Consider the following 72089-nt stretch of genomic DNA (forward strand, 5'->3'; position numbering starts at 1 on the left):
CACTGCAAGATGGTGTGTACAAGAGATAGGGAGGAGAAAAATAAAATAAAATTTATTCACTAACAGAAACCCGCGAGTGCAACTGCCACACTACTACACGCTCTCTCTCTCTTTCTCTCTTCCCAGCATCCAATGTTTGCTTTTCGGCAGTCGATGTCACCGTCGTTGGGGGAACCGTTTGATTCACCGGAATTTACCGCGAATGTGGTGACTAATTCATTTAAATTTTCGTTTTATCACTCGTAATCGCAACACGGTACATTTTTGTAGATTTACACATTTTTTAATTACTTTTTAGCGATTATTTTTTGGGGGTAAAACAATCCTGATCAATTTTTCACTAAATTATTTCTATGCATGATTTTTTACTAGCACAGGAAAAAACATAGTATGCCACTGCAACCCGCGGATTCTGCATCCGTGTGGGTTTTTCATTCCCCCACAGCATCGACGGTATGCGTGCGTGCGCGAATTTCTGCTCACAATTGTCGCACAAAACTTCGTGTCGCACTGTTGGAAAGAAGAGGAACGGAATTCGATGCTGCTTCCTTTGATTGCATTTTGTAAGAATACCGATTCGTGACCATTTTTGCACGTGGTTTGTTTTCCTCACAATTTTCTCCACGTTTTTGCTTACCGAGCAAAGGCTCACCAAAGCGGTGGTGGTGGTGGTGGTGGGGACTTCCGCGCGGTATCTCTATATACTTTTTTTTAATGCCACCCCGCCCGCCGTAAATACTACTAATTTCACTGGTCTGTCACTCGGGGTGCGCAAGCAATCGGGACCGGCCGATCGAAGGCGCGCGCGCTGACGGATCTCGTGACGGAATTTCGAAACGGTGCGTGTGTATCGTGTCGGAGTGGTGTCGAGTAACTGAGGCCGCGAGTTCGCCGGATCGCGCACGCCACGAAAATGCCGTTGATCTCTCGCAGAAGAACGTTCTCCCGGCACGTGTTTGTGTGTGGTTGTGTGTATCGGGGGGTGATTGCGCGCGCGGTTCTAATTAGCCCCACGGGTTTCTCTCGAGCGAGGACCGTGGTTTTATTTTTAATGGACCACATTGGACATCTGTGAAGCTGGACTTCTAACACTTGAACCCGTGGATATTAATTGTAAACTTTGTGGTTTGGATTATTAAAATTTCGGTGTTATATCCCAAATGATCTTACTGTTTTCAAACTACGGTCGATCGTTCGCAAATTAACAAAAATATCCATTGCTCACTCTATTGCTCCATCGCTCTCATTGTGGGACTCTCTGCTCTTTGTGCGCATGCTATTTTCGCGCATCTATCTAAGCAAACATGCGGGTATGGGCGTTCCGTCCGTTCGGCCAGTTGAGTAACCGATGACTAATCATCCGTGGTGACATTTTCGAAAGGGTTGTATTCCGGTGCACAAAACAACATCACCACGTGTTTCTTGTCAGAAGCAACAAACATGAAAATATGAATGCCACTAACCGAGTCGAAAATGATTGACCAGCTTTGTGTTGAAATAAAACATTCAGCAATGTTGAGCTTTATGTGCCGTATGTGCAATGCAATCGTAGAATAATGGAGAATTCCTTCACTTACCTCCTTTTGTGGGTCGTCAGAAGAGAAGATCAATTAAAATTAAACACGGCGCCGTAATGGATCGATTGAAACGTGATCAACCTTCGTAATAGATTCCATCCACCCAATGGAATGCAGAATCGGCGTTAGGAAAACCAATGAAAAACGTTTTGTATGTTTGTCATGAATTTAAAATATCTTTCTTTATTGAACTCGCAGTAGTATCCATTTTTGGTTGTCTTACTTCACTTTGCTGCACTGTACTATTTTTGTTCTTTTGACTGTTCGCTTACGATTACTTACGTTTGTTTTTAGATATAACTTATTTATTATTGGCTTCACTGTCTAGAGAGTAACTCTTCAGGCTATCGAGAAGAAGAAAGGTAGGGGTTTTTGTTGTTGGTTTGTTTTTTGTTTTTGTAAATATTTAACTTGCTGTTTGGATCGCTTTTGCCGATCGTTTGATTTTTCTTCGGTTGCCATTTTGGTTTCATTTCTCCCCACTACTCGTTTAACGATAATTATGTCGGGTGTATGGAGATACATTTTCCCTTTTTCAAGTGAATATTTAAGGTGTTCACCTATGTTCATGTATTTTCTCTTACTTTTTTCGCGCGTACTTTGTGTGAGCAAGGACTTTTGGGAAGAGCATTACTTTGCGTTATCCACTGATTTAGATGTCATTATTTACAACAGTATCGTTTCCCCGTTATTCGTGGCGGTCCTCGGTTGAGCGTTGGGTTTGAGGAGCGTATATTGCACAAGTACCGTACACATCGGGTTGATATGAAGTCGAACCAATCTCATCATGAGAATGTATCCCATTTGAATGTAACGTAAATAATGGTGTGGCAGCATGACGTAATGCGACATCTTTATCTATCCATCAATTCGAGGAAGTTATTTGAGATCGTTATAGGTTCCTTTTTCTTGCGCTACTTGAATGTTTTGAAACATCTCTAGTCTACGGTTGGATTTATTTTTTTACAAATACTGTCACAGGTATGTTGTTATGCTGCTGAATACGTGAGTATATTTTATTCGCACATTGCCCGAACTATTCGTCATGCCGTTTTGCAGTTTTACTGCCACAATCAACGGATACCAGAATGCCTCGTGCTAAATCATTTCTCCTACTTTGGTTTTTGCTCGACACTTTTCTCAACGGTGGATGAACATACTTGACTACTTCTCGTTTTCCGGTTGCGCTAGATATTCTTCATTTCGTTCAGCGAAAGGTAAAGGCAAATGGTACGAAATGTCTAGACTCCACGTGTAGTGCTGTTGCACCCACGTGTTGGGTCCATTATTGCTAGAATGTATTGTAGTTTAGTTTAAACCTTTTTCTTGTGACTGATAAAAAAACAGGACAACTGGAAGTGTATTTACTATTCATTTTTACTAATATTCATAATGTTGTAAAATAATAATCAGAACAATCAACAATTGTTTGAAAATTTTAGAAAATAAAAGAATTTGCACGTTTCGCGACTTTATGCCGCAAGCGTGGTTATTATTCAAAATTATTGCACCCAACCTTGCGCCCAACCGTGCCTGTACGCTGATGTTGTACGAAACGGTTGCTTGCAAGCTTGCATGATTCTGTACAAGTGAAAACATCTCGTGCACCACGTGTTGATTCGGTTTGGTTTTTCTTTTTTCCACCCTAAATTTATTTACTTACAACAAACCAGCTTTCCACGCAGCCTCATCGGTGGCGCCACTCTTTGGTTTTGTTTAATGTTTTCCATGTTTTTTTTTTCATTTAATATTTTCCGTTTTAGAATTGTTCTGTTGTACGCCTGAGAAAGTGGGGCGCGCTTCAGGAGGTTGAACTTTCCCTGCGTAGCGCCTTCTCTCATAAACCGTTCGATTGAAAACACAAACCTTTTTAAAACATTATGCCTGCCTCGCTCTCTCTTTGCTTTTTGTTTTCGCAAATCTCACAAACGCTTTCATTCGTTAGTGTGAAGTTAGTTTAAAAGGATGTTCATTTTGCGAAAGACGAATATGGTTCGAACGTAATTTACTTCCTTCACCTTCTTCTTTGCATTACATTATGCTAAGCGTAAACTCAATACGATCGCGTACGATCGGCTTACAAGCGTGCCCAAGAAGGACCTTCCCAAAAACATGCACATTTAACCATGCCTTTTGATGCAATAACGAAAGCAATCACAGTCGAGAATCTGGTCGGGTGTTGGCTTAAGATGAAGAGGATTTTGCGATACTACCAAACCCCACTAAACAGTCGATAAAGTATTGTAGGGCTGTAACTATTTGGCGCTAGTCCGGCACTAGTCGACGGTGCGCGAGCGATAACAGTGTGTTAAAATAGATTTGCTTTGATTGAACGTCACAATGCTCAACTGGGTAAGTAGATAGCAGCGAGGGTGTAGAGGTCACTTTATGTACAGCTGGATAGTGAAGTAGTTCCTTATCGTTAAATTTCCTACGCATAACAACAGTTTCTTTTTCCTATTCACAGAACGCCATAAGAGAAGAGATGTGAAAGAGTTTTACCGTCTTTAACTGCTAGCAATCGCAATAACGCATGCCAAATATGAACATCGAAGGCTACTCAAGAATGACACACACATACAGACACACATAACTATACATAGCAGACTTTACGCACGATGTGACTTAATCTATTCCAACATTCAGTTGAGTTGCAGTAATGATATAATTGGTAGCTTTTTGGGGGCGGGGCATTAACGCGACTTCTCATTACTCTATCGTTCGTTCGGTTAGTGTATTATCATGTTTTACATTGTTTAAACTCTTCGCTTATTACTTTCCAACAATTTAGTGGTATCAGTTTGCGTTTGTGTCGTTATTCTTTTTCATTCTCTTTGGACCCTTAATTTATTATTCCTATCGCTACGCTATTCGAGTTTCAGGAGAGTTTTGTTTCTGTTCTAGGGAGTGATTTTAAGGTCTACACTATCATTACTATGCTTTGGTAGTATTTTGCTCTACTCATCAACTTTGAATATGATAGATGAATCGTATGCGCCAGAAGAACGCGTCTGCATTTTACAGCGGATGATCGTTTGAAGATCAAAGAAAACACGTTGAAAGGTTTTGTGATCACGAGAGATTATTGTATTTTAAGGTTAGTTTTTCCTTTCGACGCATTCATTCTGTTTACCAATTGGACCTCGGGTGGAATAAACCCATTTTTAAGTATTGAAGGTTTGTTGTTGTTTGAAGGACTTCTTTCTATCTATAAGATAAGGGTTGTTTATTTCCTTTAAAATCTATGTAAAGAGAAAAAGTAGTTTCGTATAGGATGATATGATTGAACGCGCTGCATAAAAGAACGAAACTTTGAAATCATGCTGAGTTTGAGCAGAGATCGATACTAAATTATTTGTTGGGAAGCATTTAATCATAAAGCTTCCAAAAGCAAGTTTAATAAAAAAATGACTTCAATGGAACACTTCGCACCTTTGTTGAAGACCATAACGATGCGATATGTCCCTCGAATTATCAATTAATCATGAATCTTATCGTGCTTATGGTGGTCTTGTCAACTATGTATGAATAGCGAGAACGTAATCAACTTCGGCAAGTAACGGGCCGTTCGTTACTCTGAATGTATTATGCTTTTTACTGATAGTTTTTACCCCTTGCAATCGACGCGATGAGGCAATCTTTAAAACCACCAAACGGCCAACCATAGTGTTTCATTTGCATTTTATCGCCATTATTTGCATCATTTTATCGCAACCTTCCATCGGCTTGATTAATGCGTTGCCAGGCATAATTGAAGTGAAATTACTTTCTCTTTTGAAGTGAGCATGACTGTTTGAATCGGTGGCAGGTGTGTTTTTTTTGGATTAATTTCCTTCCGCCCGCCGGAATCCCAAAATCTTGGGAAAAATAATGATTCCTTCGTGGAAGCGTCTACGAAAAAGGGCCCACAAAACACGACCATATTCCATTACCGGCACCGAGTCTTTTGCCCGCATTACACCTGCTTACTTGCTCCGTTGTGGTTTGCGAATGAAACAGCGCCAAACCTTCGGGTTTTCCCACATGAGCCGATGAGGGAAAAAAGGCGGCTGATACGCACCATCACTGTGTATATGTGTGTATTTTTCCGACGCGATTTTCATCCGAAACCCCTTTTAAGCCTGACGACCCGGAATAGTAAATCCTGAGGCGTGAGAAACCGAACGCGACGCAAGAGGAGGAGGCCCACATCACCGCAGCGAGCAATGGAGGCGCCTGGTGGTGAGAATGGGTTTGAATTTCTCATAACATCCGCCGCGCCTCGCTCGGTTCGCTGAGCAAATTTTCCGAACGGGACCATGTGCCGTGGACTTCCGCAATTCCTTGTACTCTTTTAGGGTTCGTTACCTGCCGGGGAAAAATATTTCCCAAAGCCGGATGCGGTGGCGAGGTAAATCATAAAGCATCAAAATTCACACTGCAAGGACTGGATGTTTTCACGGTGGAACATATTTTATAGTTGGCTCGTAAAGCCTCAAAAACCGAACAATCCACGAATCACGGCGTAAAGAAGGTAAAGTATGCAGCAGACAGTAATATCTTCGGCATTGCATTCTTGCGGTCCTTAAATTTCACAACGTAATCCGAAAACAGCACCGTATGTCGATGCTTTCGGAATTAAAGTGTACAAATCAAATCGAGTCAGCCATGGAAATCAGCTTCCAACACTGCTCGAAGTAGGCAGGATTTTTCCCAAAATCTGTGGCGTAAAAAAGATACAATTACCCGCAACCATCAATCCTTCCGACGCTGTGATTCCGAATACTCTGCCAAGTGTGCAACGGCATCGTCATAAATTTTAATAAAATCCTCAGCTCAGATGAAAGAAGGCGATACAATCTGGTGTGGGGAAAACACTCCCAGGCAGTAGGCGTTAGGTTTGAGATTCAAAAACCCCTCCGGGCGCGAGACATGACATGGGTGTAGTATGTCTATTCCCCGATTGGATCGCTGGAACATTCCCAGTTTTAGGAGAAGACCCACGGGGTAGGACAAGCGGTAAACCAGTGGAATTTTCCTGATCTCTGCAGAAATTGGCAATTGCCCTGAGGAGGGGAGCGGGAGTGAGACATAGTGTGGGACGTTGTGCGAACGTGAATGAAATCGAGCAGAATAATAATCGTAAATTAATTTTACACCCACGAAATCGGTGTCCCCGATGTTCTCGACGTTCGAGGGTTCGAAGGTGGTTTGGAAATTGTGGATTTCCATCCTAACCGCCCGGTTCTTGCGGTTCGTTTGGTGACTTCCCTCGCCATCGGAAAATGGGGATGCTACCCGTTGGGTGGGCTGTGGCCAAGGACGGGTTAAGGATGATAGGATCGGTGTTAATTAAATTTCATGCAGCACACACACACACAGGCTCTCGCATTATCCGCTCGGTTTGGGTCACTTTTCGGGCACCCGAAAAGCGTTACAAGCGGAAGGTCAGCCAAAAAGCGCATGTGATTGGGCAAATGGGGGGGTAAAGTAACCAAATGTTCAACCGGTGGCTGACCGGATGTTAATTTATATACATTTTACGCGCCGCATCACACAGGTTTGGAGTGGACACGATTGAGTTCGTCTCATTGCTCCTAAAGTTTTGGTGTAAAGTAGAGGGGAATTTAGTACGATATGGAAATATTGTCCGTTTGTTGTGTTAGATGACTAGAGATAGAGCGTTGTGGGAACGTGTTTGTTTTGCCTTTCGTAGGGCTTGCCATTGGGGAATCGAGCGGGATGCATTTAGAAGAATAATCCATAATGTGAAATTAATTATTTTTAAATGGAAAGCAAAGAATGAGAATTGTGAAAAAACAGTGCTTAGTAAAGAGAAGGAAATAAATAACAACAGTTGTTATTATAACTCTATTGTTAAATTTAGTTTAAATTAATAAAAAGAAAATTTAGTATAAAATAAACAAAATAAAAATAGTTATTTTTGTCGCAAAATTCCAAACTATACCAAAAGAGTTCAAACACACAAACACAAGTCTGTAAATTACTGAAACTCTTCTCGATGCATCACACACGACCCCCGCTGGCGTCAATTGGCAACCGCTTTTCCCACGCAATTGTTCAACATCTTCGCCCACAATGCTGCATAAGAATCGGGATTTTTCGTTTCATTCTTCAAATTTACACATAAAACTACAATCTACATCCTAAAGACGGGGGTTTTTCTTCCCCCGCAAACCACGCTGTGTTATAATTGCACCTCTCCGAAAGCATCTCGTCGATGCTCCCGTTTCGGGGGGCGAATTATGTTGGAGAAATATTTCCTTATGTTTTCAAACGAATTTACATTGAAATGGAACCCAAAAACATGGCTCGGAAATGCCTCCACCGATGGTATCTTTCCATTTCGCAAGCCAAACAGAAAGCGCCTTCTTCTTTTGCTTCTCGAAAGGCAGGAAACTGTGAACTTGTCTTACTGGTTAGCGTTAAAGATACGTACGTACAACGAAATGTTTCAGGTTAGATTCGTTCCATTATTGCAAAGGTTTCAACTAGATTACGTTTGTACACCCATAGGCGCCAGGATCGGCGAACACTACGGGGGGGGGCGTTGGTCACACACTATCACATTTGCTATTTACATTTTCAAGCGCAATTTTCCGGCAAAACGGGGGCGCGCTCGGTTTTGGGATCGTTTTCTACTTAGGTGGCGTGTTTTCCATCAAATTGCACGCGTGTTTCTTCGCTTCTTTTGTAGCTGAAGAACCCCTATCCGCGTTTTTCCACTGTATTAACTCCGCTCGACATTCCGGACAACGCTTTCGATTGATGTTAATAACACTTTCTGTTCGTTTTTGCTGTGGAAAATCGCTCATGGGAATTTTGCCACAATTTTTCCCCATTACTGACATGTGTTTTCATTCATTCGAATAATTTTACCGCTCCCATTTTGTTTCTCTTTACTATGTTTGTATGAACATGTGCGCGGGTGTGTATTTGTGGACCGTCATGGTTCATTTAATTTTCGCGTTTTCCCAAAGGAACGATGCTTTCGACGATGATACGAATAATGAACACACATATTAACTCACACACACAAACACACACGCACACGTAGGTACAAACACCTTTCCCATTCTCATCCGATCAATCCTACTCCTATTCGAATCAAGTAAGTTTTGTCACAACCATGATTTTCTTCCCGAACCGTCTTGTTCACGCACGTCTTGTTCCGTTTGTTTGCTTGCACATTCATCGTACATTATTTTTCCACCACGAGTGCTACATTATTGGATCCCCCCCTAAGTTGTTGGGCTTTTATTCTGTGGGTTTGTTGACGTTCTTTGCGCTTTGCAGCCTGCTGCGATGTAAGGATATTTCGTGCCGTTTTGTTTTCAATTTTCCGCCGTCCCGAGTTTAGTGCCGAGCACGTGCCCATCATATTGGACAATTAATTGAAACGACACGTGTGTGAATGTGGGTGTATGTGTGTTTGTGTGCCAGTGTTACATGGTCGCCCTCACGCCATTTGTCCCTCCGGGTGCGGCCGACAAGACAATCCGTCTCAGCGATGGAAGATAAGATTTTCCTTCAACGTTCGCAAAAGCTTTCTCGTTAAGTTCCGCTTTCGAGCGCGTGTGTTTTTATTTGCTTTCCTTTCCGCGACTCTTGTTTGCGCTCCGTCTGGCGGAAGGGGTAAAAGAAAATCCCGTTCCGTTCTTTACGGTGCCAACGTACGGAGACGGCAGGCCCGAGCTGTACACGGCAGCATTTTCTAATGATTCAGAATTATTTACCCAAGTGTGGCGTGTGTCTCTCCTGTGTCCTGTTTGTGTTTGAAATGACGATGATGATGACGACGACGAAAGACGTACGGTGAAAAGGATGTCGTTGTTAGGATGTTGTGGCCTTCCCCGTACGCCTTCCATCCTCCTTTTGAATCACAAATGTGTGAAAAGTGTCCTACTTCAGATACTACGAAGAAATTGGCTCAACTACAAGTTTGTTTGTAACGCATTGTTTCCTACTTGTGATTTCGTTTGTGTTTTTGTCCTACGTTCTCATAAGATGGCGACTCACTCCCGACCACCTCCTCCCCCAATCCAGGGATGTTGTTGCGAGTTGTGGACGTCGGGGCGGGACGGGACGGGGAGTCGCCAGTGTTAGACTGCGAAGAGTGAGAAACTTTTACATGAAACTTGAAGCTGAATCAGTAGCACCGAAGTAATCAAGCAAATATTAATCACTGGAACCACCGTTTCCCAGGCCGGCCTTCACGTCTTGTGGTACCTGAGGAGGGGAGAAAGTAAGAGATGACTCCAATTTATTTAGTTCCCGATTTAGAACTACATCAGGAAGGGGAAGAAGATGACGAACATAAGTAATCTGAGTAATAAAATTTATTTAAGAAAGATTTCTTAACCACCAAGAAAGATTTCTTAAATAAATTTTATTACTCAGATTACTTAAAAGGTGTTTCTCAACCATTTGTAAGCTGAAGGATCTGAGAAAACGTACACGCGTCAACTTCAACTCACCAGCTTTCGGAAGCAGTCCTCGAAGAAGAGCGTCATCGACCGGTAGAGGTGCTTCTTGACGCCGGCCAGATTGTGGCCCTCGTCCGGGTAAATCAGCTGCTTGAACAGTGCGCCCTTGCTGGAGAGCGCTTTCGAGAAGACCACACTCTGCTGGAAGTGCACATTATCGTCCGCCGTGCCGTGAACCTGCGAAAGGAAGGAACCCCCCCGGGGGAGCGGGGTGGGAAGCAAAGGATGATTTAATGTAATGACGTGTGAGTTTCCGCAGGGTCCCTTTTTAGTGGGAGCATAATATATCGCGTGATGAAACGACCGTTTTAGTAGTTCGTCTCTCGTGAGCGTATGGACGTTCTCTCCTACAATAATTTAAGAAAGTACCACGAGCCTCTAGACATGGTTTTCGCAGTTGGAAATAGGTTCTACATGACATTAATAGCTCACCATGAGGAATTGCTTGTCCCGCAGCTTTTCGGCATGCTTCGAGAGATCGCTGTCCTCGTAGCCCTTGTAGTTGTCGGTCACATTCGGCATGCCCATAAAGCGTTCGGTGTAGGTCGAATCTATCCAAAGGGAACAAGTATTTCAAATCAGATGCCGTTGGGTCAAGGAATCCTTACTACTCCTACCATAAAGCTTCCAGTTGGTCACCGGGGCGACGCTAATGCCGCACTGGAACAAGCTGGTAGGGCTCGCCATAGCCAACGCCGCCGTATAGCCACCGTAACTCCAGCCCCAAATACCCACGCGCCGTTTGTCCACAAAGTGCAAACTATCGCGCAGGTACTCGGCGACCTCGAGCTGATCGGACACCTCGACCGTGCCGAGCCTTCGGTAGACCTCGTGTAGCAGCTGGTAGCCCTGGCCACTCGAACCTCGGCCATCGATCTGCGTCACGATGTAGTCCTTCGTGCCGGCCAGATATGTGTTCCAGTCCATGCGCCACTTGTCCGTCACCAGCTGCGTTCCTGGGCCGGAGTATCTGTGTTAAGAGTTCAATATTCGGATTTGGTAAATGCTTCCTCTTCTATTCTAGGACAGTCTCCTTCTTCCACTTACACGTGCACGATCATCGGATAGCGTGTGATTTCGTCCTCGCGCAGTCCCGGTGGCAGAAACATGCGCACCTGAGCGTGATAGCCACCGGAGATCATCACCGGGAAGGACTTAACCTGCGGGAGCGCCACCTTACCGACGCGATCGGCCAGTGCCGTGTTGTTTTGCAGGTAGTAGAGCACCTGAGTCGGCGCCTTGGTGGTGTCCGGTATGATCCGATAGATGGCGCTGAACGGCACGATCGGGCCGAGGCACTCGATCAAAGCAAACTCACTGTTGCCGGGCGCGAATACGGTCGTGAAGTACTGGCAGGGTGTCGGTGGCGGCGGTGGTGCCACCGTGCCCGGTTCCGTCGGCTTCCGTTTCCGCTTCGAGGGCGGTGTGGTCAGGGGCACCTCGACGTACTCCTCTTCCTCCTCTCCAACATCCTCCCAGTCGTCGTTCCATTGCTGCTGGACTCGGTTCGACGCCTTTATGGTGACATGTGCGTGCGAACCGTGCTGATGGGTGCAGGTCAGGCACCGAGGTGGCCGTGGGGATGTTCCCTGCTTCGGGGGCAACGAGGACGCCCGGTAGAGGTGCTGCTGAGCGGGCGAGTGCTCCGGAATCCCGAGATAGTACCTGCGCGGGGTCAACACCGGACATAAATAACCTTCCCCCGCAGCGCTCAGGAACGTCGGAACTTACACAAAATTATTCGCCTGATCCCAGTGGAGGATTTTGCTCACCTCAAACCGACCGTGCGTCAGCGGGATGATACGCTTCTTGCCGATGTGCACGTGCACCAGATGTCGAAAGTGTCCTGCGAGGAACAAACAAGGCATAAACCACGCGAAAGAAAACGATAATGGAGTAGAAGAATAATGAGCTGAGTGCGCTCCGAGTTCCGGGGGTGGCCGAGGGAAAAGTTAAAGTAAATGTATCAAAGGGACCGATCCATCTTTGCCAATGTGGGGGACCGGCTTTTCTTTTATCTCCCGGAAGATCCCCCGAAAAACGACCCCCCCAAATGAATGATGGTCGTGGACCCCGACGAGGCCACTTACGCCTCCGGTTAAATGTATGCAATTGCCGTGCGTGGTAACAAATTGGAAGGACGACATCTTCCCGGGGGGTAAGCGGAGTGGGTCGTAAATCTTGCTCCGGTCGATGGGGGAGAAAAAATAATCAATTTTCTCTCGGCCATGTTTTCCTCCCCGGATGCATTCCCTGGTTACAGAAGAAAAACTATAAACAAATTGATGACAGTGAGTGGAAAACGATGTTCCTGGAAGCGGGTTTATAGAGTGTGGCCATTTATAAAGTATCCAGCTTTTATTTTCCATTTGCATTAGGAGGGTTCTGTGCTCAGCTACTTCTTTGTACGGTTTCATTAACTTTGATTTTGGTTGGACCTTCTTCAAGCTTTTTCACTGATGCTTTAAAGTCTTCTCGTTAATTTTTGCGTGTGAACTTGAGTCTCAAATATCCTACCAAAACTACTGTGTCATACTTTATGCCACTTCTTCCATGGGCATGTAAGTAGTAACCTTAAGATAACGCAGCTTTACACATAAATTAGCTCAGCAAAACTGTAATCTTCCTAAGCTAAGACTCCCACTAAAAACAATGTGTTGGCGACGTGCGAATTAAAGCCATCCAGCTACACCTCCGTAGAGCTCACTTATGCCTTATCTTTCTTCCCACGGGTCGCTTGAAATGTTTCAGCGTATAAATTAGCGGCGATGCAAAATGGCCGTGAATTATGTACGTGCTTAAATAATTAAATACAAGCGCTCCCCGGGAGCGGGCTTGCGGTTAAGCATAACGGGTGTACGTACCTGCGGTGCCATCTCGGAGCGGTGAAATGGCAATGTACGAGCTGCCATTAAGGCTGAAGAACGGTACGGACATCTCGTCGACCCAGCCGCGTCCATCGCCGCTGATCCGGTGAGTCTAGGGGGAGGGAGAAAGGGGCAATGCAATGAAGCAAGGACGAGAGGTGGATAAATCCTATTTAATTCACAAACATAGCAAAGTGGGATGATGTCGCTTTTTCACATGGCTTTTATTTTTCCTTCGCAGTTCCATTCGCTTCCTTCCATCTGTCGTAACCGAGGACCGAGGTAAAGCTTCTTTTGATGTTGCGCATCCGTCTGTCCGAAGCTTTTCCGAAATTTAACCCATCATCAACTAAAGCTGGTTGCCTTTTTGTCGTGGTCCGAGTGCAGTGCATGAACGCTGCACGAAACCGCACCGCGATTGTCCTTAAACCCGGACCGTGGTGGCTCGAGAAGCCCTACCGGGTCGAATGCACCGGTCCGGTGTCCGGGGAAATGATGTGGTTAGATTAGTCCTTTGTCAACGCAAACCAAACTTCACCTGAACGCAACTTTGCAAGCGACAGAGTGTGTGTGGCCAAAGATTTATTGTTTCAATTTTACAGTTGAAATGCACTGCATTATTCCGAAAATTGGATGAATCCCACAAAGTGCTCCCGAAAGGAGCACGAATCGGGTAAAAGAAGGCCATCAAAGGTGCAAAGGACATCGTAGTCCTGAAGAAGCTCCTGGATGGGATGTTAAGTATGTCCGGAACTTTCCGATCTGATAGATGGTGTGACGAATGTTGGCCCGTTTGTAAGAAGGATTTCAAATTAAGCCGTTTCGGGAACCAACGAGACGACCTACAAGCACTTCGTGAGGACAATGTGTGTGTGTGATAAAAGCGACGGTGACACTTTGTTGTGCTGGTGAGAGAGAATACGGTGGGGGAATGCTGCGCGGGAAGACAAATTACCTCTTGACAGTACCACATCGGGCTTTTGCAGAGCGTCACGACGGAAAGGTTCTGTGGGCGGTTCATCCACACGACGCTGACCTCCGATGGCGATACCCAGGATGCGCTCGTGAAGTAATGCTCCCTGTGAAGGGTCGAAAGGAAAGAAAATGGTCGCATTTAGATTGCTATTCGAGGTCAAGTAAGAAATCATTATGTTTGCAGGTTCGTTGATGCAACAAAATGTTGATGTACTTGGTGCAAGAAACTTTTCAAAATACAAAAATATATAAATTTATCTTGAGATGAAAGAATGGATATAAAGTCATAAAAATGAACCAATTAGTGGAAAAGAGAATGTACATAAGCAATGCAGATGTAAGTGGCGCGCGACAGCGTGAAAAATTGTTTGCCCAACCTGCTCCCTAATTTTAAATTCTCTCTCCTCCAGAACTCTGCCCGACTGCATTCGCCATTTTGCAGCCAATAATCGACGGTCGACTGAGTTCGATAACCACAAGCCCTTGCAGCACCTCCGGAGTGGCCACCGAAAGGAAAACTTTTCTCCCCCAGCAGGGCATTTTCCACGCAGAATGGAAAACGCCTCCAAGCGCCCATCGATTGGCCCGATGATGGTTGCAAATGGCCAGTTGCCGGTGAGTGAAATATTTCAATCGGACGGAAACTTTATAATTGTGTTTGAGTTTTCGTTTGAGGTTTGGTTTGAGGAACTTTTGAACGGTTGGGAGCGGGATTCAGTTTTTCCCAGCACTGCTAAGGAATACCTTTGCATAAAAGTTGTGAAACATTCCACTTAATGTGGTTGACCTTCTTTTATAAAGTATGATTAAAATCCCATAGGTTTATGGTTGGTTATGTTGTGACACATATTTTTATTTCTTTTCAAACCGTTCGTGTCTTTTTGTGTAATTATTGAGTGCCATTGAAGCGCAAAACGGTGCTCAAATGAATTCCAACGCGGTGTAAATACGACTCAGTTGCAACATCAAAATATTAACCCCGGCGATTCCAAGACAACACTCGAGTTAAACGGAACCATAGCTTCGGAGGACGTTCCCTCCACCTGCCAACTCTGTGCACCGTCAGCTCTGCAAAGAAAACGAGGACACTAGCAGCCATCCCGAAAGCGTACAGCCGAAAGATGGCTGTTAGTGTTTCAATGTTCAGCACGCCGTTCTCAATGTAGCCTTTGTCGAGGGCGTGGTTGTGGGCCAACTGCTTGTGGAGCTCCTGGTAGTAGTTCTCGTAGTAGCCTGAGAATCCGCTCTCCACCAACCACTGCCGATAGTCGCGAAACTTACGCTCTAGCACCGTAAAAGGGTTGAATTTAATGAACTTTAGCAAAGGAATGAGGGTATCACGCATCACGTAAGACTGGTCCAGCAGGAACTGCGAGTCGTGGTGCATCCGGAGCCCACACTCCAGCAAAAAGCACACACGCTCGTGCTGTTTGGCGGAGATTTGCTTAAGCGTATGGTCAGGCTTCCTAATGTGTACGCGATCGGCGAGCTGCGGAAATACGGACAACACCAACTCGATGGAGGTACCCCAGCCGGCCAGGTGGTAATCGGAGTCGAGCAGGTCCTGGCCGGTGTTGATGTGCTTCTGAAACTTGCGCAGCGATATCAGCGACAGTATCTGGCCCTCGTACAGCGAGTGTGCGAAGAGGACGAGCAGCGAGAGCAGTACGGCCAGCACACGGTCCCATCCTCCGAACGACTCCCATCGGCCCACGCTTTCCCCGAAAAGGCAGCCTACGTTGAGGGTCAGCCTGTGGCCGACACCGGTGGCCTTAACCAACGCGATCGTACCGATGCTGCCCAACAGGCAGAGCCAGATGTCGTACTGGAACGGGCGGGTGAAGAACTCGGCCAAACCCACCTCATCCCCGGCCGGGACGTACACACAGATACCCCCGAACGAAGGGATGGCGTGAAGTTGACGTATGTGTTGCCCTATGAGGAACATCTTCGTAAGCATCAGGTCACCGCGGCCACGCTCGACGAACCAATCGTCCACGGAGTGTTCCACCAGGACCCGATACGAGGCGTTCTGGTGTGCGAGGATGGCATTCATGAGGTGCACCTCCACGCCGTAGATTTTCCCTTGCCAAAGGACCGGGTCGGTGGTCACCGAATGGACCACAACGGTGTACACGTACCCGTGCAGATCGGTTGGATAGTCCGGGAATAGGTTCGACAAGCCATAGCCGGCCATTTCTTGGTTCACAACAGTCGTCCTCTGCGAAAACGGGTCCACGGAGTACAGCCTCAAACGGGGTGAGTGCATTTCAACCGACACGAACAGGACTCGGTAGAGTCCAAGCATCCGATAGAAGTTGGCGGCCCGGGCCAGCTGGGACTGCCGGAGTGCTCCCGTTCCTCCAAACACGATCACAATGTAAGCGTTATGATCCCAGAACATTTGCTGCGCGTGAAAGAAAAGACTGTTTGGGGGAAGATCGACGTCAAACTCGTGCTTGAACACGACGCACAGTTTCGTCCGGAACAGGGAACTTTTCCCATCGAGCGGAACATCAGCCAGCGACGGTGGGACATTGTAGATCACCGGATTTAAGATTGGATCCTTCCTCGTTTCAAGCAGATCGGTGATGAACGGAGCCGCGAAGGCACTCGAGTTCTCCTGCGTTATGATGAAAGGATACGGTTCTTCAATCGATTGAATGATGCCCTCAAGCAAGTTGGTAACACTTTCAACACCCGGGGACTTTGTGAAAGGTTCCAATCGACGTCCACCGACGAGTGTTACGAGGAGAACGCACTCGATCACGATCGTGACGAAGCAACCCATGGCTGAACGGAGGAACTAATGCGGGGCTTGTCTACTTCTTCAGCGCATTTTATAGCCAACTTACATTCACGCACGATGCCATTAGGATGCATTAAGGGAGGAGAATAAACATTCGCTTTCAACTAAAATTATAGTGTGGAAAACGTTTCCCACAAAAGGTGACTGAAAATGGATTTATGGATTTAAAGTAGGTCATCGGAAGGAAATCGATCGAAAAAAGGTACTCGATGTATTACAAAGTTTTTTTTAAGTTTGTCTAAGTTCCGTACTGGGGAAGAATAATTGATTTGTTCATTTTCTGAGGAAAAACTAACAAAATCAAAGTTTGAATACATTGCCCGATGTCGAGAAACAACTACAAAACGGCTTCGAGAAGACAAATAGCTTCGATGGTGGCGCTAAAATATATTCGCTTCGAAAGGTTCCCACACAGACCACTTGAAACTAAACTTTCAAGGCGAAGTTACTGCTCGCAAAGTTCAACATGTTGGATAAGCATTAGCGCGCCCTTGGTTCTAGCTGGCGGAAAGAAGCAGAAAACCAAACGAACGTGTATTTTACGTCGAAGAGAGGAAAGTTTTCGGCAAAGTGTTAAGCATAATGGTATGGCATGCAAAGTGATTCGAATGGATTCGACGAACGGTGGCCGCTTGGGATTACTTACTGGCTGAGCAGAATCGGTGGCGGCGTCAGCAGGTTCATCCGGATGCTCTTCGGGTCCGTCAGGTCGGCCACGTTCAGCGTGACGGTTGGGTTGCGTGTGCCCGGTTTCGGGTATCTGAGATCGGGCATGGAAAGAGAAAAGGAAACATGATTAAAAAATTGATTAAAATGCTAGAACATTGCCGTTTGTTTTGTTTTTGATATTTTAAGGAGTATTCATTATGTGCACTATCGATATAATCAAAAGCTGAGACTATGAACTTCATCTTGGTTTGAAATAGTTAAACAAAAAGGTCTTCCAAGCTCTTCCAAGCTTAGTTCAGTTGGTAGAAAATGATTCTGGTGGTAATGTTTTCCACAATTTCGCTGTTAGATGGTCATCTTATAAAACGGTGGCATCGGAAAACACGATAGAGAGGCAAGCGTTTTCCAGTTGACAGGAAAAATCCTCCCAGAGTTTATGCTGGCGTTGGAAATCCGACGATTGTAACCCACACATCCGTTGGGTTAAAGGAGGAAAATCAAAGCGCGCTGAAAAACTGATCCAGCGACCGGGAAACGATGAAAAGTTCTTTCATGGGAGTTTGTACCACTTCTCGATCCCTATACGCGTTGTGTGTGTGTGTGTGTGTGTGTGTTTGGGGATGTTTGTTTTCCAACGTCCAACCTCAAAAGCAGCTCGGGCTTGAACTTTGGCGTCCTCCTCATTTCCCGGCTTTCCTATGCGACCTCACGAAAAGCGGTAACATGGTATTTGGGGAAAAGTTTATCCTTTGGCAGCTTCTCCTCCTCCTCCTCCTCCTCCGGCATTTCGGCCTGCATTTGGCGTTTCGGGAAACTGCTGGCGCGATTTCCCTAGCAGCGGATTTTATTGCACTTCAAAGCGGGTTTTCCTCCGATCTCGATGGAATAATAGTCGACGCAGCCTCGGTACGGCTATCAATTTCCGCATTGGGCACACATACCCACACAGCCATTGTTTCATTATTGGCTGGACGTGTTTGGGTGAGCCATTGACTTATTGAATTGCCACGTCGATGGTTCCTTATGCGAGGATAATTTGAAACTGCGAAACGGGAAAGCGGTGCCGTCTTTGGAGCGAATCAGATCGAGTGCATTTGAGTTGAAACCCCGAAAGAATCAACTGGAAGAGCGTTTTATGTTACAACATTGTGTACATTTCCGGGAACTCCAGCTGTGAGTGAAATAAAGTTGAACGAAATTGAATGTTTTCTCTTTAAACTGTGTTCAACACAAGAAACGGTGACTACGTCCCCTTTTTCGAATGCGAATTCAATACGATTCCGTTTTATTTACCATCCCGGTTTATCGAGTTTCGGGAAGTATTCAACAACGACCGTTGATTAATTCTTAGTATTCACTTATGCCATTCTTCGAAGCACACCTGGCATAATATTTCATAAGTGTTTCCCTTTTGTTTTCCCCCTACTTCCAGGAAGGACGTTCTCGGCTTGTAATAATGTAAATATTTAAATAGGCTTTAAATTCACTCTTCACCGGTGAGGCCGGGACCCACGCGAGTTATCTTCAAATTAGTCGAATAAGGGAAGTCCTTCAAACACACACACACTGGCAAAGCCGACCGTCGAGGCAGTAAATCTCTATCATTTAAGGCTCGTTAATAATTTCAAGGGACACACCGGGAACATCCCTCGTAGTTACTGCGGGCTCGAGCTACTTATTCGAAGTTTTCCAATAAGCTACAACACGCACTACCCTCCGCACGCTCTCCGGTACCAACAACTTTCGGAAACATGGACAAAGTTTGTTAAGCTGGCGAAAACTAGTCCGCCGAGATTTGGATGTTCGCCGGGAAAGCCGGTTCGGTTCCGATCGGTCGGTGGTTCGCTTTAACGGTGACGATCTAATTTATGGAACGATGTTGATGGCTGGGGAGTTGTTGGAGTTTTTGGACGCAGGAAATAACATCACAATGAAGGCCTCGCATATGCTTCCCGTGCCACATGAGAACTATTAATCTCGTTAATAATTAAGCACGGGTATTCGGGGTTCCGAGGCAGAGGAGAATGAGAGAATGAATTATTTACTTTTGTTAACAGGTTCAAAATGTTAACGTCACTACATCCGGTATCGGATCAGAAGGTGGTACTCAACGTTGGACAAAAGGCTTGAGCTTTCAAACCCGTGGAAACGGTGTAAAAACGAAACATCATGTATCCAAGTGTGTTTTGCTTGTCGTTAAAAGCTGGCGTGCATAAAACGTGCTTGTTTTAACGGTTCAAGTACCAATCAAGAAAAGTTAATTAATCACCGATGCAGAGAGTGTTTCACAAACATCTCGATCTGAGCGACAAAAAAAATGGCGTTCGTTAGATCGTGCGAGGGATTAAAAAAGTGTCTCGCCCAAACGCGAACATTTCCACCGTTCTCGGCGTGGAAGCGGACGGTGTGATGTAGTTTAAAGTTGACTCGCGAGCGATTATGCTCGAGCCGTTCGTTGTTCCGGAAATGAGCAAAGTTAACAGAATCGTTCCACTCCACGCGGTTTTCCGACTTTAGCGGGACGAAAGCGAATGTTGGAAGGAAACACAATTCCGACTATTAACCCTTTCCACTCGAGCGGCGCCGATACGGCGCCCAGCAGTAGCGTAGCACCAACTCGAGCGGCGCTGCTACGGCGCCAAGCCGGTTGATCGGCTCACCTGCTTCAAGTCTTACTTAATTTGCAATTCTAGATCCATGCGGTTCAACGTTCAAAGAGACATTTTTATATTTACGATGAATTGATGAATGAACTACATAACTGTAACCTTTTCCTGCGTTATTTGCAGCTTTTTAGAATTTGGCAACATCTAATAGGACATGTCAAAAACGCATTGCTTTCATTGAAACTGCTTATGCTTGATATATTCGGAAATTCTGTTGGTATTTTGCAAATGCATGCTTGTTTACAATTGATACTGTTCAACTCTGATTATATACCGGACCATCTTTCCATTATTTCGTCATGGTTCTTGGCAATAATTTTTGTTGGATACAGTAAAATTTTCTGTTATTGACCGGTTACAATTTAGTACTTGTCGATCTTTGAATAAAATTGATCAAGTCTATAGAAATTTTGTTTAAATATGAAGAAAACCCTTGAAGATTCAGGCCCCCTTGCGAGCTCGGGGCCCACCGCGGCCACTAGGCTAGGCGTTTACCAAATTGGTCAATTTCGCCTCGAGTTGCTGGTTCGCGCAGGCGAAAACGCTTTCGAGTGCAAAGGGTTAAAGCAGTCAACAATCGAATCGAGAGCGGGAGTGAATTTTAAACTCTGTGAACTTTTGATTGACTGTTTCCTTTCGATGCTTTCCGATGTTATTGGGAGTATTTTGGGTTCGTTAACTTTATTAGTGCTTCAAATATTTGTTTTGTTTCATTTGAATAACATTGTGGAAGCTCTTCATCCATTTGAAAGTAACAACACGGGATGAACTTTCCTTGTCGTGGGCCTTCAAAATGAACACGCGCCAAAAGTGTCGCTGTCAAAAGATTGATGGAGTTTTCCCGAACCGAAAGCGATCACATCAAATCCAGCGTCGTGCTTCCGGCGTCCCGTAGAAAGACCCCTTTTACAAATGATAAATAATCGCACGCATTGTTCGCTCGTTTCGTTTCACATTCACGAAGCATTTCACCCGGAAGCCGGCGGTTTGCATGCCATCCTGGACTTCGTCTCCTCGATGCATGATCGTTCGATTTGCTTTGTGCACGATTTGTCAAAGCTAAATCGCTTAGATCGTTTACGCAGAACCTTTCGCTCGCGTATCCTTGGGAAGGGAAAGGGAAACACAAGAGGTAAGAACAAAAAACCCGTACACGGATGGTCATTTTTCATTTGTGTTATTTATGGATATCCCATTCCGGAGCATATTCTAAATAATTCACTCACATACGTCATTCTTGAGGAGGTAACCAAGGGTTGACGTGTCGAATCGAACAATCGACCCGGGAACAAAGCCTCGCGAGGGGGAGTATCTGGTCTGAGTGCGTACCACAACGGATGCTCTCAAGTGTATCCATGTTTGCTTGGGCCGTGTTGCCGAAAGGCATCCTAAATCATGCGAACATGGAGGCGCATTTCTTCACGGATTCCCTCTCCCCCTTTGGAACGGGGGGGAGGGAAAAAGCCGTCGTCGTGGCGGTAAAATAAAAAGGGATAACAAACGCACACGGTTAAGCGGCCGGGGTGTACTGGATTTTCCACTAAAAATATGCTTGCCTTGTCCCGGTTGTCTGTGTTTCCTGTCTTCCGAATGGGTTGATGTGTGTTTTTTTCCTGTTTCGAAAAAACATAATAAGAAAAAACACACCCAACCGAATTGGGAAAGGAATGTTCAATGTTTTCTCCGTATGCTTGGGGATGTTTCGAATTGAACAGTGAAAACGGAAAGTCAACCATATTCTTTCCGAGCCCCCGCGCAACCATCGTGAGATTACGGAACCAAACGTCGCATCCAGTGAAAGCCGATTGAAAGCGAGAAGGAGCAATCAAAATGGGATGGTGAAAAACGGGAAACGCGCTCGGGTGGAAGAAAATGAAAGGCAACAGAGCGGTGGGTAAGGAAAGAAAGAAAGTAAAAAATGTAAAGAATGGAAACAAGCGGAAGTACAGAAATAGCTGAACGCTTTCCCGCCCACCGGATTGCCTTAAATTGCATTAAATAAAACGTAAAATTAAAGACCACACTCATCCGGTTTTGTAGGTGTTTGCCTTTTTTTATGTTATCTTTCAAAGGGGATAACAGTTGGAAAATGCAGAAGGTTGAAACATAAAAAAACGACAATCTTGCGATTTTATGACCGTTTAGAGTGTCCCAATGTGAAAATGTTATAGCTGGTTTATTAAATTCTTTCATTTCTGCCAAGAGAAGGACATGTTGAAATTTTTTAAATAGTCATTTGTTCGTAACTTTATGTTCGAAAATGTGATTAGTTAAATCAAACCCTTTTTCTACACCTTTCCCATTTTGACAACACCGTTTCCCTCCTTGAGCATGCATTGGGAGCATCTTTTGTCATCTTTTGTCCCCCCCGTTTAACACTTCCTCACGGGAAGAGTTGGACACATAACAAAAAAAATGGACAAGAGGAAAATGTGCAAGTTCGTGCCAAAACCCCGTCAAGCGGAGAGGAAATCATAAGCATCGGTAAACGACGTCATTTGTGGCGTCTGTTTCATGCTCTAATGGCGTCGTTTGGCACAAAAAAGGGAGGGAGGAAAGATGGGCAACGGACGATCGGGCGAATCAATTGTGTGGATCCTGGATGGTTCCCCGGCATCGAGCGGGAATAGAATCCTTTTTTGAGTCGCTCGGATCGGCACCAACTCCACGGCCACTTTGGGTGGGTTGGTGTTATGAAAGCAGACAAAGCGCAAAGATGACGCCGCTGCCAACGGTGATGATCTTCGTGCCGGAGATGATGGAGCGAAAAACACACAAAAAAAAATACACCAAAGCTTCGAGAGGATGGATATAACATGGTACAGTGTTTAGAGATATATCGATGCAGGAGAAAAAAGGCTAGAATGAAAAAGAAATGAAAGCCGTTAAAAGGGAAGCTTCCAGGCAATATGTAAAGTTGTTTTTTCCTTTATCCAGGCTTTCGCTTTGATTTTCCTTTGCCTTTGACGGGCAAAGTAAACACGCTTCGAGCGTGTGGACTCGATGCACAACGAAATATAATCACTGCCTCCGGTTGGCAGGAAGCGAATCATTCCTAAAGGTTGCGTCCCTGGAGGGTTTAGGGAATGTGTGAAAAATGGTACGTCCTTCAATGTCTGACGCTTTTATGCCGGTGGAAAGGTAAGAGCAAAACATAAAACCGCCAACCCCAAAAAAAACTCGGAGGATAAGTACTCGGGAAGGAGTGAGTCGTTGATGAAAAGCTCGCTAAAGAAAACCACCCACCCTGCGGGGGTTGGGGGTGGAAAAAAGAAACCCGGGAGGAAAAGAAAGTGGCGCGAATGTAACAAATGGTGGCATCCGGATTTGTACCGGATGACGGCCGGAGATGTACGTACACCATCACCGTACACGGTGTACGGGAAGGAATGTCTGCCCTCGAGCTTGTCTGGCGGCGGAAGAAAAGAAGAAAAAAAATGAGCCAACCTAGAGGATGCTTCAGGCCAGACCATTTCCCGAGGCCCCGAGGTAATGGAATCATCAGTTTGGCGGTGCAAAAGATAAACGAAAACGTAATGTGCCAAACATAAAAGAGAAGGGCGTTCGCTACGATCGCTTTCGCCTGTGAAGCGTGGCAGGGACAGAATGGAACAATTCCGACATGATATTACACAATCGAAGAGAAAGACGAGGAATGTGGCCTCGCCAATATTGGACACAGTTTATTTTTGCTTTTATTGTGTAATTTTTCCACCCGCCGGAGAGATTGAAAAACGAAAACCATTTGCAATAAGGGGGAAGATGCGACACCAGAAATCAAATGCTGGTTTTTTTTCTGTCGGTGTTAATGACGAACAAGAGAAGAAAACTATTAGTTTAAGGCTCACGACAGTTTACCAGAAGAGTTTGATAGTCATAGAGATATCGAAATAGTCACCAAAATATAAATGAAAGGCTTGTGACCAAACGAAATACATATATTTTCGAAATACATAAATAGATGATGTTGAAATTTGACATTTCTTACAGTTTAGTTAAAGTAAAATAAAGCTTCCACCCACTAGGAACTGATATAAACTAAAGGAAGAAAGTTGACAAAGATACAAAAACCACCGTGTAGCCATGTTTCGTTCCAGCTCGCCCTTATTAGATCTCATCTGTCATGGCCGTCGGCCGGAAAAACGTATATTAAAAATATCTGCGTGAAGCATCGCTTTTACCGATCATCAACCAAATTAAATTCCACTGGTGACATTCAATGGGTTCCTGGTTGTTGGAGCTCAGCAAAGGAAAGAATGTGTCCCACAAAAGTGACATAAGAAAAAGATATTTGTTGGACGAAACGAAAGTAGGATATAAGGGTAATACATTGGACTAAAACCTTCCACCCTGCAATAACCGTCATTGGACGACGAGTAGTGCACTTTTTTGTGAATCAATTAATGTCCGTCCTCGTGAAAATGACGTCCAAACAGATGAGTGGTCTTCGTCGTGTTGAAAATGCGCCCCAGGATAAGATGTTTACCACCTAGTTTAGCCGACAACCGATAAGATAATCTTTACACATGCTCCGCTTAATCATGTGAATGAGTCGATAATGTTCGGGATGATGATTGACGCAGCCGGCGGCCAGGCTGGGACGGGGTGGTAGTGGTGGGAGAAAATTGAAGCAAATTCGTATTCCACCAGAACCCATACACGATTGATTCAAGAAACGTTGCCACTTCACCATGGCAACCGGAACCACCTGCACGTGACTTCAATGCCAAACGATCGTAGTTGGCGGAAAGCGTTCGGTTGGGAAGGAAAAGGCACCCCAATTGGCTAGGGCAGTCGAACATCGATTTGTGTATCTGTGGGTGTGTGTGTTTCCATCGAAAAGCTCCCTTTCGGCCACGAGTGAAGCGATTAGCGGGTGGAAGGAAAAAACTCAACCACTCAACGCGTATCCTTCTTCAATGGTGGCAATTTTCCATTGACCCCCCCGTTTTCCACCCCGGTGCAATTAATAACGGGTGGTTGGTTGGGCGTGTGGATTATCTGCTGTTCGTTTTTATTTTCTTTTCCCCTCATGCCATTTACAAAGGAGTGGGGGGAGGGAAAAATGTTTGTAGGGTGAACTGGAACTTACCGAAGCGAGCGGATTTCTGGGTAGAGATTGATGTCACCGGTCGGCGTGCCGTACCAGGCGAACTGTTGCTCCTGGACGAGCGTGTCGTTGAAGGTGGTGTAGAGCATCAGGTGGCCATCGTTGGAAAGCCAGATGGCCTTGTTGGTGTGTAGGATTTCCTCTGCGTTGTTAAAAGGGAAAGAGTAAGAGAGTAAGTGAATTACGAACCGTGCAATTGTGCGTTCGAGTGCATAACACGGTGGGTGGGTGGACCTTGAACAATTCATGAAAGGAGTAATTAGTGTGTGAGAGAGAGAGAGTGGCAGTTCTGCAATGTATTCCACTTTGAAAGATTGTGATTATGTACGGCCGAGGATAAATCACTTGGTTGTGAAAAGTGTGAAACAAAACCCCTAACGATGACGATTTCAAACGGCGCTAATTGGCACAAACCATGTTATGGGCCTTCGCTTTGCCAAGCGTGGGCATGGGAATGGTGTCCTAGCTCACCTTCGTACAGCCAATCGGGCACACCGTTGTGGACAATCCCGGGAATGGCGTTCTTCGTCAGCCGGTACGTCTGCGGTGCCTGGGCCGACGGCTTGTAGTAGATATCGTACTTGTACACCAACACGATGGCTTGCCCTTTGGGAGTGAACTCGGCGTGCAGCAGGAACGGCCATTCCTCTTCCTTCGGCCGAATAGCCAGCGGGGTCGTTTCGCTGAAAAGGGAACAGATGGAGGGGGGAAACAAGCACGAGGAAAGCGATCGAAACCGCGCGTATTAGAACTGGTGTCCGCGACGACGATGATGAAGCTGCTGACGGACCAATTTCAGTACCATGGCGTGTTTGTGTATGCGTATGTGTGTTGATGTGCCGTCTCGGTCTACGGTTGTTTGTGGTGGGAAGTATGGTAATTGCATCGTAATTGACCACCGGCACTTACGGAGCGAGACTTTGATCATGGGGTTTGATGTTGGAATAGGTGTTTTCTTGCGGCTTACGGAAGATGAAAGGAAGGTGAGGTGTGCATAGTGAAAATATCGATTTGTTTCAAGCGTTTGTTAAGTTTATGAAACGTTCAAAACTAGTTCTAGTATAATTGAATAATAACATTCAAAAGGATCGTGTTGGAAAAATAATCTAAGCAGTTGCCTACATTCAGGCGTTTAGGAATGCAAGAAAGAAAAGGATTCATGAAAAAGGAATTAAGGAACTAAGCCGAATGAACTATTTTGACAGAAGAAATAACCAGTGACCTATGGATATACAGTCCACGGTTTCAAATCGTTGAAAACCCGTTTCGAAGGGCCAAATGTGTGAATTTTGGGATGATCTTCGTGAAGTAAGGAAACCTTACACCTTGAGCTCCAGTTTGCTACTGTTTAATTCTTCTGTCAAAATAGTTCATTCGGCTTATTCATCCGGCCTAGTTCCAAATTTCATTTTCATGAATCCTTTTCTTCCTTGCATTCCTAAAGGCCTGAATGTAGGCAACATTTGTTTTTGATTTAACTATTTATTTATTTTTTTATTTATTTTATTTTTTTTATGTTGAGATTTAACAACGCTCGCCTTTGGACTCCGCTTGCTCATATAGTGATTGAAAATTATCACCCACTGTTAACGCAATCAATTTCGTACGACATCGTGTCTCCATAGGAGGAAATCGACGTAGCGGTTTGACCGGAAGCCAACACGCCACGCGGTCCGTTTACGATCAAACGGGAACTGCATTCATTCGCATCAAAGAAGGATAAACTTTAGTCCGGTGGGAGATAGAGTAGCACATTATCGGATGGACAGGATGGCAGACCATCCCGAACCGGGCACACCCGAATGTCACATCACGTCAAACGCCACACAAATTGATCCCTACCGGGATGAGGTTTCCCTTTTCTATGCTTTGTTTCTTTTATGGTTCACGGATCGACGAGTGGATCGACGTCGTCGATGTGGTCATCGAAAAGCGGTAGCATCGAAAAGGTCACTAGTGGCAGCTGTCAGTTTTTCGGGGGCATCCGGTTTAATGGCCCATTAAAAGCCCGTCAGGCGGGGCAGTGACCATCTCGAGCTACATTCGCGCTCTTTCATCCTCGCCCGTTAATTTTTCAACCCACCGAAAACCAAACATCCATTAAAATCTTTCCCATCTTCCCGGGGGGAGGGCGTTGGTCCATCGGTTCCCTCTCCCACCGCCCGCGAGGTTGGCTTTGTGTTTCGCTGCTTTATCGTGATGGCGGAAGTTCGGGTCCGGGATAAGGATTTATGTTTCGGAAACGGGGCAAACATCCGTTCGCACGCGGTTCGTGGATCAATTGAGTGTTTGACGATCGATATTTCATCCCTTGCTGTGGGTCTGCTTTGATGGGGATGGTTGGAGTAGTTTTTGGAGTTGGAGCAGGAGTGTGCCTTCTTACCTTGTGGTGATATCGTAAACGCTGTACTGAGCGAGGTACGAATGGCGGAATAGCTTCTTCTCGTTCTGGGCCAGCAAAAGGAACCTCCGGTCGGCTGATATGGAGAACTTCACTGGGGCGAGCGTTTTCTGTGAATAATAGAATGAATCGATCAGGATAAGGTCTAATTGTTGTTGTTTCCGGACCGTCCCCACAATTGATGATTGTTTTTTGTCGATAGTTCGTTTACAAACATTGTCTTTTTTCAGTTTTCTTAAGACATTAAATACCTTGAAATTATTTTTGAAGCATTCATTTTATGAAATTCTAAGCTTAGGAAGATGCCCTCCTTCATATGCTCTTTTCTAGTCATAAAAACTATTTCAGGATGAAGTTTCAATCAAAACGTATTACAGAAAACTACCACCTATAATACATTTCGTATTTTTTTATAAGAATAAACTCAAAGATGAAATATGATTAAATAAGCACAAAATGAAACACGACTTTTAGAATGGTTATGACTTATTTCTACATGCTTTTCTTAAGAGTTTTTTACGTTGCGTCACTAGATGTAGGATAAGATTTATTTCCTTTGGGAAATGTTGTTAAAAATCTTTAAAAATCTTACCTCACACCGGCTTCAAGCTTTTATTAGTTAGTAAACTTTCTTCCAATGCAGTTTGTTCCCTAAATGGCGTGCCAAAATCGCTGCAAAATAGTAACATAAAAGAAAGGCACAAAACAACGCACGAAACGAGCGCAACGACAGCTGGTTTGTGGCCGAACTTTTCCAAACCCCAGCGTCGGGAAAAACACACCGTTCGCTTGGTACATCATCATTCCATAAGTATAATGCTCCCGAAACCAACCTCGTCCCCGGTATGATAAACAATACACTTTCGTACGCTTGCGGTTGATTTTCTTTATGTTTTCCACGACAGCGGAAGTGCACGGGTTGGCGACCGGCCACCGACCGGGAGGATCGTTGCCAAAGTTCGGCGTTCGATGACTTACGGCTTTCCCGCTCAGGGTGGCGGAAAAAAGGCAAGTAATTGGGAAAGTTTGCGAAGGAAATGTACTCGACACCGTACTTCATCATGAAGGCTGCGCCAAAGGGAAGTTCAATTTCCTTCAGGCCCAGAAACCACCCCTTAGGAACCCTGTTTGGCCGTGAACAACCTCGCGGCTCTTTGACATACGGTTACGGCGAGATGGATACACTTTCGGCCGGGAGGTAGTTGATATTGAAAGTTCGCGCATAAAGTATAAACTCCTCGCACTCTCAGGCTCACGACTCCCAAGGCGCAACCCTTCAGAAGGCTCGAGGTAAAAAACAACAACTTTTAACACTTTGCTTAATATTGCTCGATTCTTCGCTGATCTCTATCATGCGCCAAGTAGTACGGAGCGGCCAATTTTTGGTGGTTTCCTTTTCGACACTTGTTTGTTCGACGCCGCGGGCGATAGCTTGACGCAGTTTGGAGCCGCGCTGTAGGGGGTGCACTTTAGAAAATTGGATTGAGATTTCAACCCAACCCCACACCGGGGCAAAAGGGCGACCCCTTGGGATCGGGTGGACGTACGCCCACGCAGCCTCCACCTCCCCCCATCGTTGCGCCTGGCGTGGCAGAATGAAGCAGCAACCCATTAGCATGCAAGGCGCATAACAAACGGAGGAAAAACACCACGCCACGATTTTCGGGGGGGCGTCGATGAATAATTGGGAAAAAGGGAACCACGGAAGGTGATGATCGCTGGCACACCCGAAAAAAAAACCCCGGAGCTGTTTCGCCTAACCCACTCCTGTGCCAAGAGAGTTGAGCCACGCAAACAACATTAAACTCGAACGAGGGAATGTCCTCGGGTTGATTTCAGCGTTCCAATTAGCTTTCAGGCGGCGGGCGCCAGCGAATTCGGTAACATTTTTCGCCCCTTTTCCCAATGCTGGCGATCGCAACCCGAAGATGGTCCGTTTTTAAAGTGTTCTAATTTAATTAGACCGCTCGTTGCGTCACGGAAACGGCACGGCGGAATGGGATCCGCTTTGGATCGTGAGCTTTTTAAAGGATCCTTTCCGCCTGGGTTAGCTTTCCCGTGCTGAAGTATTCTTCTTTTGGCTTCGGTACGCGTTGTCGCGGCACTCAACTCGCACACAATCACAGATCGGATTTGGATTTGGGGCACGATTAATTACCTCAGCTGCTCTCCAACGCTCGGCTCCCTTTTTGAACCCACGTGCAGCTGGGAAAAATTTTCGTTGCGTGGAAAATTGAAACCGAAGCAAGCGATGGTGGGGGATGGTTTGAAGGAGAATGTCAAATTTTCCATCACCAGCGCAGGGAAAATCAGATTTTGGATGATTAGATTAAGGCGATGATTTTCGCCCCGGGGGAGTTTTTCCTGCGTGAGGGATAAGACGTTTCTTTCCACCTGCCAAAAGTGTTCGCGAAACGCTCGCTATCGTAAGCGCATGTCATGGTTTGAAGCTTCAAGCTTAGGCTGGCTGGTTAACGTGCTTTCCTGGGAATTGAGCCTTCAACGGGCTGTACGTGGGTGCAATAAAAAAATCTTGCGCCTTGAATCCTTTATCATTCTCTGACGATGTTGGTGTATTTAAAAACAGAGGAACGATCAAAGTATAAGCCTCATTTTATGATAATTACACGAGAACGATAAGCCCTGTTCTAATTTTAAATGGAGGATTTATGTGAACACTTCTGAAGAGTTATTGATCCCGGAATTTTAACGTTTTCCGCTCGGAAATGCCTTTGCTTAACGACTGCTTCAACACCGCTTGAGAACGCTATTTGAACGTAATAAAAAGCTGCTATTTAATTCCACATAAAAGATAAGGACATTATATTAAATATGCTCACTGCGAAAGTATTACCACCGCCGGGGGGGAGAGTGGGCGGGAAAAAGCCATCGGGCCAATCATCGATCGTGGGAGGCAGGATTAAGGACCGCTCCCGGGCTTCTCGTTGACTTCACTTACCAGCGTCGTGTTGGACATCAGCACCCGTTCCGAGAGATTATTCATGCTGAGTAAACTTATTTCTCCCCAGTGGTTTTGGTACAGGAATTCGTCGGCTGGCATCGGAGGAGGAACGAATCGGCGGGAAGGAAGCAGAAGCAGTTAAGCAGATTATGGACCGATCTTGGAAATTGAACCCAACCCGCAGGAGGTCAGAGAGGGGGAGAATGAAAGGGGTGGATTGATGGACAGGGAGCACACATAAGCAGCACTTACGCCCAATCCAGCTTCCGTTCAGCTTCTTCGGCGCGTACTCGCCATCGATGATGTCCTGCAATCGTATCCGTTGGCCCTTCACGCGAGGTCCTTCGTCCGGTGGCGTAAGAAGTACCTGGAAAAACGGAAACGGGAGCGAATTGTTAGTGAAGCTGTCAAGGAGCTGAATCGAACCGGTGCGGAGTTCCGAAAAAAACAGTCACACACACACACACACACACACACGTACAGTCTAGATAACATTCGAGGTCAAGGGTTCGACCGTCGTAAAACGGACACGGCCACACCTACGAGTTGACATCCGGGCGTCAATTGATGCTTGACTTGAAGCAATCAGGACGAAGGTTACGTCCGTCTTGGCCTCGACTGGTGGGCTGTCAAGCTCAGGGGCAGAAAAAAGGCGTCGGCTATCGATCTAACGAACGCAGGGAATGTGGCTGGAATGTGCCGCTGTACACACACACACACACACACACATAAAAAAAACGCAAACGAAGAGTAGGAGATTTGCAGGGATTCACTTTATCGCAAGGTAGTAAAGTTTATCGTGTCCTTATTTCCTTTGGCGTTTGTGGCTGTGGAGGGAAATGTGTAATAAAATCCTTTTCAAATACGACCCGCACGTATTCAAACATCCCTCGGAGGGTTAGAAAACGAATTTTGACATTCAATTTAGTTGAGATATTAAAATCAATCATATCAGAACTCATTTTTTCGGAACCATATAACGTGCAAGGATTAAATATTATCCTCAGGGAAAGTAGCTCTGTTTGTTCAAATTTCGAATGAAAGGTATTTTAGGGCCAAACTTCTCGTCCAACGCGATCCTTTGCAAATAGTTTCCTGAGCTTGCAAAAATTTATTCTCGTGTTCGATTCACGTCGAAAGGTGTCGATTATTGCTGGTTGACTTAGGATAAAAATAACGTTGCCTATGCGCCAATTCGATAAAGATTAAAGTTCATTGCATCGAGATGGGAAAGGTTTGGCAAACCGGAGATCTCTCCTACCTTCGGTGGCCCACATTTCCCGTCCATCCTGTTTTCATCTTGTATCGTCGTTGCAAGGTATAAAAGTGCCGGAGTACCTTCATGGCAGTGCAGTATTTCAAAACAATAGCCTATGCCGGTGTTTGCAAACACGGGCGGATTTGATTCAATGTTGATACAGGCAGAAACAACAAGCTTTCACGAAAAACTCAGAACTTGCTTCGGGGAGGAGCACAGAACGTTGGCGTCCTGCAACGAAACTACCACTTCGTCCCGTATACTCAAAGTTCGTGCGCGACCGACAAGCCTTCCCCGGGAGCGGCCGGGAGGTTCCTGGTGTTGGTCGGTTTTTATCCGATCACAAAATTCACCAACCCATTCACCGGGCCCCCTGCGCAGCTGAAGCTCGAACATCGAGGCCCGAGGTTTGCGCGGAGGTTCGCGGTTTTGCGGTTTCGGATGCTCGCTTTCGGTCCTAAGGCGATTAATGCAGACACTTTGCGACACCGTGTCGAGCTATTTCGATTTCACACCACGCTGGTCCGATGTCGCCGCCGTGTCTATTATTTCTGCGTTTCGTTTGTTTACTCGGGGCAATCCGAATAAGTGTCGACTGAAGCGGGAGGTGAAAGGAGTTTGAAAGGATTAGCGACTATTGTTTCGGTTGGATTTTGGGAAAGTTTGGTCCGGAGCGAAAAACCCAATAACGCTGCAGTAGTAACAGTTTTATCAGATTTGGTTACAATGGTATTTGGACACTTTGCGCCACGACGTGGACAACGTAACATTTGAGATACTTTATTAAAATGTTATCCAAGGGTTACCATTTCGTTCGTTGCTGCTTCGTCCTCATAGGACGGTATTTAATTGCAAAAGCGCATATCTAGCCCACCACCTTGTGTATCAAACAAACGGATGGAGTTCAGTTGGCCACCAGACCAAACGGAAGTACGATGCAAATGGCACAACGTGTTGAAACTATTAAAAGCAACCGTGTGCATCTGAACCGAGCCACTAGAATGGTTCCTATCTGTCGCCAACAGACGAGCTGGCCTTCGTTTGAGAGATGTCCTCAGTTTCAACAGCTGGTGGTGGTGGTGTGCTCTCCGATTTGGAATGTTTCACATTAGAAACAGATGCCAATTCAAAGCCGGACAGTGGCTGTGAGCGTTTGGTACCTTTGAAGAGTGGATATTTTAAATTAAATATTAGTTTCTGCAACTAGAATAGATTTAAATTCCCAATTGCTTGATGAATGTTTTGTGTGTTGGGCGTCCTTTCACCATTCACTGTTGAAACTATTTCCCGGTAAGCATTGCACACTTGATCCAATAATTCCTTTATTCATCTGATGCAGCAACAACGCATGCTGCGCTCTGTGTACATTGATGCAGCTTCCGCATCGTTTTACTCCGAACCGCACGGACAAGGACCCGAAAGCAATTAAATACAATTTTCAAACAGCAAACGGTTTGCCGGAACGTGCTCGACCGACCGGACTTTGGAAGCGTATTGGTCCCGAACGAACCACAGAAACCATCAGCCAACCGGTTTAGTTGTTCGGGTAGCATTCACCTTCCTAACGGAAGCCCTCATACAATAACGGGTTGAGGTAATTAGACCATTTTTGAGTGGGGAAATGCTTTATATTTTAATAAATTGCAGCGTGCAGAGTTGTACGTGTCGATAGCGACGAATGGGTTGGTTTCAAGTGGAAGTTTTTACCGAACGAAACTGTTGCCGACGTGAGAACGGTAGAACACTTGCCAGACGATGGGGCCAAAGGCAGCGTGGGTTGGGGTTCGCTACCTCTTTCCAAGGTTCGACCTTTGCGCCGGAGGCTACATCGATGATTGACGGGCAAACGGAGCTCACGAAAGAGGAAAAGTAGCCCAAGTTCAATCGTGGGATTTTCGTAGGAAACCGTTGAAAAGGCAAAAGGGAAAAAACGGAGAAGTTCTTCAAAGGTCTGCGTTCGTGGAATGGAATGCCATGGAACACGAAGTTGCCGAATTGCGTGCGTGAAAACAGGTGCCTTAATTATATTGGCGAAAACCGCCGCTTGTTTATATTGTTCAAGGTTTTGGCTCGCTTGTGTCTTCAAAGTTAAACATGGCGATCAACTTCGTGAAGCATTCTTTGGAGGATATTTGCTATGTTATTCCAAGTGTTGGTGTAATCTTTTTGTGGGCTTCCTTGCATCTTCTTCCAAATTTAGGTTCAATATTAAACATTCTGTTCGCATGTCTCGCTAGGCAGTATTTTCATTCAACAAGATCCAACCGGAGTAAACACTTGTCTAAAAATGTACTTTACGCTTCTTACTTTTTCAATTCTGTTTTTGTAGTTTTTATGAATTTAGGTGAAGGATCTTTACGGATGGTAACAGCCCAAATTCCCTTGGTAGATAGGGTACTGGTTGGAAACCCTCAGAGAATTGACTTTACGTCCAGTTCGGCCCAACTTTCCCTCGATCGAAGCTCTTAGGTCAAGAGAATCTCAGCTACGTTAACCTCACTCCAGCCAATGGTCTTGAACTGGCCACTGTTTCTCGTGCGCTTTTCTTCTGCACCGTGAGTGGACAAACGGAAAGACAGAAGAACGGCGACGTGTAAGGAAATTAACCACATCGCCTCAAGTGCACGACCACGCGGGCAACCGGAGTGTGAAATAGGCTACTTCAAGCAAGAACCCTCACACACCTCACACAGTGTTGGTTCAGGCTAGGAAACTTTCTTCCAAGAACACCCCCCATCCTACCCAACTCGACCGCCCGTGGTGGAAAATGCGTAGACGATGGATGGTGCTGGGTTTTTGTGGGTAAATTGAATTATTCGGTATATTGAATTTGGGACGAATCCAATCGGCAGGAGAATTGAATAGCGAATGGCTCCGGTTCTGGCGAAGGGCTATCGCTTTCAGGATCTCGTACAGGAATTGTATTAGCAGCCAATGTGCTACTGCATGGGTGTGTGTGTGTAGCGGGGGGAAAATGTGTACAGCCGAAACAAAGGTCGTTTTAGCATAAATGATAAATTGGATTCGGCATTGAACTTTTGATGTGCCGATGGAAGGCAATCCCCATAGAACAAGGATAACTTCTAGAACCGAAAGGATTCGGTTTGTTGCACAAGAGTAAATCGATATTTTTTTAGTGAATTTTATTAAAACGTATTTAACTTTGATGGTCGCCCGTTTGATAGAAATCCTTAACATACATGTATACTGTTCAATGTTAAAAACATATGCGATCAAAACATTTGCTGCTCAATGCTCTTGTTGAGGATGGGAGAAGTGTAGGTTTTTGGACGCAAGGACCTAATTTCAGGGTGAGCTGTCATTTTTCGTCAACCGGACTTGTATGGCACTGACATTCAACTGCATCTCAAACATGAGTCCTACCGAATCAAAGTAGGTGATGAATTGTTTCATCAGTTTCTAAACTACACCACCAGTGCTGTTGCCTCAGATCCTAGCAACCAGGGTTCGTAGTCAAACTTTGTTCGCACGAAATCTCTTGGAGACACAACTTTTGAGCCAAAATTCTGCAGCAATGGAGACAAATTCGGAGTTCAAACGGCAAATTAGTTTTGGCGCGGATGGCAGCGATGTGCAGCGTCAGTCGTCGGAGGTTCTCCCGTCGTCCAGCAGCTGGACCCGCACTCGTGTGAAGAAGGCGCTGAACGCGAAGGGCTACATCGTCGGCCGGTGCGTCGGTTCCGGCTCGTACTCCAAGGTGTACCAGGCGTTCTACCGATCGTCGCAGCCCGAGGGTTTGCTGCCGATGCAATCGTTGGCCTGCAAGGTGATCGACCGTCGGCGCATCCCGGCGAGCTACGAACGGCTGATGCCGCGCGAAACGGTGGCCATGCTCACCCTGAGCCACCCGCACATCGTCTCCGTGCAGTCGATCCAGGAGTACGGCCCGTACATGTGCGTCTTCATGGACTACTGTCGCCACGGGGACCTGCTGGAGTACGTGCAGCTCCACAAGCGGGTGCCTGAGACGCGCACCCGGGTCTTCTTCCGCCAGCTGGTGCAGGCGGTAGAGTACATGCACCGGGAGGGCTTCTGCCACCGGGACATCAAGTGTGAGAACATTCTGCTCGCCGGACCGGCGCACGTCAAGCTGGCCGATTTCTCGTTCGCCAAACGGTGCGCTCCGCCGGGTGGGCGAGGTGCTGCCGAGCTGAGCACCACGTATTGTGGGTCCGTCGCCTACACCGCCCCCGAGGTCCTGCAAGGCATCCCGTACGACCCGAAGGCACACGACATGTGGTCGCTCGGGTGCGTCCTGTTCATCATGATCACCGGCACGATGCCGTTCGACGAGAGTCGCGTGCGGGAGGCCATCGAGTGTCAGCTGCACAAGCGCTACTCCTACCCGGGCGGGCTGAAACCGAACCCATCAATCATGCAGCTAATTGACAGCCTCATCGAGCCGGATGTCACCGTGAGGGCCACCATCGAGCAGGTGGCCAAGGACCCGTGGCTCCAGGAGCCGTAGGGAGGGCGGATAGGAAACACCGCAACAAGCGGAAACCTCAACCGAAAGAACGTCAACAAAGGTAGTGTACTTACCACGGAGGTTACGATGAGGGCCAGCACGACGATGATTACGAGCAAGGCAATCAGAATCCCTCGCCAGTTGCGCTGGTTCGGATTGGCCGAGACGAGCTGTGAAAGAGTGGAGAAAAAAAAGAAGAAAAAATTGAAAAATCATACAAACAAACATGGGAAAGTGATAGAAACGAGTTCGATAGTGTTGTTAAGAAAAATACGTCCTTTTCAAAAAGAGAAGTTTGCAATCGAAGGAGTCAATGAAGTAGAAGTGATAGCGTTGCTATGAACGCCCTGTCATAGATTGCTAAGAAAATCTTTAAGTGTTTTAAAGATATCAAATTAGATAAACATGATCGAGTTCAAAGAAAAATGCTTCTATTAATATACAAATATGAAGAATTTTTATTATTTTCTACATTTTCTTATTTTAGAACCGAAAATTTTATAATGGAATCGGACGCTGTAAAATGCTGGTTGATTGATATGGCTATCAAATCGTCGAACGGATGGTTTTTATGTTCTACATTAAAATTGTCAATGCATTTTCGATCCTTATCGGACAAATTTATTCAATAACCTAATGCATCCCATCTATCATCCGCATGTAAGCATTCTAGCAGCCGTTATAAATCTTCTCTGAAATTGTTAAGTTTCGAAGCATCGCCACCACTACCACCACCATTACACCGCCATAAATAACACCAAAACGTGATCTATCAAAAAGCTGCTTTTTTGTTTGTTTTCACACCCGAATCGTCTGCGAGACCATGGTTGGAAAATTTGGAATTAACTAGCCATGTGGGGGAGCTTGGATGAGGACCGATGTAATGTAACGGATCCTTCTCGTATTGTTCACTGGAATAGATACTCGAAACCCATTCCGTTCGCTACTTGTTTGTATCAGTTTTATTTTTTATTTCTCAATCGCAGATTCTGGTGAATAGTATATGTTTGATTGATGATGTTTACTGTGAAAAGGGAAAGGGTTATTGTTTGGTAAACGTTAGGAAAATGTATGTGCACTTTCGTACGAAGAAAAAACCCAAGCGATTGTGTGGTGTTGACGTTTGCACCGTGAATTTAGAACCCTTTGACGCGGTAGGGATGGATATGAAATATTCATAAATCACTCAGTTTGAAGAAAGCTTTCTATTAGAAGATTGCAAAAAGTGCTTTCGATGAAAAATAAATAGACTCATCCACACGGGAGCGAGTAAAACCAACACTCGGGCACGGTTCGCATGGCCAGCTCATTTCGATTCAATTTTCATCGCCCGCTCCGGAAGTTCGGGCGGGAAAAGGCTATAGAATAGTGCCGAGTTGGACCATCTGCATGCTGCTCCGTCGGCCATTTCATCTCATTGTGCATTCTAGCGGCACAATCTTGGATATATTTCTCCACCTTTGGGCATACCTTTGCCATCTTTCGGGTTTTCCCCAGCCGCGGTGGACCACTGCAATTGCCGACCCGGTTCCCGGCTGGGCGGCTAGCGAACAATATTCTGTGCCGGAAGTTGAAGCCGGAAGGCGAGCACCGTTGGACAAACAGAATCCCGAGCACATTGGCCGTCTAATGGAAAATAAATCAAACTCACCAAGTGGGAGTGGTGGGTGGCGGTGGGATGGATGCATCATCAAGTAAAATTGCACAATGTGCATCTGCGATGATGATGATGATGATGCTGGCTGGAGAGCGTGGTGTTTGGAAGGAAAAGTGCATCATTGAATGGAGTGCAGCATCGTTCGAGTATCATCCGTTTATTTTAGCATTATTTCCCTGTTGACCTTAGATTTTTTCCACCTTCCGACATTTCCTTCGCACCGCTGCGTTTACGCGAAACGCGCACAATGGTAGAGGATTATTGAAATTAAAATCCTTCCGGCTTTGCGTGCATCGCATCGGACAGTGTGGCTCACGCGCTGCCGGGGTGATAAAGTAAAAACTCGGTGGAAAATCTCGGGCAAACAGGTACAGAAGAGACGCCTGCCGGGGAAGGAGTGAGTGTGAAGTGGGTGAGTGTGTTCCCGTTTGCTTGCATGCTTGCTTGAAAAAACGGGCTAACGAAGAAATTGATTTCGTTCGTTTGATTCCGGTGGAATAAATGATGAGTCTTAATCCGCCGGCAAACAAGCAGGAAGCGCCACATGGAACTGCCTTTCAATCGGGGGAGAATTGGTTCTTACCGGTTGCGTTGGAGGCTGGGGAAGGAAGGGACCGTGGCTCTGCGACAGCTTTGTGATTGAATAAAGCCCAATCGGGGGATGAATGTTTCATGCCACGTGCATTATTCATGCAATGAGCAGCAGCGCCTGAGGAACACTGGCATATTATCCCGTTAAGTCGGTATAAAATAAGTGTGCGAGTGCTCAAGTATCAGTCAGTTTGATACAAATAAATTTTATTTAAAAAATTGTCTAAGCTGAACCACGTGGAAGAGTTCGAAATAATGGAGGCGCCTGGTGTTTTTCAATTTTAGCGCAAATTTTATGGAAGAACAAGAACATAAACCTTTTTTTAACTTGCATATTCAAATAGATTTTCTGACGAGCAAAAAATTAAAGTTCATTGTGGAAAACTTGCGCTTGAAGAAAAAAAGTTGCGTTAAATGCCGCACAATAGAAGCAGAAATAAAAATAAAAATGAATTAAAGCGATGCTATGGAAAAAGGATACTCTTAAGTCCAGCTTAAGATCTACAACGTTTGCCGGTGGAAAGTTTCAATATTCCCCGCTTAAGCACCAGGAATGGCGAAGGCAAAGTTTTCATGAACTTTTTACTGTCTTGCCCTATACCGTCCAACATCTTTTAAACCTGACAGTTTAACCCCAAAACTTCGGTACTGGACAGTGACAGGACATTCTTGAATGCCGTTCTTGTTAAATAAGGTTTTTCAATTTTTCATCGGGGTTTTCATGCACAAGAAGAAACGCTATAGAAAAAAAAAACTGTCGTGTAGTGTTGCATAAGTTTGGGTTAATTAAAAATACCATAAACTTTTACTATCCACTCCTCGCACGGATGCAGTTGTGAACTTTGAGGTATAAATATAACGGGATCTGCAATTACCAACTGGATCTTGTAGCACTGCAGGTTAAAAGGATATATTTTATGAAGTTATGAGGAGTATCGTTTGGCATTCCTTCCACAGCGGGAGGCAAAATTTATTGCATCGAAAATTTGGCCGTCGTTTTTGCTTTTCTCCTCTTCACGCAGTTCCCAAATAATGAAGATAGAAATGAAATTTCAGCATGACCGGTCTCTGGAGAGGCTGTCAACATTCAAAACTTTCCTACCGGTGCACTACACGACTCCGGTGGTGCAGAAAAAGGCACTGATTAATTTTTATGATCCTAGAATTAGTCTCCATCAACGCTGACTTCGTGTTCGGTGGGAAAGTTCCCTTTTTTACCATCGTAGCCCAAAAATTCGTTAACGGTCGGCGAAAGAACTCAACGCCTGGCTTCCCATTTTCACGGAACAGTCACTTGAGGACAGTAAAAACTGTTTTGAAAAGTCCTAGACTTCACTTTCAGTCCACCGTTTCCAGGCTACTTTCCGGCCTAGGTTTGCTACGATGCTGACTCGATGTGTTTGAAATAAATTTGATCATTGGATTAAATAAATTTATTCTGCTACGTGTTTCGATCCAACGGCTGACACGCAGCAAGCCAGGTGGAGGTGAAATTGGAAAATCCTACGAAGCGTGTGCTTGTGTATGTGTGTGTTGGTACGGTGGTGAAAAATGGTGGCGTCGAAAATCGACGAATCGACGAACCGAATGAAAATCGATTCTAAATTGTACACTTGAGTACAGTTTGTCTGGAGACAGCCGAAATTGCAGTGGTAGCGAAAAGTTTCGTTCGATGGTTGGTGGAAGATAGAAAGAACCATAAAATATGCCATAGAAAAATATGGTTCCCCTAGGGTTTCAGTTTTCATGAAGTTTTCAATTTACTCGGTATATAATATGAAGTACAGCAAGTACGCAAATTCTATAAAACATGTTTTTAAGTTACTGTGAAAATGGCAAATTAAATTTTCTTCAAGAGCAAATGAATGCTAGTGAAAATATGCAATTACTCGAAAGTGTTTTATTCGAATAGGTGCTATAATACCACAACAAATCGTTTTCAATCTCCTTAAATTTAATTAAACCATATCGCTGCCATGCAGATCTTCAGGTTGAAATCATTATTTTTCCTATTTCATTTATTGCAATAAAGCTGCAGGACAGGTTTCGATCGATCGATTCCACCCTTTTTGTGGCAGAAACCCCCCGATAGGTTCCAGGTGGAACGCATCATTCGTTTCTCGGTGGCCTTCATTTTGAGCAAACATATTGAAAGACGTTCCGCCGGATACAATGTTCGTTCCGCAGGGAAGACATATATGAAGGAACGAACAAGTGGATCGTTTGAGGGTTGACTCGTTTGATTGCTGATGTGCACCAATTTTGGGCACGAAGCGAACGAGTCTTCTACGTCTCCGGCCAGGCTGCTGTCACAATGGGGATTGGAATGAAAATATTTCGAAATTCGAGGGGGGAAAAATTCCTTACGATTGATTTTTGTTTACGATTCGATTTCAATATAGAAGCGGGTGGTTTTACCTGTCAGAGCAAAGGTTAGGCACGGTTGGTGAAATATCGGTCAAACCGTCATCAACCGGTAACGAACTTACCTTGGCAAGGTTGTCGGTTAGGAATGGATTAAATTCCAACACATTTCCACGAGAAAAGTAATACAATTCGGCTTATGGAACACGGCGATATTAACGAGAAATGTAAACCGATGAAGGAAACGTGCGTTGTATCCTTTACGCTTTAATGTAAAAATTCAACCCCGAAGGTATCAGTAAGCTGTTGCGATTGAATTTAAAAATATATAACTGACACTTTGGCGCAGTTCTGTCTTAAAGATATTCAAACGAATAACATAACAATTGTGTCGAATAGATTGAGATGGTGAAATGAGAAAGAACAGTTTACCGATCAAGATCAATTCTATCAGCTTGAAGACGGACTTCCAACAGAGAAAGGAAACGCAAGAAGGGAAGGATATGGTGAGTTATCGGACGCAAACGATAAAACAGATAGAAGCAAACTCCATTACCATCGCCGAAAAGGGACATCGATTGGCTGCAGCGTCCTCGCCTTCGTCTTCGTTCCTCCTGCCCGATGAAACCGGACGGAAGTGATTTGACCGAATCGATATGATGGCTGGCACGCCCGATATCCGGCCAGTCTCCTTCCCGCATTCCTTCTTCCCCTCCCAACCGGTGGCCTTGATGGGTGGCCGCCGGATGTATTTGCGTACAAGTGTGAACCGAGACGTTATCATCCAGCGGCATGCGACCCGTGGCTTGTGGAAGAGATCGTTCGGTGAAACTGATTTCGGTCCCTTCTTGGGTGAAAGTACAACCACCCAACTTGTGGGCGGGCTTATAGGAGGACTTGAAGGACACACTGTGGGAGGGGACACAATGAACACAACGGACGCAAAATGACGCTGCGAGCGGACCGACTCCTCCGGGCGACGGGAATGACAAACGAACAAGACAGGATAACTGTTCACGGCCCCGGAAACTTCAATTACATTGATGGGATTAAAATAATTCGGCATGAGGGGAGAGCTTTCGCCTGGCAGCAGCGGTCAAGTTGTCCTGCCTGGGAATGTGTTGTTCGGAGGGGGGTAGTGTTTGTGTGATTGGTGTACGCTTGTCCCGTTGGTGTTCGGTTACAATATTCGGCAGCTCGTAAGCGCTTAACTGCAGGCCGTGGAGACGCCCATTCCCGGTACGCTCTTTTCCCATTCGCTTCTCGCAAAATTGGGTCACCGGTCAGGCGGGTTTGGGCTAAGAAAAGGGGGACGATGGTTTTCTCCATTTCGGAAAAAGGTTCGATAATGCTCCTGCGAAACAATATTAAGATGTTCACGTGTTTGCACGCACGGATTGATTCTTGTAAGCACTTGCTTACTTTAGCAAACATAGAAGGGTCCTTTTGGGGGGTGCGTCGAACTTTTCCTGCTTTCCACGCTCCCAACCGTTGAAGGTTTAACGCATCGCAGTATTATATGTAAATGAGCAACAGAATGTTGGGTAAAAACCAGCGGCTTAGGACTATATCGTAATCATAGGATGTGTTTAAACATTCATTAAGATTTGCTGGGCAAACGGCAACACCCATACATATCTGTAGGTACCAAAACACTTTTTTCCTTCCACTTCCGGTGATATACTTTGTCAAATTCAACGAACCACGATGACGTTATGCTCCAGTGCTGCTCCATCATGCGTCGTGTCGAGCGTGTCGATACGAACATCAGCATAAATTTGAATTCGGCCCACACGTGGGTGGCGGAAAAATTAGGCGTTAAAGGTGGGGGGGCGGGTTTCCCGGAACGGAACACACCGATCGTGAGTTTCACATCCACTTGTGCATATACATATTACATGTGTGAACCCATTAGTGCGCAAATGAGCTCATCTTCGAGCCGATCGAGTGTACCTTTCTCGGTATCTCGGTTTGATTTCTACTCCCAACGGTTTGTTGCCGAAATTCAACGAACTTCTCACCGTTGAGAGAAGGTTTTTGCCTCACACAGATACACACTTTTCCGGCTTTCCACGACCACACAAGGGCTGTGGCTGGATCGGAGATGATAGGAAACACTCTCGTCAAATAAATGTCAGCCTCAGCGGACGACTTGTTTGAGTACTTTGTTCAAACCAAGCAAAGCATAAGAACATCATCCCGAATTCCCCAGCGCACTAATCCGCGCGCGTGTGTGCTCAATGGTTGATAAAATATTGGTACACTCTGCACTCGTCAATCATAATCTTCAGCACGATAATAGCGTACTTTACGTAGCGGAAGCCCGAGCATGATTGTCCCATTAGAAGTGTTGGCTTTTGTTACATGACAAATTAGTCCTCACCACACCGAGGAAAGGGAAATGCCCTAGTGCCATTGTGGGGGACCGAGCAAGAAGCCCACACAAGACAAGGGAAGGGATATGTAAATATTTTGTGCGAAAATATATATGTATCTCGCTGTCGGCAAGCTCGGTTCCTTTAGTCTAGGAAGTTGTTCGGTGCAGAACGCTCGTCCTGAGTCTTTGCTAATCTATGTCTGTACACATGTGTATGTGCTTGTGTGCTCGTAGTATAGGGCGCACAAATGTTTACCCTGTCTATCCTCTTCAACGTTTCGAGGGCCACTTATCACAGCGTTTCTCGGGCGAGCACGCTTTCCAACGTCGATCGTACGGGTTTTCCCTTTTTTCCCAAACCACCCTGAGCACTTCATCGTTTTTCCGTGGCTGAAGTGTTGATCGTAACGGTCGCTCTACTCCCTCGTATCGATCAAACGATCCATCCAACGTCATCTCGTCTTAGTGTGTACACACGGCTCCGTCTTCCCTTGGAAAGGAACTTTTTTCTTAAGCTGACGGAAAACAACTCCATCAAATGTGTAACAGCGTAGGAAGGCAGAGGCTTGGGGTTTGGGGAAAACCCCTTGCGAAAAGTGAGAAAAATAATAAAAACGGTTAACCCTTCCACCCTTCCCGGGAACCAGAAATCCTACCGTATCCAGTGCTTGATACTTGATTAAAGATGCTCGCATGGAAAGGTAAACGAAACGTGAGACGATACAATACCGGATCTTTACGAATCATCGGGATTAGTGTGTGGGATTAAGTGAGCAACATCTGCCAATGTGTGTTCGAAAAGGATAAGGATCTAGGAAACAGTCGAAGAAGCGTTACGTCATATTTTGACGATTGCGAGATGAATTTCGGTTTCAACTTCGTGCGTTGTCTGTTCGTAGAACAATTTAAGAATTTATTGGAAGAAATATCACGTCAGCGTTGGTTCGTTTACGTGGAAACTCGTCGGAAACGGCACACTAGGAAAAATATCCTGATATCGAATCCTTTCCTAGAGTCACGTCCTTTTCCGGTTCACGACCAAAGGTTGCAGTAGGCTTGGCAACCAAATCGGCTGTTAGTTTGAGCTGCTCAGGACGAGTTGAGAAGAAGAAAGGCGTAAAAAAAGGACTCCCTAGCATTCCAGAACCGCTCCAGAGCTTGGCGGGTGGGAAAACAAACGATCCTTTTTTAAGATTGCTTTCATTAACGTAACCATTCCGACGGATGCGCTGCGCGGGAATCACGATAATGAGCGCTTCTGCCGCTAAGCAGGCCTTGGTTTTTATCCTTTTCTTTGGTTCTAATGACGTTCCAACGCGACATCAAAGCCTACCGCTTGTACGAATTGGGAGCTTGCTTGGCTTTTTTTCTGTCACCCCCAAACATTGCAACCTGAGGAGCTCACAATTTTGAGGCAAGAAAAAACAATCGTCCTCCTTCCTATGGTTGGATTGTGTGCAAAACAGATCTCGCGAATTGGAAAAGCCTTTTGACAGAAAAAAAATCAGAGAAGAAAATCAGAGGGCAAAAAAGCCCAACCCAACCTTTGGAAGAATAAGGGGAACTTTGGGCCAAAGATCACATACTGTCATGAACCTGGTCCGGGGGCTCGGAGCCGAATGTGACATTTCCCTAATGCGGAAATGATGTTTGGCACGCCTAACGAATGCCGACCGGGTTTGGTGTACGTGCCACGTACGAGGGCTTCATCAAACGGTTCCGAGGGGGCTCTCGTACGCTTGACGGCGTTGTCACCAGCTGGTTGGACGGGTTAAAATTCCGCCCGGGCCACGGGCCATAAACCAGCGTAACGCTGATACTCGATGCGATGCTATGCAGTGATATTAAAATAATCATGATATGGGACGGATTGTGATTTGCTGCTCCGCTTGCGTAAACAATGCTCGTACATATTTATTGCACGGTACGATTAGTTCAGGCCACGTCAAGCTGCTTTGCTATAAATATTGATTTGTATTGCAGGTTTTTGGAATTGTGTTTTATATATAGAACAGAGAAGTCAAACAAGCAAATGTCTTAGATGTTTAAAATATTATAAAATGTTATCCAAAGTGTAATAAAAATAAAACGCTCAACGTCATGTGGAAAATCACACGGCGCTACCGAAGTAAGAACAAGTCCCTAAGTGCAAGTTGTCACTTGATGCTTCATGACCTTAATCGACTTCCTTCCTTTATTGCCTCGTTCGTTGACGAGAAGTCTCCTTTGCAAACCTGTTACCAAATGTCAGCCTCTTCTCGCGATCGATCATTTCAGTTCAACGCTTTAACGAGCTGAAAAGCGTAAACTAACGTTCAATTCTTATGGCATGTGGCTGGTTATAAGGGAAAAAGTTCTCACTTGTTGCCCCATTCTTGTAGGGGGAAAAAGGAAATAAGTTTCCCACTGTCTGCCTTCGAGTAGGATCCAATCAAGCGAACGCTTTTCTAAACGTCATAACGTCATTTTTTTCCTGCATCCTTTTTGCCATCAACGCGATGTCAGCTTGTGTTAACTTTAATAGAATGGGGAGCAGGATGCAAAAAGAAAAAAAATCGGACTAGGCTTCTATTTTCTGTACAATCACGTTGGTATGACTACCTTCCAGGGACTCGGATTACTCGTTTCGCAGCGGCTGGGTAATCATAGTTTGATGAAAATCCGTGTAGTTTTCCCCCGGACCGAGAAGGCGACTTGTGGCCCGCAACGGGATCGGTAATTGATTCGTTGGGGTTTGGGAAAATCTCGCGCTGTTTCGCGTGATGGCGTTTTAATGCGATTCTGATGAAGAAAAAAATCTGCAACTAATTCTAACTTTCCGATAGAACAAAACGGTGCTGTTTCATTGCGCCATGACATAACTTGATTTTGATCCACAGGAAGGATGTTATTGAAAAGATGTTAAGGAAATTACTATGGTTAGATGGAAAAAACATTAAGCTGGTAATCAATAAACAAGGTTTTTAATTAAAGATACTCGCTACAATCTTCAATACAAGTTTGTATGTTGAACAGTATTGTTATACAGTTTAATATAAGTTATAAGTTTTTCTCTTATTTTGCAGAGTAATCCTTTTCTATTTGCAACTATTTTTCCCCTACAAACTGGATTATCAATATTCTTCCGACTCATTTGAGAAGCTTTCGGTTAACCTTTGCCATCTTTACAAGGATTCTCGAATGTTACCGGTTCCCTTTCCATCCGTGTGGAATTGGCAAGAAATGTTTGCACAAAACAATAAACACCACAATGATCGCAGGGTGGAAAACTTTTCCAATAGTTGCATGTTCGTGCAGAGTAGCACGAGTTCCTCGGTGCCGGAACAGTGTTCGAATCGGCTTCATTTTAACGCAAGGGTGATTTTAAGTTCAAGTACCGTGAACGACTTTTGTCTTCTTACAACTCCTTTATGGCTTCGTGCAATGGGTTTTCTTCGATTGCTTTTCTCGACGTTGAACGAGTACGAGTTGTTGCAACATTTGTTTTACCGTGGAGAAGTATTCTTGTTTGTGAGAGTGCTGTTCAAAATGTTGGCTCTAAATTATTTAAATCGTTTTAACATGTAGAACTTTATACGAATGTAAAGCTGAAAAGCACTAATTTAATCATTTCAAGTAATTCATTCAACGGTCATGTGTCTCCTTCCAATGCATCGTCCTCGGTTCTCAAGACTAATGACACTTTTGCGTTACGACCTGGAACCATCCATCATAGAATCCGCAACTAACCGGAAGCGATCCTCGACTTGGCAGGCGAATGATAATTGTGGCCCTCGATAAAATGTCTCTCCGGCAGAACTTTGTCCCGGTTCGTGAACTAGTTTTTCCTTGTTCTCACCCTCGTTGGTGGTGCGCTGGAAGTTGCTGTGCTACCGTTTGCTCGCTGTTCGATACACCATAAAAGTGTAATTCCAGCGGATGAGGTTAAATTAGCTAATGAGTTTTTCTAGCTCCCTTTCGTTCACTCTGGTGCGAACACATTCCGGTGACTCGCAGGACACGAGCATCTTCATTAAAGACCACCAACTACCACGGGGTTTGGCTGGCAGAAGAAGCGAAAATGGAACACCGCGCTCGACTCGGGTGGCCAAGCGGTGCATGAAGATGTCACAACGATCGCAACTTTGACTTGGGTTTGCTTTTGGCCATCCAAAAGGGGGGAAACCCGGTTGGTTGTTCTTTGCGCCACGATGCCTTTTCTTTAAAAGCATCGTTATCACTAAATTAGTGCTGTGTAGTGGAATTAATTGTGTGTCTCACGTGGCACGTGTTCGTGTTCTTTCCCTCTTTTCTCCACCTTTCCTTTTACCTCTAATAGCAAATTTGCCAACGCAGTTGTCACATCTTCCATCGAGGCGTAACATTCCGAGAGACATGGCAAGATGAAACTTTTTCCATCCCGTGAATATGTTGCGATATATGACTCTTCTCGTTGCAGTAAAAGTAGAGTAGAAGGAAGAAGAATAAAAATATATGAAAATGAAGAGACTAACTACGAAATGTTCACTTTTCGTTTGCGCACCGTGAGTTGTTTACTTATCCGCAGCCGGGTGGAAGACACAACTCTATTGTTTAAAAGCATCCGGAAAATTGAACGGGACTACCAAAAAGGGAGGCGGTGAGTTGGGGATATTTTTCAAAATTAAAAATCCAAACATTCTCAACGAACCGTGGGTGAACGGGGTTGTAGGAACAGTGGGCTGGGAAAATACGGAACGTGGGATGTGGCACTCTTGGAGCCATTTTATACATGTCTCCCTAAAATCAACACACTACTGCACGTTTCAGATAAAACGAAGACATTGGGTTTTTATTTCGGTGCAACCCTTATTTGCCCTTGGTGAAGCGAAAGAACCGTTCTGTGAACCGGAAGTAGCAAACACTGGAACATCGTACGTCGTCGCTCTTGGGATGGATTGGAAAATGCTGCTTGTGAAGGAAACTGCATAGGGCAAACTGCGGCACGCAAGGGTTCTGTTGTCCGCCGGCACACATACGAAGCACTGCACACAAATAATTAAACACAGCCTCGGGGGTGGTGTTACCAGGTCACTGTCTGCGGAGCTAGTTGGAATGAACACCAAGCCAGTGTTCTACCCTAGAGAGTGCTCCTAGGACTATCTTCACTGCTCAACCGAGCGGCAACACTTCTGTCTGTCTTCTGCGCACGTCGCCCCACACACGTTCCTTCCGTCGGGCTACAAAGGGTGAACGGGGGCCACCGAACAGGACCTTGCCCACGGCAAATCCCAGCATCAAACACTGAAAGGGATTCATTAACGCCGACACAGAATGTTAGTTTACGGAATCGACCAGCGAGCGAGCGAGCGTCGTCGACCGGAACGGAAGCCTTTTCGGTGCGCCATTTTGCATTCTCTGACACTCCGGGGGAGGGATTTCGCCAAGGCCGACGACGAAGGCCACTTTGAACTGATTTCCAGGATGTTTCGCCCCGCGGGAGTCAACAATGGCGCGGCGTAGCTCTGATAGCGAGGGCAAAATATAAACATTTGCGAAAGCGTTGCCAAACCGGCCAACGATAAATTGTTTCTTCTGCGAACAGTAAGCTGTGACCAGTTCTGAAACGTAATAACAAACATCGGTAGGCCGTGAGCGACGACTTCAAAGGTATTGGAACAGGCAAACCGGTGTCACTAAAAGGTTCATCAAAGAAATGTTTGATCACGGTTGAAGTTGTTATGCTTGAGTCGAGGTTTAGAACATCCCGATTGAATTGTTCTGGAGGAAGGAATGCATTTCCAAGAAATGTTGAATTAAACTGAAGAACAATTAAACAAGGTTTGGTTACTACCAAGATCAATCAAAAGACAGGTCGGGTAAAAGCTATTTTGTGCTCCGCCATTGTTGTGACAGTTGGTTTAAAAAGCGTTAACAAAAATTTCCAGGATACTTGTGGGAGATCTCCGCCAAAATCTTCGCGAAATAGGTAATTGGTAATTCTAGATCACAGTATCCATGGTCTCGCGGATAGAAACTGCTCTTCTGTGTGAAGTCCTGGGATATGGATTCTTTTGCTCGCCGTGAGTGCCGTAATTAAGTGTGTTGGTCTTCCTTATACGCAGCCTTCCTCCAGAATGTCCTTCCTCTCGAATGTCTCAATTCCTTGTTCATACCAAATTTGCAGTTTTACTTCACTTTCCTGGATGCTCGTGAGAGGTAAACAAAATTTCAACCAACTGTCAAAAATGTGCCCACGGTTTTTTCTCTCGTAACATGGTATGCTGCGACCTCTTTTCCATTGACTTTGGGTTACTACGAAGATAATTTTATTTCAAATACAAGCATCTTATCGGTTGAAGCTCATTCATCCATAATGCTTGAAAGAATTTTATCATTAAATTTCTATTGCACTCTGGATGAAGTTTGTACTTTTTTCAATAGATTATGGAGAATTCGATGGGAAGGACATAGGAAAACTCTTTTATGTGGCATAAAGAAGCTTCACTTCTTGACGGATTATGTAGATTACAAAGGACGGTGTTTTTCAAGATGCACTCAATCGTAAACCATTATCCAAATTGCATCCAGTAACGATCGATACGTAAACGTATGCTTATTCAACACTCCCTCCTACCCCGAACAGAATCATCCGTCCACACCTTTTCCCCGACGGAACCTAATTAAATCATGCACAGCACTTATCGAGCTGCAACTATCGAGTGAAATTTGCGTGTTCTACGACCCGTTTCGTGTTGTTCAACAAGCCATAAGGTGGTGCTTCTAGCGTCCATCATCGGAGAAGCCGATTGCGAACATCTCGACGGAAGCCCCGACGTTTCGAACCGGTTTTGGAGTGTTTGTCCGATGGGAACGGCAAGCCCGGGCGGAAAGGACCACTCACTCTCAGTCAAATGGCAATCATGCTTCCGTTATGCAAATGTGGCCGTGTCCGTGCAACGGAAACAGCCACCCGGCCGTCCCGGTTGCATCGGTGTGAAAAACTTCCCCGAAGAGGTCGTCTTGCTGAATTTCGTACAATTAGAAATGCAAAGCATTCATCAGCATCCTCGGTCCGGCTTCCGGCTGTAGGTCGGGGTCTTGTAGAGGGTCCTTGATGCATCGTTGTTGGACTCGAACCCGGTGTGGGTTTGCTTTGGAACATTTTTGTACCCACCAAACGAGGACTCACTGCAACGCCACAAAGAGAGAGATAGAGAGAGAGGGCGGGATAGAGAGTGTTTGACCTGCACAACGAAACAATTAATATCCCATTTTGACGACCGGAGCTACAAAATTTCCGGTCCATGCGTCCTTCTGCCAGGTTCGTATCTCGGTACGACCATCACCTAACACACACACACACACACGCACGGGTTCGTACGCAACTGGCTTAGCTCGCTCGTTTCGGGTGGTGTTTCCCGGCTTTTATTTCTGTTTGGGTTTTGCGCTTCGGAGTTCTGGGACGTTAACTTCGTTTCGCACGGCGGAGACACGAAACGCATTCCCATTTCCCAACGGCACTCCTGGGAAACGGGAGGTGTTTGGGAGTTCGAGGGGGATGTGAAAATTTTCTCGTTATCGTGCCGTCCGCTTCGTGGGGGAAAACACCCGACACGCTGGGCGCACGTTGGTGAAGTGGGATTCGGAAGCAAACAAAAAAAACGTCAGCCATGGATTGAAGGAGGCAACACATTCATCACCATTTTCACGGATGCTACGGTCGATAAATTTCGTTGCACATTGAATAACAGCTACTGGGTCATAAAACGAGCACTTTATGACGGCCAACTTGAAGCTTGCGGTTCCGAGATGAGTGACCCGCTTCCCGCAAAAGCCAACAAAAAAAGGAAAGGAAAGCAAACTGGATGCGAGAAATAACGAGCATCAAAGTCAATGGAAAGCGGGAAAACGGGTGGGAGAGTTTGGGGCGTCCAGCAAGGACGCATTCGCTTCTGACCGTGTGCCTCCCAAAACATGCTTCCCCACGTCGTAAACAGAGCCACCCAAATGCCCATCAAAGCAACCAGGTGTGCGAAAAAGAAAATGGAACGAAGAAGGAAAAAAAATCGTAATCGAATTTCCCCGAGTAAACAAACAGATAAATTCAATTCCGCTCGTTTCGGAGCTGTTTTCGTCTACCGGTCTAGAAATGCCACGAGGAAACCAGAGCTGCATCTCCAGACGCTGCGTGGATTGATTTGTATTTTTCGTTTCACTTTTCATTTGCATAAGCCAATCGAAGTGGGTTTCTTTTTCCATATTTCTTCCCATTTTGCTTCTGCGTTGGCGCGTCTCGGTAAAGTAATTCCTAAATCGTTGCTAGCGCTACGTAACGATGGCTTTTACCTTTTTTTCTTAACTTTGTTTATTGAACATATTTTCCTGATTGGTTTTTCCATCGCAAAAATCAACGTTTGCATTCGTTGGCATGTGTTTCTTTTTTCTGTGTGCATTAAAGCTCGAACCATGTGCGAGTGTGTAGGTCGACGTTATTGCAGCCTCGTAACGGCACTGTTAAATTAATTGCAACTTTAAGGTCATACCACTCTGTGCGGAATGAGATTCTAGGTAATTGGACGCTGAGAAATTCATAGAATGTTTTATCTGTTTGCTCCGGCCCGGAGCTTGATTAACATTCGGATGAGAACGCTGCAGGTAGCGGTCGTAAAGTGAAACATTGTGTTTCACACTGCGATGGAGGAAATCGAGCGATCCGTTACTCACCAGGTCAGGTCGGTTTGATGGGTGTGTGTGTGTGTGTGTTGGGCGAAGTGGGAAAAAGTGGCACGCACATACTATCCGGCGTTCCCTTAAGTGCCGTTAAGTTTAGTGGAATCAGTTTGGTTTGATTGCTTGGGCCATCGGGCTCAGAGGTTGAAGTAGTTGTGTTTAGCTTAATTCAAAATGCCTGAATGTGTACGTTGCGTCGTTTCGCAATTGTTTCAGTGAGTTGAAATCATTATATTTATCTCCTGGAAAATTAAAGGGCGTGGAAGGGCTAACACTTCCACTGAAGTGTTGGTGTTCATTACCACCGAAGCACAACAGTTAATCATTCTCTGTCACATATATCCTCCTTAAAGGCATATTTTTAACAGCTTTTACCTCCTTTTAAACATTCGGTTTTGGTTTATTTGTTGGTTCCGCGTATGAACGTCATTTAATTAAATCGTTAATAACAGGCCGCCGGAAATTGGTCCTCATCACGTAGTAGCCGCTGGTTGGTAGGTTCGTTGGTGCGAACGTGGAAATGTTTTCCGTTTTTTCCCCACTCGGCTTCCTTTTTTCAGCGCCCGTTAATTGAAATGCAACTGCTGCGGTGCCGCAGTGCATACAACGGTGCAGCACTAATTTAAAATGCATGCCAACGAAAATGGGTCGGAAATGAATTGATTGCACGTTGATTATGTTTTTAATATTTACAAACAAGCGGAGTCGTTAGACCTACGTGATGAAAGTATTTTCGTTGTTTGCTTGCTTAAGGTTTTACAGTATTTAAAATTGTGTACATAAACATTAAGTGAGTTATTTGTGCCCGGTTTTTTTTAGCGAACCCATTATTCGCAACTGCGAAGCACAACTCTATCGATCCACGCGATTCAACCACACACACTGCACCAAAAAAGCCCCCAAACGATTTGTTCAACCATTCACACCAGTGCAGAAACGAGCCGGGCCGGATAATAGTCGCGGTTTTCGCGCTATCCGATTACCGGAAGGCATTCGAGAGTGGAAAAGAAAATACCAAACGGATCCGTTTAGCTAACATGTCACCACAAATCCGAGCCACGCGCTACGTGCCCCGAATGCACGATCGCCGAATCTGGTTCCCCCGCAGAACAACATCGGCGACGGAAGTGTGGGAAGTTTTCCGGCCGACTGCGAATCGGGAGGAGTGTCAGCGAATTTCTGGCCTCCCAAAAACCACCCCTGAATCTGTGTGTGCGAGCCGACCACGAAGCTGACCGCGGGACGCGATGCGAAACATTATTATCGCTCGCTCGGTAGTGTTATGGTTTGCGGATTTGTGTTATTTGTGTACGAGAGGGTGCCAAAGTATTAATTCGTTTTGCCACGGAATGGTGGGATGAGTTATGCTTGCCTTATGGTGTTAATATGAATGTTATATTAAATTACGTGAGGCTGATTGAATTTCTCGAAAATTTATTAATATAATACATCCAAACTTCAAAAGAGAAGTATTATACCGAACATTAACTCTTACTGCTGGTTATTTCCGAGACTTTTGTTAAGATCGCTTGCCTTAGGTGATGAATCATTTCAATTTAAAGCAAAAGCAAAGTTGATGTTCGTAGTATAATATGAAAATGGTGTCTGTGGAGGTAAAGATGAAAATTTAAATTAAATTGAAAACCATTGGATTTTATGTGGGAAAAACACAAAACCTTATATCACTTCCCGGTGAGCAAAGAACACAATCACGCATAAAAGGCTGGCGTTTGTAATCTCGCTTCAAGCCTGCAGGCTGTGATTAAAACAAAACAGCCCCGCACACAGCCAGGCATCGGAAAATCCTGCATTTCGCTCGCGGCAATCAACATTCTTCGAAAGTCATCGTTTGCTCGTGACATGTTGGTAGACCCGTTTCTCCGGGGCGTTCGTAATTTTCCCATAACCCAACACTCACACACACATACACGCGCAAGGCTTATTTCTGAAGCTGTCAGGACGAGCAATCCCTCCTCCTCCCCCACTTGGTTGGTTGCGGTTGCGTCAGTCCACCTACGATCATCGAGATCGTGGGGTGGGTTTTATTTTTCGTTGCCAGACACACACACATATACGGTCACCTTACCCATGGGATCGCTTTCACAAATTCGAGACCACTTGAGTTTCTCATAAAATGCTGATCAAAAGGTTATTTGAGTGAAAGATTCCTATCCTTTTCCCGCCCCAAAGCGTGAGCGCTTCGGCAGCGAAATAACGAATTGCGAATCTCTTATCAGCGTGGGACTGTGGACTGTTTTCGGATGAATGGGTTTCGGCGAAAAGTTTTCCCCCGAAATTTTCCTCCCACGTACGCTAAGCGGTGTCACTTGCGATGCGGCAATGACGCATTTCTGGAGAAACTGACGTTCACTTTCGGGGAAACGGGCAAGGCCTACTTTTTGAGTGAGTTCCGCAACTAATCTTGTTAATTGTAGATTAGTAACCGGAACATATTGGATGAACACACTGGCCTCCCGCAAAGCTATCCACAATCCTTTGAATTTTTGTCAAAAACATCGCCAACCAAGAGAGACTCTCTTTTGTTTATTTCTTCCTTTCCACAAACCGTGCACAGTTTACCTTCAAATCCTGTTCGTGTTGGACACGAAAGTATTCCATGATCGGTTGACTCCGAGGTTGACGATCGGACGGAACCGGAAAAGCTTTTCACCACACCACCGTTTCACTGATTGGGGTCGCAAATTATCATCACAACATCCACAAAACGAAAAACTCCGTCACAATCCGTCTGTCCCGCGCTGCCCGAAGGGGTTTTTCCGGGCACCAGCTTTCAAAACCCGTACCCGAACATCGCTTCCAGCTTGCAAGTGGACCCGCGGTCCAACATCGAATGGATCGCGGGGTGCAATTTGAACTTCATGTTGTGCAACCACCTCAATGCAATTTTCCACTCATTCGAACGCTTTTCCAGTGTCCAGTGTTTATCGTTCACGTGCCGTTTGACACACGTGACAACTCAGCTCGAGCCCGGCGAATATGCTCGGGGAAAAGTGCGATTGGGTTTTCCCGCTCACTTGCACCCTCGGTTTTCCTTCTGCATTCTTCTCTTCCCATTGTGCGCTCGGTAAACAAGCTTACGGGTACGTGTGGCTCTGACACAATAGATATGTGAAAGTTCGACATCGATTTACAGCGTTACGCTTGTCGTGTCCTCCATGTTGGACTTACCCACTGATTCGAAGGTTAAAGTCATGCCATGGTGACGGTTTTCGTTGTAGAAACGGTGGTCAATGTGAAGGTTGTTTTTTAAATGAATGTGAAAAAGTGTACTTTTAAAACCTGTATTGCTAGAAAAAATGTATCTAATTATTTAAAAAGTATTTGGCTCTCAATTTGTGTGTACAAAGATCTAATTCCAGAAATATAGTTTTCTTTAAGCCTCACTATCAACTTGCACTCTTTTATATTAGATCACCTGGTGTTTCGAAAGGATACCGCTAGTGGAAGAATTAGCCACGACATTACGTAGATAGCATTAATCCGATCGAAAGCCAATACGGTCCAGCTTTACCTTAGTTCAAAAGGCAGTTCTAGCAAGTCGTTTGTCGACGTTTGTCGTCTCCTTTCTATACGCTCTGTTGAGACTTCAGTTCTTCTTCCAGCAAACCTGCATGAGAGCCTCCCTTCCAAGCGTACCGGTAGACGCTTCATTTCCTGCCAATATCCTGACGAATGGGGACCCTATTCAATTTCCACCGAAGAGGCTACCAACACTCATGATTATAGCGTATTGCCGGCGCACCGACACACGCTTGGTCAGTGGCAATAAATTTTCTTCGCTTCGCTTCGGACCACTCTCTGGGTGCATAGAAAAGAGTTTCTGCTTTGCATTATGGTTGGTGTTGTCCTCAACTCGCCTCGAGGCTGCAGAGGGTGGAGATGCATCGCAAATTTTGTCCGCCTCTATGCAGCCTCGATGCGGAGACTGAGTGGTTGTGTGGTTCCCGGGTAAAGCTTAGAACTGACCGTAGGCTAAGTCGCCTTGTCGGGAGAAATGTGTCCACCCGGGTGAAGCCTTAATCCTTGACCGTCGTCCTGCTCCTTCTAATCCCAAAGCCTTCTTCTTGTGTGGCGTTGCCCGCCCTCGAACAATGTCACTTTGTGTCTTCCAATTTGTGCGAACACGCCTGGAGCACCAAGGGGAGGTCGCTCACTCCTTTCAGCCCAGTTCCCTTTCCCCCTCGACCGGAGGGCAAAGGTTAGCGTTGCGCTGCATGCCAACAATTTATGAATGCTTATGAAAGCAGGATCTAACAAAAAGGCACACACATTTCTTCGGAATAGCTTTTTGCAATCCTTTCCATGTTTACGAGTGGCCATCGGGAAAGTTATGAGTACGCGCGTGTGTATGTGTGGGGGTGTTTGTGTAGAAATATTTTTTATACGTTCCTTAAGGGTCCTGAGTGAGTTTTGCGGCGGCATTGATTTCGCTACTTCAATAACTAATAATGGCCGTGCTGAGTGCTCGAGGTGCTTACTCTGGCGGGAGAAGAAATATGATAATATATCAAGATCGCACTAAAGCAGCAAAAGCAGAAACGACGCCTTGTTCGGGGGGATGATTTGGATCATAGAACAAATCCACTTTCATCCACGACGACCTACCGAACGGTTATGATTGGGAATTATTCTCTTTTTATCTTCCCCCAGCGCTAGTAAAACACACAGCAAATTGCTGATTATCTTTACGCGATTGGTTCGATGTTTAATTTTGATCCTTTCACTTTCGTAGCCGGTGCTTCAAACGATAATCCCTCCGTCTGCGTGTTCTATGCTTGCGAGGGCACTGGTTTTAGCACTGTCGTAAATTTTACAACCATAAAACCGAATCCTCGCGGTCACCACGAAAAACGGTTGCGTTTTCGTTCGGCCAATGGCCGGGACGGGACGGAATGGCGAGCGAAATAAATTGAATCGCCCTGTGGGCCAGTGGCTGTTCGGGTTCCGGAAGGCTAGCGAAAGTAATTCATTAGGCATAAGGCCCCCCATTTTCTAGCCCCGGTTTCTAGTGTCACGGCCATCGGAGCGAAGGTTTCGGTGCGTTCTTTTGCGGCATAAAATATGCTTATCTCAATCGAGAGAAGCGCACAAAAGATTGTGGCCATTTTTTTTTGTTTTGCCATAGCGGAGACTTTGGGGAGGAACTTATTCCGTGACTTTGGCGAGTAACGGTTGAGAATGGTTTTTGGTCCGGTCTGTTCTGTTTCCAGCTTTGACAATGCATAAAACTTATCAAACCACAGTTATCGCAAAACTAAACCTAACGTTTCACTGAATTAATTGTTTCGAAAAGGAAATTTTCTTTTCTTCGTTTTTACTTCAATCCCACACAATTTATCACAAACCATTTGCGTTTAAACAATTTTGCAACCCACTGTATCACCAGCTGCTTCCATGGTTGGAGATGATATTTGTCCTTTTCTCCCGGAGGTTCGTATTTTTCTTCGATAAATTTAAATAGCTGTCATCGTAAAAGGCAGCGATGGAGCTGGGAAAAATTATGGTTCCATTTTTCTTCGCCGCAGCTGTCCGGTGGTCGAGGGAAATCGTTTTTTCTACTTACGCAAGCAGTTCCGCTCCTCCCTTTTTTTCGTCTATTACTATCTTTCACTTTCTTTCCTCTTTTTCTTATTCCTTAAATGTGCTTAAATAGATGAGTTTAGTTATTATTTAAGAAAGAACATGTCCAGCTCACTCTTTAAATATTTGTCTCAAACGCTCCTGTGCTCTTTCACTCATTTTCCCTTTGGGAAAAAGGTTAAAACTTTTCCCCAAACGGCAGATAACTAAAAATGATTCCGCATTGGCAAATGAACTCTCCAACTGAGCTAATCGTAGTTTATTTCAGGATCGAGTTACATCGCATCGGGTTCGCTGACCTCCCGTCGGTTGACCACCTTTAGTGGTGATCCACTAATTTATGCACCCGCAGCACTTTGACGCGCTACAGAAGCACAAAATCTCACACCACCACGGCATGGAGGCCGGGGGCTGAAGGTGTTACGTCCGGAAAAAATGTGCCATTCAAAATCACACAAGCGCGTCGGCCTCGGTGTAGTGCATCGCGCCGGAAATGGTTGCATGCGCAAATACTCACATGAGCGGTTCCGGTTGGAAAATCGGCTGGCCGGGGCACGTGTTGGCGTTAACGCGATGGAAATATTTTACAGCGTTGAATCGTGGTCTAGGGGTTTGGGGTGGTTTCGGTGGTTGTAGGGTACCCGGAAAATCGCATCGTGTCACGAACAGTTGAACGGTTAAACGATAGCCACAAATGACGGAAAACGTGTGTTACAATGAACAAGCACGCGCGTATTTTTCTGGCAAATTTGTCTTTATTGTGATATTTTGTTGGATTACAGGGAAAATTTCAAGGTATAAATGTTTTCCTGTCTTACACCGAGAGTTTTCCGGTTAAATAAAATTACTTTTGCTTATTGTTTATCCACCCTTGGAAATCATTTCTGTGGAAAATTTCACTTTAAGTGATTAATCGGAAATCCATGCTAATGGTTGAAAGCACGGAAAAACACCCGTTATGTTACGCGTGTCGCCACGTGACGGTGTTAAACAATGTAAATTTAATTATTCGTGTAAATGTTTCAATCATTTATGCCCGTGTTTTCCACCAGCGATACCAACTTCCAGGCGCTAGGCCCGATTGATGTTCCGTGCGGTTTCGGTGGCGAATGCAATCGTCCACAGAACACGTTTCATCGATAATGCAACCGATGGGCGCAGCGAGGCATCCGGCCTGATATATCACCGCCATCATTATCATCGAGAAATCGCCGGCGGGCGATCGTATCGGGTTGTGAAATGGCATCGATACATCATTCATCGAAAGCGATGATGCCAGAACGAGAACGAGAAAAGCACTCGTGTCAAATCGAACGAACGAACGGCATCCAATTTTTCGATACTTTGTTTCTGTTTTCCTCCAGATAGCGAACGATTTTCTCGTCTCATTAGATTGGTTGTAAGTTGAGGAAAAGTTTTTCTATTTATTTCACTTCACTCCCGCCCGGGTTTTCCCATTCGCAAGTTGCGCTGCCGACGGCATTTCGTCTACAACAAAACCGATCGAACGCAATGATAAATTGATTCGTAATTAATTTTCTCAGCATTCTCCGGCGGAGGCGATCGGTGGGAAATGATGCGTCCTATCAGTCCCAGTGTCCTGCCTCCGGGGGGGCTCGGGTGAAGATGCCCCGAGAAAGGATGCTCGAGTCGATGAGATGGGTGCAGTTTTTCGTTTCATTACCGGCCGGCCAGCCGGTTCGAGGAAAGGACGCGCGGTGGCCGTTCGAGATGCTTAATGTTTTGGAACAGTTTGAAATGAGTTGAGAAACAATCGCTGCCAGCAGCAAAAAAGCGAACGGGTTGCGTCAAATGGAAGTTGTTTATTCGACCGATTATGGGGATGAATCTATGAATGTTTTTACGGAGAAATTTTCCCTCGAAGAATGGTCCAAAGGAAGATGTAATTTTTAATTATTTCCCATGCATCTAGAAACACTTTGATAGGTTTAAGAATCACCCAACTTAACTTACCGATGATCCAAAGTTGACTTTTAAATTATTTAACTAGCCCAAGAGCCAGAGTGAACCATGAAGCGGTAAGAAGTAAACCTTTCAGCTGCTTCGAAAAAGAAACAAAACACTCTTTTATGGTGTGGTAAATATTTGCTTACTTTTGGGCTCGGCCAACCTGGTCCCGGGTTGGTTTTCTTGACCGGTCGTCATGAAAAGGGTTTCGGTGCGGACGGAAGAAATCAATATTTCTCACACTCACAGCCCGACGAGAACCGATACGGCCAGATGGAAGGAAAGATTATGCGACTTAACCTTACCCGTAAACTTATCGATATCAAATTTACAGTCTCAGCCTCTAATCGCTTCATCTAAACCGGTGCAGATTGGGGGGGGGGGGGGGGGGGGGGGGGATTTGTTAGTGTTTGTGAGACGGCAAAATTGATTGGAAAAACAAAGCCGATGAGGTAAGGGAAACGGTTAATCGTGTAATGATTCTTTTTCTACAAGCAGAAGGGGGAATTTTCCGACTGCCTTCTTTAAGGCGGCTCAATTTAAATTTTAGTAAACAGCCAGAACATTGTAGACGGATATTAAAAACACATATATTTCACTCAGCCTCAGCCCGGTGCAGAGTGTAAACTAATTACAATAACCCAACGAAACCATCTTCTTTTCTTCAGCTTTCCACACTTTTCATCGACATGCATTTGATGTGGATTGAAACAGCTTGAATCAGCACTTACCATCCGTCGGCCCCTCGTAATTGGCAGGCGCAGTTTTAAATTGACTCGTTTGTAATGGTAAATTGATTGGCATGGATTGAAGGAGACGCGTGTTGGGGGAAAAACATTCCCGTAAGCCACCGCAAAAACCGATTATCGCAATGGGAGAGCTGGAAACAAACTGAAATTTCCCTCACGGTTGGGGGCAGTTTTGTTTTAAATTTACGATTATTTGTTCCATCTTGTAAATAAACAAACCCCGCACAAAACGGGTCGCTTTTCGTTTCGTTCGCGCCTTGATGGCTAGCAGTGGGAGGCGGAAATCCAATCTTCAACGACCGGTAATTGACCTTTGGTACCTAGGGGTAGGCGCAGGGCCACTTTATGTGCGATTGTATCTCATTAAGATTTATCGATCGGATAGGCAAGCTGTTTGGGACCTTCCGGATTAGAAACCACCGGTGCGTGGAGGTACCGATGAATCGTTCCGCGTCACCAGCTCGCTCGGTTACGCACATCGCAGCAGGCGATGCATTTTCCATCTGGTTGGAAAATGTTGTTGCAATTGAGCTCGGTTCGCCTAATTCGATTATCGCCTTCGCATCGCGTGTTGTGCACGACGCGGCCGACGTTTCGCATAATTGATGCGTTGTTTTGTCTTCAAGTCACTCATTCAATTACACGTAATTGACGAGCTTAGTGAGCGAGGCCGTGGAAAATTCACCCCACGATGGAAGAGTTACATTTTAATTAGATTTTGTGAACACGGGCTTTACGCAACCACCAAGCAATTTGTCCGTATAGAAGCGTCTACTAGGCTGCTTAATTGATGTGCATTTGTGGAGCCTACTTTGTTCACAATTTAATGAGCAAATGTTTGGAAAAACCATGCTTTTAAAAAATATTTTCGAATATTATAAAGCTTTACGATCCCAATTCCATTTTTCCTACCCAATCTTATCGTGGGATGTTTTCCTTTACCATCACCATCGGAAACAAGATCATTTAAAACAATTAAACCGTAAATGGGTTCATTAAAATGGTTATCCCAATTTGCCCTTAACGAGATATTAGAACACCTCGTCGCTTGTGTTGACCAAACAAAAAAAAAGACTTCCTTGTCTAATCCTCCATTTTAGATTCGCTCTCTTTCTCGCTCTTTCTCTCTCTTCGATGTCGTTGTTAACCAAGATTGATGAGTTTTCGGCCCGGTGTGCAAGGGGCTTACCTGTGAGGAAGAATGTTAAATAATCCCTCTCCACACCGTTTCCTCCGGTTAACAAGGCATGAGGATGTTCATTTTCCTTTCGCGAACCTACTACGTTCCTCTATAGAAGTGTGCGAAATATGGACAGCACAGGGATTGGATAATTTTACGTCCGAGAAACAGGTGTGAGAGTGGTGGTTTTGTGTTATTTCCTTTCGAAAAACTGTGTTTCAAGAGTTTTTATTTTCTTTTCCTTACTAAACAGCGACCAACTGGAACATGATTGATTAGATCTTAATTTGAACTTTTCCTTCAAGCCTACGTGACGCTTGAAAAAGCACCACCTCGGACCGTCCGTTGGCATGATGGCTTAGAATTTCCCTATACACGGTCGGGTCTAACACTGTTCTATTGTTAGTTATACAGCTTTTTTTTACGCACAGTCGAAAACCGATCCTTTGGGACTTATTAGGAAGGTTGGAACCGTATCTGGTGGATAAACAACGATTGATCACTGTCAAAGCGATTGAATTTTGGTAGACAGTTTTGAGACGCTAAAAATAGTTTAGGTCCCCTTTCATAACTTGGGGTTTGGTTTATGCTGACATTAAATATTGACATAATATCAAAGAATCAATCGAAACCATGGAAACCAGGAGTGAGCGATGTTTGTTTGATTTTGAAATGAAAATTTACATGACATTAACACATTATTCTGTAATTAATCGGGCTAAGCACGGACTACGATCGGAAAATATCCGTTGGAATCGAGTTGTCAAAGGTCACTCACGTTGAAAAGCGCGGGCAAATCTGGCTGTCAAGTTTCACTCACCTCCTCTCAAATGTGTTCATTTTACCTGCCATTTTGAATATGAACGAAATGAACTCTTTTCGCAAATCCGTTCGTACCCGTTTGTATGGGAAGAAATCCGCGAGGTTTTATGCCGCGGATTCTCAACGAATTCGTTCATTTGAAGGTTCTTATTCAAAAAAAGAGTGTTAATTGCTTTTCCGAGGATCCTATTTGTAGTTTGTTATGAATTTATTATCATTTTGTGTAATTATTGAAATGATTAACACCGACTTCGTTCGGAAAGAAACAATCATCCACTTCATGGAAACACTTGAGCGCCTTAGGTATAAACGAAGCTGGAGGCTTCAAAGGAACCTTTGAACATACGAGGTATAAACACACAGAGTTCATTTTTCACCGACCGTCGAACGGATATTTTCCGATCGTAGTCTGTGCTGAGCACGAATCTCAGAAATCGTAATTTAATTAAAATATGGTTAAATTTGCATCGTATTGTACGTTGATTTAAATTATAGTTTCGCTTGACGTGTTCCAATTAGAGGTGCAACCATTTTTGAACGGGTATGGATTTATCCTTAATTTCTCGGTTTTGGAAATGCAACAAACGAGGCGTTAGCGTAAATCCATAAAATCATTCGGCTGAAACATTGACTTTTAATGCCGCCGCTGAAAGTTGTTAATCCTTTCCCGATGGCTCTCCATCAATTATGCACCTTTGCAACTCGAGTGCCACCATTTTTCAATATTTCATCTAGCATAAAATCGGGCTAATAATTGATGCGAAAAGCTCACGCACGGGTAGTTTAACCCCGCTGCACTCGGAAACCGACCCGGTTGATATGCTCGGTGATGTATGAAATGATTTTAGAGCCAGCGTTCGGATGGGGATCCGTTTGGGAACAGGGATTAAATGTATCACCTCCCTCGGGATGGGACCATGGATGGTTTGATTTTAATTGTTGCAAAAGGGGGAAAAACACGAACCAAATAAAAAAAGGATGATAAACTACGAAACATATCATTCACCACCGGCGATAAAGCGAAAGCCCGTGCGGTTCATGGAAACAGCTGCCAACCTCAACTGTAATTTCACAAATGGTGAGCGATAAGGGAGGCCGCAAAAAAAGTTCCGATGCGTTCCGTCGGGAATCCGTTGTTATGTAAGGGTTGGAGTTTTTTCGCCCCTCCTCTCTTATCATTGGCACAAATAAGTTTGCTACCCCTTTTTCCCCCCCAGCAGGAAAGCCACAGTGTGGCCCATGTTGAGTGTGCGGAGACAAGTAACAAAAACTCTCCCCCAATATGTTGTCGACGGTGCGAAAGGCAAGCCAGAAAAAGTTGGCCCAGTTGTAAAGAGCTGCCAAAGTGTGTGTTTAACACACACACACACACATACGATCGGAGAACATGCTGCATCGCATCAGTCTCCGTCGTCCTTCTCCCCCGGTTCGCCTGCGGAAAGTCCTTGTCAGACTTCATTGAAGTTGGCAAGTTGTCGGTTGTGGGCGGCAGCTATAGGGATAGATCGATCGATTGGACAGGTTGTATCGATGCTGCCGGTGTCAAGAGAGCGGGTTGGGGTGCGAATGTGTGGTTGCCGATAAATCGAAGCCAAACGAGGCGAAAAGCAACGAAAGTGCAGCGTACGCCGTACGCTAACATGTTTTGACACTTCCGGGGCTGACCGTGATTTAGGGATTGGCAGGATTGGTTTGGTTGTTCGAAGCTCGGGACCCTCAGGGAAAACGAGTCGAGCGACTGAACTGGGATAACATCGAGCCCTTAATGTATTGTGTGGGATCAGGACAAACGATTTTAGAATAAAGTAAAACAAGTACTCTACGATTTTAAGCCATAGGGTGAGGAAACTGCTGTTTTTAATTGAGAGATTGCTAGTACTTTACTTTTTGCTGATTCAACCTCACTATACAAAATTAATGTATTTTTCCTAACGACGAGGGGTAAATGATGAAACATCAAGTGACGACTTGAGAAGGTCCCATTGACCCAAAAAGCAAAACATTCTGGGATTGTTTTTTGTCTTCCCCAAACAAGACAAACCGAAAGAGAAATCAACGTTGATGCCCGGGCCATTGTTCATTTGAATAAAATATAGAGCTCGTACCAGAACAATACGAAAGGGAGTCGCCCATGCAATGGGCTGGTCAAATGGGGGGCGTTAAAACCTTTCATTATACCAAATGGCCACCATTGTTAATAAATGGCCGCTTAACATATCATGCTGGCGAGTTTCATTATTTTTATTTGTTCCACAATGGAGACGCCTGGTGGCGCATGCAAACATGGAAATTCATTGGGAACATAATAGAAACTATTTGAAGTAAATAACGATGCGATGGGAATATTTTCGAAGAAGTATGAAATATTTAAAGCAAAATTCAGCACTGCACACATACACATGGGAATCTCTACGTTTCGAAACAAATGCCTCCGCTTGAAACGATGATTTTCAACCAGAATTCCGTCGACTGCTGATTCGGATTTGCTTCAAGAATGCCGCCCCGCCCCCCGGTGAATGCATTTGTGCCGAAATTTCCATTCATAAAGCCCGAAACTTTGGCATAAATTCAACCTCCCTCCCCCCCGACCGAAACGAAACGGCGGAGGCCATAGTTTTCGCCATTCACTTTAGCAAAGCCGGAAGCTTCCCGTCTCGGGCTTATGATTATCATAATGCCAGCGGGTTGCAGAAGCATTTGTGCCCTACATTTTCCTCCATCCTGTTCGTTCCGTACCGCCTTCCCTTTTCTCACCTACCATTTTACCACTCAGTTGAGGAATTTCAAAATAAATCCAGCCCCATATTTATACTCTCCAGATCGAGCTTTGCATTCCAAATTTGAACCCCCTCGGGCTCTCCGGAACGGTTGCCAGCACCGGTTGTGACAAACGTTTTAAAACAGATTGAATTACAGCCCTCAAAGACTCTCGAGAAAAACTCCTAAATGGCAAAAATATACCGGAGTTTCCCATTTGAGCCACATCCCGAACTGAGTGGAACTGTGTCGGAATGATATGCTGGAACGTGCGATGGAACGTGTGGTTTGATCCCGAAGCGATGAGTACATCACGGATGGTGGAAAAACGGAGTGGAGTTTGAAAAATGAAAATTAAATAGTGCCAAAGCAAGCGAATATAGTTTGGTGCGATAATGGTGACGATTATAGTTATTGAAATATTCATGAGGTAGTTTTGCCTCCCCCCTGTGATGTTGGCAGCTGGTGGGAATGCTTGCATAAAATAATTTTCCCTTTCTGAAGGAACGCTTTCGGTGTGCTGATGATGACAGCCATCATAAAGTGGGTTTAAATTTTTCCTTTTCAAAAGCGATAGAATTTTCCGTCAGCTCAACTTGGGTTACTCAATCTTCGGTCAATCTGCTCCCTCGGAAAACTGCTCCAGCGGGGAGGGAAGCTGGTTTGATCGGGGAGAAACTATCAGCGTAATCATCGTTCCCGTCAACATAATCATCATCAAGCGGGGCTTTCCGGGGGACAGGAAGGAGCCAGCGTGGGTGTAACGAAGGATTTAACAAGCAGACCGCTGACTGAGCTTCGCAATTATCCCTGGTCGAGTAGCTTCACGTCCTCGCCCCCGGGGGCCGACTTCGAGAAGGAAAAGCAGCAAAGTGGTCGGACGGTTTGCTCATTTCGCCAAACACAAGTTAATTTTCTGCCATGGTAAGTTGTTTTTTGTCCTACGGCAACCCCATGCCGGAGCAGCTCTTGTCGGGATGTTTCCGCTTCCGAGCCGGTGGTTCATCTTTTTCCATTTCCCTCCGTGTGAGCAAATCATAAAGTGGAAGATAAGACGGCATTTTCTGCGGGACGAAAGGGCTTTCTTTCATTCCCGGTACTGGGATTTCCCTCCGGGAACTTCCCCCGAATGCGCATGTTACGCTTCAGTAGCGAGCGGTTTTGTTTCTTTCCCAAAACGAAGGCTCCACCTGCTCGTGCCACTGACAGCTTCGGGGGCGTATTTAGATGTCAGAGGTTTCAAACGCACCCATCTTTCGTCACAACAACAAGCTCGTGCCGTTGCACAACGGCAGGCCATCCCTCGGTGGACAACTTTCCTTCGTTGCGATTTTCTTGTTTTTGAAACGGCCATATTCAGAAGTTTTATTTTTGTTTCATCCCATTCCGTTGAGTTACTTCCGCAATTTATGATTGGAATGTTTTCCATCGTTCCAGCACAAGTGCCATCAAAACTTTCCATTCCATGGGAGCTCATTTTCGAAGGAAAGGAAGTTTTCTAAAGTCCGCTTTCCATTCCAGTGCAACGAACGGGGAGTGGGAAGGGGCTGGCACGGGTGCTCGTTGGAAAACTTGTTACGAAAAGTTCTTTTTCCCCGACACTCGGGCAAGCGGAAAACTTCCTCCATCCCCCGCTTCCTGCCGCATTTTCTGAACGTTCAAGGAAAGAAAACAAAATAAACACATCGTCCAAAGGGCCGTGGACAGTTTTGGTTGCACAGTTTGTGCAAGTTTTGTCTTTGCTTTTCATTTCAATTTCCCCGCCCGAGATTTCAGTCTGTCATCTCGCCCGAGATTTCAGTCTGTCATCGAGTCGGGTTTAATGGAAGCGACCCAAAAGGTGAAGCATGACATGTATCGTGGCAGTTGAAATTGACGTTTGACTGACATCGCGTCACTCAGCCGGAAATGAGATAATCGCACCGCGTAAGGACGCGCATCGCGCCGGCAACCCATCATGAGCCGGTTTGGGGTTATTGTTTCCCTGTTTCGGAAGGTAAAACAATTCGGAAATTGTCTGCCACACATTGCAATTTGTCAGCGTGGCTGGACTTGACACAGAAAAAAGTCTTACCTGATGTTCCTAAGAGTTCGACAAACTAAAGAGAGTCTTAATAACACTTCATCAAAACTTTCACAATCATATCTTTTCAAGATACAAACACATGATGAGCAAATGTATAATGAGCTTATCAAAAACAGGCAAATTTTCCCTCCTTTTCCCAGTAATTCTATGTAGACGGCTATTTAAAATTCTCAAGCAGCATCGCAAGGCGTTCCCGGAATAATTGATTAAGTCATACCCGGGGAGGTCTTCCCGTTAATGTGCTACGGGTTCCGTTTCTGGAGCTTGGTCGAAATGCGAACCTTTACCCCCCCGGGGTCAAGGGTTTAAAGTTATGTCTTCCCGGAGTCTCCGGTACCGGAACCGATCCGGAAAACTTCCACATCCTGTGCCTCGTCGGTGTTGATTACTTAAACAATTCGAGGAAAGGAACCTCCAAAAGACAAGGTGGAAATGTGAAATTCAGAAATAAATTATAAACCTTCTCACAAGAATTAAGGGTATGTAGACTTATGGTAAAAATTACAGCGTTTACTTATATCATTCAACTCTTAGCATCATGGTTTACCAACACCTAAACTACACATCGACCAAAATACCGTGGGAACCACGAAGGAAGAAGAGAAAACAGAACACAACAGGAAACGGAAACGCAAACTCACCGGAAACTGTTGAGTCACGAGGACGCCACCGGGGATGAGGCCACCTCTCCCCCCGCAACACCCGCGTTGGAAGTGTTCGGCCCGACCCCGATTCCGTTGCTTATCGCTTATCGGGTCGGAGTCCCGCTGGGCGGAGTGAAAATCGATGGTAAGAGCAATTATACGCCCCCCGCTGGCGTTTGTGTGCGTGCGTGTGTTTGAATGTGAATGTGCGGATTTGTTCTGGGCAAAATTAATGGCCCTCAAGGTGAATCGCAAGGCACCGACATACCGACATTTCCTTTTTCCCCTCCCCTCTCCCCGGCCTCGGAAGCAGGGGAATGAAAAATGTTTCGCAACAGAAATACATCCGCCGCAGGGCCGTTACAAAGCGTAACATTGTGTGTTTCGGGGGACGAGTGTTGTATTTTTCGCTGTTTTGTTTGCGTTTACCATTTGTCGGGGTCAGCATGAAAACTGGCTGATCATTCCGCACCATTTAAAAGGACGCTTTTCATCTGGGGAAAGGTGAGGTGGGATGGAAAACATATCAGCAGTCACCTGTTAACCACCGAATCGAGTGGAAGCATGTTTCCAACAACATTAAAGAGTTACGATTCGAAATAAATGAACATAAATAGTAAAATCGTCTTTCACTAGATATTTTATATTTTTAGGAACAAGAAAAACTGAAAATAAAGTATTGTAAAGAACATAAAAGAGACAAATCGTGATGGTGAGCAAAGACTGAAAGACACTCAGCAATGAATGAAAAGATTGATGGCAGCTGTCGTATCAAAATGTCTGCTGGGAAAGGCAGCATAACTAAGCAGCAAATGCGACACTGGATGAAGATTGTTTTCTTCAATTTATTTTCCCTTTTCCTGCCCGAAAGGATTCCTATTCATGCTTTGGCTCGTATCAAACCGAAAACAACCCCATCTATCACGAGGACGACGGATGCTTCCCGCGATTAGTGTTCATTTCCTCGCCCTTCAAAACTCATTTTCCCACCCCCGGATGAGAATGAAAAGAAACGTACCCCTTTGAAGGCGCGGATAAGGACGATTTAATCCCTCACCGATTATCGTTCGAGCTAATTTGAACAAATTTCTTTGAACACGATTTCCGCGTGCGCATCCTTTGAGAGATTTAGCTACTTAATTACTCGGAAGGCTCATTGCTGCGATACGATACCGCCGGATACTCGGTTCGAAAGCTTCACTTACCTCATCGTCGTAGTTGTCCGCTTCCGTCATTTTGTTATTCGGGTTCGACGACGCGTCGCGCTAGCAAACGGATGATGGCCTTGGGCTGCTGCTGAGGGAAAATTCTATTCACTCACTCGAAACGGGCGTGTTTGTTTCTTGCGCGCTTCTAATTTATCGCACCTCCCGAACCTGAACTCTTTCCGCCCGTTTGTGTGCGCGCACTGCAATTGAAAACTGCGACCCAAAACCGCCCGGAAAACCAGGCTTCCGGTGGCGTCACAGACACACGCACAAAGCACAAAGCGCGGACACTTTTCCTACTGTCGAAACGGGGCGGGATTATCGTCACCACCGCCCGCTGCAGCTGGGGAAGTTGCCGGCGGTTTCAATTATAATTATCCAACAGGCTGGAACGGGGTTTTGCACTGCTTTTCTTCGCTTCTTCAGTGTGTATTCATTTGCTGTTGTTTAGATCTATTCTATCTTCACTTCCCGTCGTTGGCGTTCGTTGATTACCTTCCGGGCGCGTTTTTTCCCACTACGGTGCGGTGGACCGCTTTTCATCACTTAATTTTTCCGCGCGATTTACGCAACTCAACTTGTGCTCTACTGGTTCAATTCACGTTTTCCTCGGACGGCAAACCGGTGGCGATCTTCGGCATTTTCACGGATCGAGCAACTGGACAGTGTCTTTATCATTGAGACTTGCTCAACCGCAAAACTGCGGTCTGCGATGCGCGACCATCGAAAGACTTGGGGAAGGGTCTTCTTTGAGATGGCTTTTTCCTTCGAAGAAATTCTTCCACCTAAAATGCTGCACTAGGAAGGCCAAAGTCCGGTCCGGCGCTGATGCTAATCAGAGCTTTACGAGCTAAGCTATTGAATGAAGTAAATCGGTTTCGTTAGCATTTGTGTTGTTTAGTCGGGGGTTCTGGTTGAAAGGCAAGCCTTATTAATATTTGTGGTAATATTAACGATATCTTCTTCCTTTTTCCTTTCATGTCCTTTTATCGGACGGTTGGAGATATGTTTAATGAATGCATTTCCTTGGATAATTTTCTAGACCGTTTTTCTCGGCATCGTTCAATATTCATCTCCTTTGCATATCATATTGATATGCTATCCATGAAAAATAATTTAGAGCGTTAAGTGCTAGAAAAAGAAGTATAAAAGTAACACTCATTCATGACTTCGATGAAGAAAATTGAAGACGAAAATGGCCAACTTTAGTGTCAACGTTAGGCAATTTGCCATCCAATTGGACATATTGAGGTTGGGGTTGTGGCTACCCTTTTCCCAGTCAACTAAAAGAGCAAACCAAACGAAGAACAACGAAACTGAAATAAACCTTCTGCGGTGGCCACAAATTGAACGGTTTCCCTGGAAAACAGGAGAAAAAAAACCTAGGTATCCTGAAAGCCACGTTTAAGACATTCGACCTCTATTCGGTTGGCGATTCTGTGTTGGGATTATAATCCTCTGGCCTCGAACGCTACACGGCGAGCGAATGTCCGGCTGGTCAGTGCAATTGCATTTCCGCCCGTTTTTCCTGCGGGCAACAGAAGGGAATCCTTTCCTGCGAGCGTAATTTACTTTTTCGTTGGTCCTTGTGCCGATGCTCGCCTTGTTCACTTTTCGTCGGTCGGATTTTTCCTCCATTCGCCTGCATCCAACCCGAATGGCAACTATCAACGATCCCACTTTGAGCCCTGTTGTTTATGGCGCGTCCCATTACGTCCGCTTTCCCGGTTTCGGAGTGGTGGAAATTCGTAACGTCAGTGCTTCGAGTTCGTTCAATTTCAGGCGCACTCACATACAAACAGTGTGTTCATTCTTTTTTCCGAGGCGAATCAGAACGAATCTTAAAGTAATAGTTTCTTCGCTCTCTGATTCTGAGATGACTCTTCCCCTTTTGTGCAGCGTGGTTTTCCGTGTTATTTTTAGCCTGCGAATGAAATGGGAGAAAGAATAAAAAGTTGTAATTGATTGCCATCGAGAACTTTAATGCCACCTCATTTATGTGGTACTCTATTAACTTCGAATTGATATGGTTTCATTTCATGGATTAAGGGAATGAGACAATCGACCCAATGATAAGTTTTACATTCTTTGACTTCTTTAAGATGCGTAGTAGTTCATTTTATATTGAGTTAAGGTTGGTTGTTATACGAAAATGTGAAAAACATCTTTCTTGTGATCTTTCGATTCTCAACAATCACACCTTTGAGAAATAGAACAGACACGTTACTAATTTACAGTTGATAGATGGCTTCGTTGAACGTTGCTACTGACGTTTGTACTTCTATTACTTATCAGTCGCGAATTCGAATCCTCTCATGTAAACGTCAGTATCGATTCTAAGTGTTAATAATTTTGATTTCGTTTAATGTAGAGTTGTGTCTTATGAATCTTTTTTCGTGATTCATTTGAGATTTATTCGATCTTTCACTCAATATTAATTCGAATTAATCCATCAATTCTTACTAGATCTTTCGTGAGTTATTATGATTATTTTATGTGCATAGATTTTTTACTAGGATTCCGTCAATGTAACGATCTTGATATCGTGGTATGTTAATCAGAATTCCGTAGGTAACGTCTTAACTATTGTTCAACACATCATCTTTCCAGTTACTTACTGTATTGACGTCCATTTTACAGTTTAACGAACCGTTTTCCTCGATCCGCCTAACAAATCAAATCAATTTGACCGATTTAATTATTGATGCATCCTGGTTTGGTGCATTTCAGTCGAAAGCTTTGCTCGATAATCGAAAATTACATTTTTAATTCTATGCCCAAACATCGGGTACATATTTAATTAGCCTCCTGAATGGCGCATGCAGACATGGCCTGCTGTGTCCAGCTGCAAACTGTTGTTTGCCAATAAACAATCCATACCGGACGGCGAGGGAAAACGATTCCTGGACAATATTGAATTTTAAACCAATTTAGTACCGGGTTCCGCCACCGTCCGCCCGAAACCACGCCCGACCCGGGCCATTATGTTGTGGCCATTCTCATAAAATGGAATATGCTGCTCCGAGCACCCGAGATGGTAACCGTTGCGATGCGCCCGCACGCAAATTGCACGCATTCGTCCGCTCGTGGGAAGCTGAACGTCGGACGACTTGGTCCCGAAAAAC

The 72089-nt window shown here is 45.2% G+C and overlaps 1 protein-coding gene across 1 annotated transcript; it reads right to left on the reverse strand.

Annotated features, from left to right (window-relative positions):
- Positions 1-9755: 9755 nt before the first annotated feature.
- LOC131288748 (dipeptidyl aminopeptidase-like protein 6) lies at positions 9756-54568 on the reverse strand. The gene is made up of 16 exons (XM_058317924.1): positions 54530-54568; positions 36344-36439; positions 30775-30889; positions 30520-30614; positions 27543-27670; positions 25631-25842; positions 25142-25301; positions 17361-17474; positions 13886-14009; positions 12928-13042; positions 11795-11909; positions 11111-11728; positions 10681-11033; positions 10496-10614; positions 10055-10240; positions 9756-9806 (listed from the first exon to the last, which is right to left on the reverse strand). The coding sequence occupies exons 1-16, from the start codon at positions 54566-54568 to the stop codon at positions 9756-9758; spliced, it is 2640 nt and encodes an 879-aa protein (XP_058173907.1).
- Positions 54569-72089: the final 17521 nt, after the last annotated feature.

Source organism: Anopheles ziemanni, chromosome 2 (genome assembly GCF_943734765.1).
Source record: "Anopheles ziemanni chromosome 2, idAnoZiCoDA_A2_x.2, whole genome shotgun sequence".
Classification (NCBI taxonomy): domain Eukaryota; kingdom Metazoa; phylum Arthropoda; class Insecta; order Diptera; family Culicidae; genus Anopheles; species Anopheles ziemanni.

Coding starts and splice junctions, on each gene's coding strand:
- LOC131288748 (XM_058317924.1), bottom strand. CDS start 54,568: ATGGAATACTTTCGTGTCCAACACGAACAGGATTTGAAG. Junction 27,671..30,519: donor TGATGTCCAACACGACGCTG/GTAAGTGAAGTC, acceptor TATTATTCACAG/AAAACGCTCGCCCCAGTGAA. Junction 9,807..10,054: donor AGGACTGCTTCCGAAAGCTG/GTGAGTTGAAGT, acceptor TCCCCTCCTCAG/GTACCACAAGACGTGAAGGC.